This window comes from Bidens hawaiensis, unplaced genomic scaffold (genome assembly GCF_021521415.1).
Source record: "Bidens hawaiensis isolate Kalapana, Puna unplaced genomic scaffold, B.hawaiensis_p1.1 tig00026578_1, whole genome shotgun sequence".
Classification (NCBI taxonomy): Eukaryota; Viridiplantae; Streptophyta; class Magnoliopsida; order Asterales; family Asteraceae; genus Bidens; species Bidens hawaiensis.
Genome location: NW_027505073.1, coordinates 74950 through 144033, shown reverse-complemented (window position 1 = coordinate 144033; position 69084 = coordinate 74950). Strand labels below are relative to the sequence as shown.

The 69084-nt window shown below is 39.6% G+C and overlaps 5 protein-coding genes and 2 pseudogenes across 7 annotated transcripts; 6 read left to right on the top strand and 1 right to left on the bottom strand.

Moving 5' to 3' along the window:
• The first annotated feature begins 67 nt into the window (after nucleotides 1-67).
• Nucleotides 68-3889, top strand: LOC143610493 (26S proteasome non-ATPase regulatory subunit 14 homolog). The gene is made up of 6 exons (XM_077084960.1): nucleotides 68-242; nucleotides 1231-1408; nucleotides 2075-2162; nucleotides 2244-2420; nucleotides 3078-3245; nucleotides 3538-3889. Exons 1-6 carry the CDS (start codon nucleotides 101-103, stop codon nucleotides 3727-3729), a joined length of 945 nt encoding a protein of 314 aa, XP_076941075.1. The 5' UTR covers nucleotides 68-100; the 3' UTR covers nucleotides 3730-3889.
• Nucleotides 3890-36921: 33032 nt separating this feature from the next.
• Nucleotides 36922-38551, top strand: LOC143610488 (receptor-like serine/threonine-protein kinase SD1-8; annotated as a pseudogene). Its single transcript, XR_013149598.1, has 5 exons — nucleotides 36922-37121; nucleotides 37192-37402; nucleotides 37482-37718; nucleotides 37802-37952; nucleotides 38023-38551. The product of XR_013149598.1 is annotated as a receptor-like serine/threonine-protein kinase SD1-8 (transcript).
• A 2732-nt stretch (nucleotides 38552-41283) lies between these two features.
• Nucleotides 41284-46109, top strand: LOC143610486 (G-type lectin S-receptor-like serine/threonine-protein kinase At1g67520). Its single transcript, XM_077084956.1, has 7 exons — nucleotides 41284-42591; nucleotides 43263-43364; nucleotides 44243-44436; nucleotides 44879-45089; nucleotides 45166-45403; nucleotides 45489-45639; nucleotides 45709-46109. Exons 1-7 carry the CDS (start codon nucleotides 41355-41357, stop codon nucleotides 46024-46026), a joined length of 2451 nt encoding a protein of 816 aa, XP_076941071.1. The 5' UTR covers nucleotides 41284-41354; the 3' UTR covers nucleotides 46027-46109.
• Nucleotides 46110-47748: 1639 nt separating this feature from the next.
• On the top strand, nucleotides 47749-50527 carry LOC143610487 (cytochrome P450 Tp4149-like; annotated as a pseudogene). The gene is made up of 2 exons (XR_013149597.1): nucleotides 47749-48880; nucleotides 49289-50527. The product of XR_013149597.1 is annotated as a cytochrome P450 Tp4149-like (transcript).
• A 901-nt stretch (nucleotides 50528-51428) lies between these two features.
• On the top strand, nucleotides 51429-55996 carry LOC143610491 (G-type lectin S-receptor-like serine/threonine-protein kinase At1g67520). The gene is made up of 7 exons (XM_077084959.1): nucleotides 51429-52755; nucleotides 53976-54113; nucleotides 54602-54786; nucleotides 54856-55066; nucleotides 55137-55374; nucleotides 55456-55606; nucleotides 55673-55996. The coding sequence occupies exons 1-7, from the start codon at nucleotides 51558-51560 to the stop codon at nucleotides 55994-55996; spliced, it is 2445 nt and encodes an 814-aa protein (XP_076941074.1). The 5' UTR covers nucleotides 51429-51557.
• A 1897-nt stretch (nucleotides 55997-57893) lies between these two features.
• LOC143610490 (G-type lectin S-receptor-like serine/threonine-protein kinase At1g67520) lies at nucleotides 57894-59054 on the bottom strand. The gene has a single exon (XM_077084958.1). The coding sequence runs from the start codon at nucleotides 59052-59054 to the stop codon at nucleotides 57894-57896; it is 1161 nt and encodes a 386-aa protein (XP_076941073.1).
• Nucleotides 59055-62752: 3698 nt separating this feature from the next.
• On the top strand, nucleotides 62753-65128 carry LOC143610489 (succinate dehydrogenase subunit 5, mitochondrial-like). The gene is made up of 4 exons (XM_077084957.1): nucleotides 62753-62938; nucleotides 63953-64263; nucleotides 64340-64525; nucleotides 64896-65128. The coding sequence occupies exons 1-4, from the start codon at nucleotides 62788-62790 to the stop codon at nucleotides 64950-64952; spliced, it is 705 nt and encodes a 234-aa protein (XP_076941072.1). The 5' UTR covers nucleotides 62753-62787; the 3' UTR covers nucleotides 64953-65128.
• Nucleotides 65129-69084: the final 3956 nt, after the last annotated feature.

Sequence of the window (69084 nt, the reverse complement as noted above, 5' to 3'; positions counted from 1 at the left end):
TAAATGAAACATATGGTAATCTAAATACCAATTTGCAAATCATCATATATATTCATATATCTATCTTGTTTCAAAAGAAATCAAAACTGTGATCGGAAAAATGTCAGGGATGGAACGATTACAGAGAATGTTCGGCGGCGCCGGTGGGGCGTTAGGACACCCGCCACCGGATTCTCCGACTCTCGATACATCGGAGCAAGTTTACATCTCCTCACTTGCACTGTTAAAGATGCTTAAGCACGGTAAATTTGCATTTTTTTAAAGGTTTTTTGAGCTTAATTTGTTGCAATTTGGTTGCTTTCTGTTGTTTAAGAGCTTATGTGTTAGTCAATTTGTGGTTTTGTGTATTGGGTTATGGTTATTTTTGTTTGATTTGTTTCCATTTGGTTGTTTTCTGTTGTTTAGGAGATTATATATTGGTGAAATTGTAGTTTTGTGTATTGGGTTAGGGTTCTTTTAGCTTGATTTGTTGCAATTTGGTTGATTTCTGTAGTTTAGGAGCTTATATATTTGTCAATTTGTAATTTTGTGTATTGCGTTATGGTTCTTTTTGCTTAATTGTGTTGCAATTTGGTTGTTTTCTGTTATTTAGGGCTTATATATTAGTCAATTTGTAGTTTTGTGTATTGGGTTAGGGTTATTTTCTTAATTATGTTGTGATTTGGTTGTTTTTTTGTTTTTGAGAGCTTGTATATCAGTAAATTTGTAGTTTTGTGTATTGCGGTAAGGTTTTTTTGGCTTAATTTGTTGCGAATTGATTATGTTTTTTTTTTTGCTTAATTTGTTGCAATTTGGTTGTTTTTCTGTTAATTGAGGGCTTATATATCAGTGAATATGTAATTTTGTGTATTGAGTTATGTTTTTTTTTTGGCTTAATGCTGTTTCGATTTGGTTGTTTTCTGTTATCAGTGAATATTTAGTTTTGTGTAACGAGTTAGGGCTTTTTTTGGTGATTTGTTGCAATTTTCCTTGTTGTCAGTTATTGGAGTGCTTATATATTAGTAAATTTATAGTTTTGTGTATCGTGTTAGGGTATTTTTTCTAATTTGTTACAATTTGAGGGCTTATATACTAGTGAATTTGTAGTTTTTGGTATTGCATTAGGATTTTTTTTTTGTTTAAGTTGTTGCAGTTTGATTGTTTTATGTTATTTGAGGGCTTATATATTAGTGAATTTGTAGTTTTGTGTGTTGTGTTAGGGGTTGATGATGTTTCGGTTGTGATGTGTAGGGAGAGCTGGAGTTCCTATGGAAGTCATGGGATTGATGCTTGGGGAATTCGTGGATGAGTACACGGTTCGTGTTGTAGATGTGTTTGCAATGCCTCAGAGTGGTACCGGTGTTAGTGTGGAAGCTGTGGATCATGTTTTCCAGACTAATATGCTTGATATGCTTAAACAAACAGGAAGGTAAGTATTTGTTTGTTCAATAATCTGATTATTTGTATTGCTGTTAAGTGTTTGATAGTTGATTGAAGAAATTAGTGACCTAAGTGTTGGCTTTAAGTTACAAGAAGGTATTCTTGAAACTATGATGCAAATAGTTATTTAAGATCAATACTTGACTACTTTTTTTGCAAGAGTTGTTTATCTTTAGATGTCTACTGGTGTTGATATTAAGTTTAAAGGTGTTCTTGTTAACTCTTTGCAAACTGGAGTCACTTTAGGAGTTATTCATAATGAACGCTTTGTGTTGCGAGGAGTTGTTAATTTTACATGCGCTTTACTAGTGTACCTTCTGATGAATGATGATGTATCATGGAAGGATGATGGAACAGAGTAATGAAATTAGATGCACAAATCTAGCTATGGTGTTTGTGGGAGCGATAGATAACTTAAACTGAGGTTTGCCATATGTTCTTACACAATGCTGTACACGATATGTGTCAATGCTATCATTATGGACCTTCTGATTAACTTTGTTGATGGTCATAATATGCTTTTGGTTACTTTAGTTTTTTAAAAATATGATGCTCATCTAGAATTTTGTGATAATTGTCTGGAAAACATTACTTCTTGTTCAGCCATGTCGTTCTGTTTCTATGACTTGATTGATTCTTCTATTTGTTACCTCAGACCTGAAATGGTGGTTGGATGGTACCATTCACATCCTGGATTTGGCCACCCATGTTGGTTATCGGGAGTTGACATCAACACACAACAGGTTCTTGATTCGCACACTTTTATTTATTACTTGTTTTATTAACTGTACATATTAACTTGATTTTGTTGCATATGCTATTAGAGTTTTGAAGCTCTGAATCAACGAGCCATTGCAGTGGTGGTGGACCCAATTCAAAGCGTTAAAGGGAAAGTTGTCATAGACGCCTTTCGTTTAATTAACCCTCAAACCATGATGCTTGGTCAAGAGCCACGCCAGACAACTTCCAATCTTGGTCATCTCAACAAACCATCGATCCAAGTGAGTGCTTCACATATATGATATACCACTGCATTATGTATTTTTAACGATTAGTTTCATACATATCTGTACAAACTTGAAAAGTTTTATATAAGCTCAATTAAAATTAAAAATACCATATATACATGGATACACCTAACTTTCTTAATGACCATTATGCTCTTTTCTATTGTAAATGTTTAAACCTTGTTTAACCCTGTTTAGCGAACCGAACAGTCATCTCTGTTTTGATTTCGTGATGGCAGATAATCGAACAATTGATTCTATATGTTCGAATCAGATAATCGAAGTGGAATGTATGTATGCTCTAAAAGAAAGCAAAAAAGTTAAAAAAAATATTTTGAGAAAACTATTGTTTATGGGTAAATATAAAAAAAAGTAAAAAAAATGGGTAAATAAAAACTTTAAAGTTAAAGATGGGCATATATGAAGTTCTAAAGTTTTTAAAAAATAAGGGCAAAATGGGTCATTTGTTAAATTGTGTTAAACAAATTGGGTATAATTGATATTTTAGTTACTTTGTAAGGGCATAGAGGATATTTTTAGTTTTGCATGACTATATATATGATATATTCCAAGTTTGTAGTGGTATACTGATATATATGAAATTGCCTTTTTTTTCTAACGTTATCGTCTTACGGATATAATTATTTGCAGGCCTTGATTCATGGTTTAAACAGGCACTATTATTCGATAGCCATTAATTACAGGAAGAATAAACCTGAGGAAAAGATGTTACTTAATCTTCACAAGAAAAAATGGACTGATGGGCTCACACTTGAACCGTTTGATACACATTCCAAAACCAATGAGCAGACTGTCCAGGTACTAATCATCTTTTTGCAGAGTTGGTTATGAGTTTGTTGTTTCCAACACAAATCACATATCTATCCATCTGGATCTGGGATGTTAAACGGGTCGGTGGTCAAATCTGACAAACCAAACTTTTTATTCAAACCCTAACACGACCCACTAAAATCCCACTTGTAGGCGCACACTCAGTTACACACACATGTTTAAAATTTCTGGCATGCGATACACCTTTAAAATTTGTAAAAGAAAATGAGTCAAGCCACCTGTTTATACTCTAAAGCCAAACCATGAATTTAATGTGCAGGAAATGCTAAATCTAGCTATTAAATATAACAAAGCTGTTCAAGAAGAAGACGAATTACCTCCCGAGAAACTAGCGATTGCAAATGTTGGAAGGCAAGATGCCAAGAAACATTTGGAAGAACATGTCTCAAACTTAATGTCATCCAACATCATTCAGACAATGGGTACCATGCTTGACACTGTTGTCTTCTGAACTTTCCAACTATGTATCTTGTACCTTGATGTGTGTTTTTAGCAAGTTGATCATTGTGGATTTGTGGTTTTAGTTATAACTATTTTATATATCGTTTAATTAAGAATATTATGTGTTTAAATCATCATAATAATTTGCTTATTTGACTATTCAATATTTATATTAGTTTTTCATTTCAAACATATATTTTGATTTTTGAGCAACATGTCTCATTAATCTTGTGTCACACCCTCAAAATCCACTAACGGAGTTTTACCGTCAGAGGGTGTGAACTAACAGGATCAGAATCATCAGTTATAATCAAACCGTAAAACAAAGTTTTAAAACCATGAAAACGTTTACGAGTAATTAAATGCGGAAGCGTAAAAACCTTTAACCAAAAGTTGCGTCACGCAGGACGACTTAAAACCAATGATAACCGTTAAAAATAAGTTTGCATAACAAAAGCGTTTTCAAGCAATGCATGTTCCTAAACCGCGCGCCCGCCTCGGTTACCTGAGAATAACATACTAAAAGTGTCAACACAAGGTTGGTGAGTTCACAAGTTTATATAAAAGAAAGCGTTTAGCGTTTGCGTTCAGCGTTTTGCGTTACAGCGTTTTGCGTTACCAGATAGTGTTATGTCAATTATATATCTATAGGTAGCTAGCCTATAAAACAAGTATCACTAAGTGTTCGACACCGAAGCTGACTGTTTATCAATTTGCCTTGCCACCAGGTCATCCAGACCATGGTATGTGTTTAGCCAAGATTACACCCGCTCGACATCCAGTCGAGTTTAGCGTTGGGTGGGGTTTGTCAAACCCAGTAGTACTACTCAACAATGACTCGCTATTCCAAATATTAACCGGTTCGATGTTATGAAGGACTTTTGTTATTGCGTTTGCCACTTAGTCTTTACAAGTGATATATAATCTATATTAACAAAATCTCAAATGCGTTTCGGAGTATGTTATCTCCCCCAAGTGAAAAGCGTTTAAAACAGTTTAAAAGGGGAAAGTGAAACTCACTGTTTGCGAAGAAATTCCCAAATTAAATCACCAAGATGCGCGTCACAGAAAAACTCTCTCTAGCGTTCTAAAACAACAAAGAGATTTTTCTAAGTGTCGGAATATTATCGAGTCTCTAGACCCGGCACATAATACCTATGCACATAACATGTTTCGTGTTTCGTTTGTGAATCGTGTGTGACTTTAACAAATGTATTTGTGATACCTTACATGTGTAAGCAATTATATACGTGTCATGTATTCATAAAGTACATCACTAGCAATTACTCCCCGTAAGGGCAATTTGGTCAACACATAACAATTAACTAGCAACTATTCCCCACGAGGGCAATTTGGTCAAATCATTACAATCAATTAACAATTATTCCCCGCAAGGGCATTTTGGTCAAAACACGACAATTAACTTGCAATCATTCCCCTCAAGGGCAATTTGGTCAAAACACGATAATAAATTAGCAAGTATCATGTTTCATGCATTTTCACAAAACTCAGCAGCTAGTTTCACCGAGACAGAAATTCTACCTGAAAGATTGTACTATTCCACCGATCATAGCATCTCAATTAATTTACTAAAAATCATCACAGAAGCATATATGTCTTAGGTTTCCAGAACATATTTTATTATATTTTTATTCCACACAGTTTTCTCACAATCATCAAATCATTACAGCAAACTCAGAACAGTCAAATTCATGCGCAACAGAATTTTATTTGCAATTACCGTTAAACGAAAAATCCAATAAATGCAAGACCACTTGGGTTAGGTTCCTAACTCAATAAGTCAACTTCCAGAAGTGGAACCAACCCAATTGGTCTCGTAGTTCATGAGATATAATATTTTACAAAACAACCTAACAGCAGGTCTAACAGCTCAGCTTTGCACAACGTTTTTGTAAAATCATAAAAGTTAACCTTTACTTGTCCAAAAATTACAAATTTATACTCTATAGAAACTAGACTCAACCTAATTTACTGTAGTACCAATAATATCAACCAATTTTCACATTTACACTTCGTTACAGTCACTTAAACATCAATAACACATTCTGTCCAGAAACTGTTTGCATCCAAACTCAACATATTAACAATCTATGAACTATCATGCATTCATATAGGACTCTAGACTCCATAAACACCATCCATGCACATCAATTACACATTACATACATGATTAGGGTTTTTGTTTGAACTCAAATCAAAGACATAACAATTAACATGCAACAACATTCAATCTAGTTATCAAATCATTATCCAATCAACAACAAATCATATTAACTATACATACATGAAATCGGTCAAGCTAGGGTTTCCAATTAACCCATTAAACATCAAAATCAAGCAATAAGGATGTATAGGATGATCGATTATACCTTCCTAGCACCTAATTCTTCAATCACAAGCTTGATTTCTTGGTGTTATGTGTGTGTGAAGGTGACGGCAGCCAAGGGAGGGGGGTAAGGGTTCCGATCGGGGTTGGGAGAATAATAATAATAGTTAGGGTTTAGTTGTTAAGGATATATTTATAATAATAATAAGTTACACTCAAGTCCCTCCACTATCAATTGTTGTTTTTCTAACTTAAATAACTAGTTTACATCTTGAGTTAACGTTTATAACCATGTTATCACACAACACATAAGTCTAACACATAATTATCACATAATTACTGTTTTGACGTTTTTCGTTTATTCACCAATCGTTTGCGTCAACTCGTTTGCGTTTCGGTGCAATTCCCGAAAGACTACACATGTAGTAAGTGTTAAGCGTCATTTAAACCCTAGTTTAAATGTAATGAAGTGTGCGTTATAGATTCAGTGATCTTAAGTTTGAATTGACGGAGTTGAGTTAACGGAGTTAACCTGAAATTGACGATTGTCACATCATTCCCATGTTAAAGAATTTTCGTCCCGAAAATTTGAGTCAAGTCGTGATTAGTGTCTGAAAAAGTAAGAAAAATTTTCAGTTTGTCATATCATCCCCTAGTAGAAAGAAATTTCGTCCCGAAATTTAATTCATACCTCCGGTGATGTCTGACGGTTTGCCGGGTTTCGCGGTTTTCTGTGTTTGGTCAGCCCTTCAAAAAGGTGAGGATACTTTTTCATCATTTGATCCTCGCGTTCCCACGTGAACTCCGATCCACGTCTCGAGTTCCAACGAACCTTAACGATTGGAATTTTGCTGTGCTTGAGCGTTTTGGTTTCCCAATCCAAAACTTCGACTGGTTCTTCAATGAAGCGTAACTGTTCATCAACTTGCAGTTCCTCCAAAGGGACTACTTGGGTTTCATCGGACAGGCATTTCTTTAAATTGGACACGTGGAATACATTGTGTACGCCACTGAGTTCCGTTGGTAGGTCCAGTCGATACGCCACCGGACCAATGCGCTCAGTTATCCGGTAAGGACCAACATACCGTGGGTTGAGTTTGTTTCGCTTACCAAAGCGAACCACACCTTTCCAAGGTGAGACTTTGAGTAACACTTGGTCATTCACTTGATATTCGAGAGGCTTTCTGCGCTTGTCGGCGTAACTCTTTTGGCGATCTCGTGCTGCTGCCATGCGATTTCGGATTTGAACAATCTTTTCCGAAGTTTCGAGTACCAGTTCTGGACCAGTGATTTGGCTGTCACCCACCTCTGCCCAGCAGAGTGGTGATCGACACTTCCGTCCGTACAGTGCTTCAAACGGCGCTGCTTTAATACTTGCATGGTAGCTGTTATTATACGAAAACTCTACCAAAGGTAAGTGGGGTTCCCAACTTTTTCCGAAATCCAATACGCAGGCACGCAACATATCCTCCAGGGTCTGAATAGTTCGTTCACTTTGCCCATCCGTCTGAGGATGGTATGCTGTGCTCATATCAAGACGGGTGCCTAGTGCGCTTTGCAGCGACTTCCAAAAGTGCGAGGTAAAACGAGAATCTCGATCAGAAATGATTGAGACAGTCACTCCGTGTCTAGACACTACTTCCTTCACGTAAACGCGAGTCAGTCTTTCCATTTTGTCCGATTCCTTAATCGCTAAGAAGTGTGCAGACTTAGTCAACCGGTCAACGATCACCCAGATGGTATCGCATCCCGTCGGTGTCTTAGGTAAACCCGTAATAAAATCCATTGAGATGTGTTCCCATTTCCACATTGGGAGTTCCGGTTGTTGCAGTAGGCCAGATGGTTTCTGGTATTCTATTTTGACTCTGGCACAAGTCAAGCATTTGCTCACGTAGGTGGCAATGTCAGCTTTCATGTTCGGCCACCAGTAAAGTGCCTTTAAATCATGATACATTTTATCTGAGCCAGGGTGGATAGAATATCGGGACTTGTGTGCTTCGTCCATCACCAGAGTTCTCAACTCTCCGAACCGTGGAACCCAAATCCGGTTCTCAAAATATCGGACCCCGTCCGATCTGATTTCAAGTTGCTTGTTCATGCCCCGCATGAATTCCGATGGAAGATTATCATCTTTCAAAGCTTCGAGTTGGGCATCACGAATCTGGTCGGGTAAGCTTGCATGAATCGTGAGTTGCAACGCTCGCACTCGTCTGGGTTTATCTGTTTCTTTTCTGCTGAGAGCGACGGCCACTACATTGGCCTTGCCAGGGTGGTACTTGATGGCACAATCGTAATCTTTAAGCAGCTCGACCCAACGACGCTGTCGCATGTTCAGCTCCTTCTGATCGTAGATATGTTGGAGACTCTTGTGGTCGGTGTAAATGGTAAACTTGGTACCGTACAAGTAATGCCTCCATATCTTAAGGGCGAACACCACAGCTCCAAGTTCCAAATCATGGGTCGTGTAGTTCTTCTCGTGAACCCGTAGTTGTCAAGAGGCGTAGGCTATAACCTTCTCGAGTTGTATCAGCATACAACCGAGACCTTGTATAGATGCGTCACAGTGTACCCCAAAATTTTCCGTTCCCTCGGGGAGGGCTAGAATAGGGGCGCTACAGAGTTTGGTTTTCAACAGTTGAAAAGCGGATTCTTGCGCGTCACCCCAATTGTACTTAGTGCCTTTGTGAGTCAAAGCGGTGAGGGGTTGAGCAATCTTTGAAAATCCCTCGATGAAACGCCGGTAGTAGCCGGCCAGTCCTAGGAATTGCCGCACCTCAGTCGGAGTCTTAGGTGCTTCCCAGTTTTTGATGGCCTCTACCTTACCGGGATCGACATGGATGCCATTCTCGTTGATCACATGCCCTAAAAAGTGAACCTCACGAAGCCAAAACTCACATTTTGAGAGTTTAGCATACAGTTTTTCCTTCTTCAATAACTCCAGAATTACCCTTAAGTGTTCTTCATGGTCAGCCTCGTTCTTGGAGTAGACGAGAATATCATCAATGAAAACAATCACAAACTTGTCGAGGTACGCCTTGCATACTCGATTCATGAGATCCATAAATACGGCTGGTGCGTTGGTTAGTCCAAAAGGCATAACCGAAAACTCGTAGTGACCATACCGTGTTCTAAAAGCCGTCTTAGAGATATCTTCTTCGCGCACTCTCAGTTGGTGGTAACCAGATCGCAGATCGATCTTCGAGTAGTAACTCGATCCTTGAAGCTGGTCAAACAGATCATCAATTGGGGGTAAAGGATAACGGTTCTTGACCGTCACCTTGTACAACTCCCGGTAGTCGATACACATTCGGAAAGTCCCGTCCTTCTTTCGGACAAACAAGACAGGGGCTCCCCATGGCGATGAGCTAGGTCGGATAAAACCCTTATCCAACAAATCTTGCAACTGAGTGGACAACTCCTGAAGTTCCGCCGGTGCGAGCCGATACGGGGCTCGTGCTATGGGTGCTGCACCGGGTGTCAACTCGATTTGGAATTCGACTTGTCGTATAGGAGGGAGTCCGGGCAAATCCTCTGGGAAAACTTCCGGAAAATCTCGCACAACAGGTATATCTTCAATTCGTTTCTCCTCCGCGGGTTTCTCAACAATCTGCGCCAAAATTGCCGGATGACCTTTTCGTAGGTACTTCTGCGCCTTCATGAGGGTGATGACGCTAGTGGTCATGCCGCTTCTCTCACCTCGGACCAAAATGATTTCGCCGGAAGGGGTAGTAATGTGAACTATCTTATCGTGACATATAATCTCCGCTCGGTTCTCGGATAACCAGTCCATGCCGACAACGACATCGAAACTACTAAGCGTAAAAGGAATAAGGTCGATATCAAAGACATGACCTGACAGTTTTAACTTGCATCCCGCAAGTACATGAGTCGTTACTATAGTCTTACCGTCAGCTAATTCAACAGGAAACTTAGCATCTAACGGAATTGGAGTTAAGTCTAAGAGTTGGCTAAAGGCTTTCGACACAAAACTCCTATCAGCTCCCGTGTCAAACAATACAGAAGCAAAACAATCGTTTACAGGGAACTTACCAGTCACCACGTTCGGATCATTGCGGGCTTGACCCGACCCAATCACAAAAGCTCTTCCCTTGCCATTGCTTCCACCACTACCGCCACTTCCATTACCTCCGTTGTTGTCGTTCTGTTTCAGCTTGGGACAATCTTTCCTGAAATGACCTTCCTGCCCACACTCGAAACATCGCTTCGTCGTCATAGGTGGCTTAGGAGCACCCTTTGCCGCAAGGTCTACTCTACATTCCTTCGCCTGGTGACCCATCTTTCCGCATCTCTGACACTTGACACGGTCACACGGGCCAACATGATGATAGTTGCACCTATTGCACTTCGGATATTTCCCAGCATATCCACTCGAACCCTGCCCACTACCGTTGTTATTGTTGTTGTGACTTTGATTGTTGAAGCTTCGAGTGAATTCGGGCTTACGGTAGTGTTGTTGCGGTGGGAGGTTCGAGGACGAGGATCTGGTGTTGTCAAACTTCCTCTTGCCGCTGCTCGGGTTGCTATTGCTGTTGTTGTCATTGCTCGGGTTGTCACGGGCTTTAGTGGTTGAACCCCTAGGTGGTAACGCACCTTGGGTCACAGCCTGATCCGTCAGTTTGTGAGCTAAACGGATCGCTTGTTGAATCGTGGCTGGTCTGGAAGACGTCACCATGCCCTGAATCTGCGGTGCTAACCCATCGATATACATCTCAATCCTCTTACTTGGCGGATCCACCATCCACGGACACATCACAGCCAACTCGTGAGAACGGGTAGTGTAGGCTTCAATTTCTGAGCCCACCATCTTCAGTGACCAAAATTCTGACTCTAACTTTGAAATCTCTTCTCTCGGACAGTACTCCTCTCGCATCATGTTTTTGAACTCCTCCCAGTTCATAGCGTTAGCCAGTCCCAATCCAAGGATCTGCACGTTCGAATTCCACCAAGTGAGGGCAGAATCCTCAAGTGTTCCAGCAGCGAATTTGACCCTACTGGCAGGGGGACAATTGCACATCTCAAATGCCGACTCGGCCTTCTCAGCCCAACGCAGGAAGCCTATAGCTCCCTCAGTGCCCTTAAACGTACTGGGCTTGCAGTCAAGGTAATTCTTGAAGGTACACGTTCCACTTGGACCTCCAGCTTGGTTCTGAACATGTGCGGCTAAAGCGGCCGCCGCATGGTCGTTCAGCAGAGTTTGGAGTTCTGCTGCAGTCAAGTTGATGTTACCGCGACCGTGTCCAGCGTTTCTTCCAGCCATCTAGGTGTTATCATCCTTAGATGTCATCGTCTGAGGACACCTCTGAGTGTGCCTCCTCCTCAGCCGGTTCTTCCTCCGGTTCCTCTTCGGGTTCCTCCTCGGGATCTTCCTCGGGATCCTCCTCAGGCTCTGCCTCAGGTTCCGCTGCGTTCTGAGCAATTTGCATTTGTAAGACATCGCAACGCTCTAAAGCTATCTCTGTTCGGGTCCTTGCCACTTGGAGTTGCTCTTGCAAGATCATCTCGGCTTGCATTTTTTCTCATAATCTTCATCTGTTGATCACTAGCCTCTTGTATTTCCTTCATTGCCGCTGCCATGCGGGCAATCTCCTCCTTAGTCTCGGTTCCGTCTTTTAACAGTCCGGAAACGTTCGCTCTCGTATAGCGCATGTAACCCACGTCACGCTCCAAACATGAAACAACAGCTGCGAGAACTCGCTCTACAGGTTCGGTTATGGGTGGTAGGGTGTTGGGATAAGCAGGGTGGTTCGGGTGGGGTAATGGGGGGACTTGTTCGCGATAGACCATACGTCTGATCATGTTAGGGTACCAATCCCAGCTAACGTCGTTTTCGTATATGCCTCCGGATAGGCGGTACCTCTTCGGTGCGGGAGCTTCGAGTTCCGGGACTACTCGGGGTGGCGATGCGGTAGGTAACTGCGGTTCCTTCCCGTGAGCATGAGTCGTCGGATCAGATGATGATGAGGATGGCGGCGTCGACATTCCTACAGGTAAGCCGTGTATGCGCGCGCGTATGAGTGAAAGAGGTAAAGAGATAAGATTACAAGACTACACAAACCTATGCAGTGCGTATCATTATAACTAATGGGTCGTCGCGGTTATAGTCTAGTATGCATGCAGTATCTAGTTCGCTATAACCAGTGGCTCTGATACCAATCTGTCACACCCACAAAATCCACTAACGGAGTTTTACCGTCAGAGGGTGTGAACTAACAGGATCGGAATCATCAGTTATAATCAAACCGTAAAACAAAGTTTCAAAACCATGAAAACGTTTACGAGTAATTAAATGCGGAAGCGTAAAAACCTTTAACCAAAAGTTGCGTCACGCAGGACGACTTAAAACCAATGATAACCGTTAAAAATAAGTTTGCATAACAAAAGCGTTTTCAAGCAATGCATGTTCCTAAACCGCGCGCCCGCCTCGGCTACCTGAGAATAACATACTAAAAGTGTCAACACAAGGTTGGTGAGTTCACAAGTTTATATAAAAGAAAGCGTTTTGCGTTTGCGTTCAGCGTTTTGCGTTACAGCGTTTTGCGTTACAGCGTTTTGCGTTACCAGATAGTGTTATGTCAATTATATATCTATAGGTAGCTAGCCTATAAAACAAGTATCACTAAGTGTTCGACACCGAAGCTGACTGTTTATCAATTTGCCTTGCCACCAGGTCATCCAGACCATGGTATGTGTTTAGCCAAGATTACACCCGCTCGACATCCAGTCGAGTTTAGCGTTGGGTGGGGTTTGTCAAACCCAGTAGTACTACTCAACAATGACTCGCTATTCCAAATATTAACCGGTTCGATGTTATGAAGGACTTTTGTTATTGCGTTTGCCACTTAGTCTTTACAAGTGATATATAATCTATATTAACAAAATCTCAAATGCGTTTCGGAGTATGTTATCTCCCCCAAGTGAAAAGCGTTTAAAACAGTTTAAAAGGGGAAAGTGAAACTCACTGTTTGCGAAGAAATTCCCAAATTAAATCACCAAGATGCGCGTCACAGAAAAACTCTCTCTAGCGTTCTAAAACAACAAAGAGATTTTTCTAAGTGTCGGAATATTATCGAGTCTCTAGACCCGGCACATAATACCTATGCACATAACATGTTTCGTGTTTCGTTTGTGAATCGTGTGTGACTTTAACAAATGTATTTGTGATACCTTACATGTGTAAGCAATTATATACGTGTCATGTATTCATAAAGTACATCACTAGCAATTACTCCCCGTAAGGGCAATTTGGTCAACACATAACAATTAACTAGCAACTATTCCCCACGAGGGCAATTTGGTCAAATCATTACAATCAATTAACAATTATTCCCCGCAAGGGCATTTTGGTCAAAACACGACAATTAACTTGCAATCATTCCCCTCAAGGGCAATTTGGTCAAAACACGATAATAAATTAGCAAGTATCATGTTTCATGCATTTTCACAAAACTCAGCAGCTAGTTTCACCGAGACAGAAATTCTACCTGAAAGATTGTACTATTCCACCGATCATAGCATCTCAATTAATTTACCAAAAATCATCACAGAAGCATATATGTCTTAGGTTTCCAGAACATATTTTATTATATTTTTATTCCACACAGTTTTCTCACAATCATCAAATCATTACAGCAAACTCAGAACAGTCAAATTCATGCGCAACAGAATGTTATTTGCAATTCCCGTTAAACGAAAAATCCAATAAATGCAAGACCACTTGGGTTAGGTTGTTAACTCAATAAGTCAACTTCCAGAAGTGGAGCCAACCCAATTGGTCTCGTAGTTCATGAGATATAATATTTACAAAACAACCTAACAGCAGGTCTAACAGCTCAGCTTTGCACAACGTTTTTGTAAAATCATAAAAGTTAACCTTTACTTGTCCAAAAATTACAAATTTATACTCTATAGAAACTAGACTCAACCTAGTTTACTGTAGTACCAATAATCTCAACCAATTTTCACATTTACACTTCGTTACAGTCACTTAAACATCAATAACACATTCTGTCCAGAAACTGTTTGCATCCAAACTCAACATATTAACAATCTATGAACTATCATGCATTCATATAGGACTCTAGACTCCATAAACACCATCCATGCACATCAATTACACATTACATACATGATTAGGGTTTTTGTTTGAACTCAAATCAAAGACACAACAATTAACATGCAACAACATTCAATCTAGTTATCAAATCATTATCCAATCAACAACAAATCATATTAACTATACATACATGAAATCGGTCAAGCTAGGGTTTCCAATTAACCCATTAAACATCAAAATCAAGCAATAAGGATGTATAGGATGATCGATTATACCTTCCTAGCACCTAATTCTTCAATCACAAGCTTGATTTCTTGGTGTTATGTGTGTGTGAAGGTGACGGCAGCCAAGGGAGGGGGGTAAGGGTTCCGATCGGGGTTAGGAGAATAATAATAATAGTTAGGGTTTAGTTGTTAAGGATACATTTATAATAATAATAAGTTACACTCAAGTCCCTCCACTATCAATTGTTGTTTTTCTAACTTAAATAACTAGTTTACATCTTGAGTTAACGTTTATAACCATGTTATCACACAACACATAAGTCTAACACATAATTATCACATAATTACTGTTTTGACGTTTTTCGTTTATTCACCAATCGTTTGCGTCAACTCGTTTGCGTTTCGGTGCAATTCCCGAAAGACTACACATGTAGTAAGTGTTAAGCGTCATTTAAACCCTAGTTTAAATGTAATGAAGTGTGCGTTATAGATTCAGTGATCTTAAGTTTGAATTGACGGAGTTGAGTTAACGGAGTTAACCTGAAATTGACGATTGTCATATCTTGACTCCAGTTTTGACAATTCAGTTTGTTGCGAAGCTCTCCCATGGTAGAATTCAAACCCAGTAATGATAATTTTACTAACTACAATCACATATAACTATTTACGTCCGAAGTTAGTGAAAAACACATTTCCACTATTTTTTCCAACAAACTTAACTACACCTAACCCGACCGAGAATTCTATGCGACAAGTTGATATCCAAAACGAGAAAGAACTAAAAAATTCCTAGATTTGTGTAATGAAGTAGGGGCTGTTTGGAACCCACTACCTGAGCTATTATGTGGGCTGACCGATTCAAAGGCTCCATTCCATGATTGATTCAGAGGATTACAATCGGTAAACCAAAGTACCAAACACACTTTGGTTCTATTGTTTTATAGGCAGCCTCTTACTGATTAAGACTACCAAACAACCCCATAAAACATCTAAATCATGCTACAAATATCAAGGTCCTAATACATGTGGCATCGGGGGTACAAATTTCATTGTTGTGGGTGGGGTTTGTAGGATAAGCCCATAAGTGGGGTTAACGGCCACATACTTTTCTATCCAGACTTAAAGGCGGCCCTACTCTTATAAACACACACACACACAATATTATTTAGTAGGTCTTGTTGTTATGAATAAAATTATGTGTTTTAGAAAAGTTTTGTAATCTTATGTGACGGTTTGTAAATATTTATTATTGTTAGTGCTCTTAAAGCATAGGGAGTCCTCCTGATTTTTTCTATATTCCCTATTTTCCTCATCTTATCATATGCATACCATCCATATCAACGCTACTATCAATTTCTTTCCACTTTTCCCGCATTCTTACCACTTTTTCCCAAACAGCATACCGCCGTCCCATTTTGTCTCAGTATTCTCCGTTTTTTTTAAAACATAAAATACAATTAAAAAAGTACATAAACAATTAAACAAGACGTATTCATTAAAAAAGTACATGAAAAATATTATTCCCAATTTCATCGACTTTTAACTTCCGCTTTCATTTCTAGCGTGTGCTTATCACGAGTGTTAATTTGTGTCATCATATTTTGCCATTTCAAATACATCAGGTCCAATTTACGATCTCTTGATCCACTCTCTTGCACAAAATAGTTGAAAGTCGTTGCCAAAAACCAAACATTCGTTGGTCCAAGGGATCCAAGTCTTCGGAAACATGCACACATGCCTTTGCCAACGCCACTTCTTCTTCTTCATAGCTCCATGTTTGTGGCGTTCTTCTAATCCCAGGTTCGGGAACGTGATTTGGTTCATAGAGTGATGTTTTTGGAGAAATACTAAAATATAGAATTTTTTTTATTTTTTTATTTTTTATAAATTTAGAAGGATAAATAGTTGAAAGACTAGAAATATGTGAAAATATTAAATAAATTGAATGATATATAAGGTTAATTCTTATATATTTTAAAAAGGTTTACTGACCGTTGCCAACGGTCACATCCCACTCTCCATTCCCGTGAATCGGTGGTGAACCCACGGATTGCGTGGAAAAAATCCACCCACGGATCCCGAGGGTGGTGTTCCCATAAACTCCGATCCTGGCCGGGAGATGGCTTTTCTCTGGTGTCCACTCCTTTTCCTCTTAGTGTGTAGTCCATACAATTTCTAGCTTATCACAACAACATTAAAGGGTGTCGTTTTCTGTTGACTTAGGGGTAAATGTAAAGCATTAACCAAATGTAACGTAAAACATACGGTGTACGTTGAAGTTTGAGTCAAGAGAGAAGTTGCCAAGAATTTAATTTCATACAATCACCATTAATTAATATCATAGATTCATAGCTACGTATTATTTGTCTAGCCTGAAACAATGGCTTACGGAAGCATATTTCAGTTCATCACTTTATTTTGGTTTTTGCTGATCAGCAATCCTTGTTATTGAGAAACTGACACCTTACATCAAGGTCAAGAACTCAAGGACTGGGACGAATTGATTTCATCAGACAAGGTCTTCTGTTTGAAGCTCTTTGGCTTTGGCACTACCGTCAGTCCTTATTTAGGTGTATTCTACAACATCGTACAAAATAAGAGACTTGATGAATTTAGTGATATGGCAGTTTGGGTGGCAAACAGAAACAATCCGATCCCGGATATATACGGGAAGCTCATCATAGATGTTAATGGAACGTTGAGCATTTTATCTAGTGCAGGCACTGTTCTTGATCTCTTCCGTCCAACTCCACTAGCAACACGCATCGCAAGTGTTACACTGTTGGATTCAGGGAATTTGGTGCTTCGGGAGCTGCGTCCAGATGGGTCTGTTAAGCAGGTATTATGGCAAAGCTTTGATTACCCGACAGACACGCTTCTACCGGGAATGAAACTGGGAATTAATTTCAAGACTGGGCACAGATGGTCACTGACTTCTTGGCGGAATGGAGAGCTACCGGCCGAAGGGTTATTTACGTTAGTCCTCAACGGGACAGGTCAAATGGTCATTCTAAGGCAAGGGAATGCCTACTGGGTGAGTGGACCTTGGCAGAAAGATGGATTTGAAAACACTGATCTAAAATATTCAGGTCCTGATGTCCGCCTCTATTATGTTTCAGATGAGACTGAACAATCCTTCACATATATAACGAGAACATATGATTCATATCCAGCTCTAAGGATGACTCCTTATAGTTCACTTGTGGGTTCAGCTCTAAACTTAACCCTCATGTGCCTCTTCACTGATGACCCCCCTGGTTGTACTGAAGATGCAGTTGAAAAACTAAAATGCAGGAAAGATTATGACTTTTGGTCACCACCAACCAAGGATAGCATTGATAATAATTATGTGGAAGAATATGTATATGATGAAAGCTATTATAACTTATATGACTGCCTAAGGATTTGTTGGAGCAATTGTTCTTGTGTGGGCTACACCACAACAAGGAACATGGTAGGTTGCAAGACTTATGGTAGAAGAGAACACAAACCACGGGCATACACGCAAGAAACAGCTGAGCCATACAAAGAATATTACACTTTCGCTTATCATGGAGGTTAGTAGGTTTACTTGTTGCTGTTACCACATAGAAAATGACATCACACTTCCTTTACAAGGAATAATGTTTGTGCACAGGCTGTCTATAAGTGTACTCTGGAAGTCCCCTTCTACATACATTACCACCCCGTCCACCCGTATATATACAAAAACACTTGGAGTCTGCCTAGTTAATAATGTTAAACCTTAGACAATCAAGAACACCAAATATGATATTGCATAAAACGTTTATGCGACTCTTTTTATTAATAAGAAACAAGAACGGAATGCATATATACTCACTCCAAATAAAACTTTTGATGAGTTTATATAACACCCATAATTCTAATCCTACTCAAACTAGAAAACATAATCAAAATAAAATTCTAATTTATTTAATAATAAATAAAAGATATTTTGGACACCAAGTTATTCAACTTGGTCCATGAACTTCAGATCTCCACCAAACCACCTCTTGAGATCTTCTGTACCACCCTTATACTTTCCACATTACCGTTCGGGTCCTTCAAGTTGGTGTTGCACCAAGTTTTAAACTCCCTCTCAATACCAACTTCTATTGTTCCTCCAAGATCTTTCACACCTTGTAACGCTCTCAACTCTTTGAGCTTAATTATTGGATTCAACTTCATAACCCTACATACGGGTTTTTTCTTCCCGGTTACAACTGTTCTAGTTTCGAGATTACCATTGTTTAAAACTGTATCACCCGATTTCAGATTGGAAAAGACTTTTGCTTTCTTAACTTCATGACCAACTATCATGGTACTCAAAATAATTCTTCCATTTTCACTTGATGCATGCTCCCTCTCGAACTCAACTCCTTTATTCGTGTCCGTTCATTCGGATCACCCGAACTTTACATGAACCTCATGCAAACTCCAACGTCCACTTTGTTAGTTTGTTGATCTTCAACGTTTTTTGTTCCACCCTGACAACCCGTAATATGAGACGGAACTATATCCCCGTGCACTTCATCTAACACTGTTTCTTTCTCGTCATGTTCGGTTACTATCACGGTCACATCTTGATCAACCATACTTTCTTCAGCCACAAATTCCTCATCATTCATATTTAAAATAACAATAGATGATTCCAAGGTTACCTTCAACTGATTCGACTCTGACATTCGACTCTGACACTTCTACCAGTAGAAGCCTACTTCAAACCATTCATTTACTAGGTTCAATTTGAATTCGGTGTCAACTACGTATTTTTCTTGAACCTCGGCCATATTAGCCTCCACATCCCACAGTTCTTCTTCTTTAATAATAACATTTGTGTTACCTTCTTTCGTAGGTTCTCGACAATACTTTGCCATATGCCCTTTTCGTCCACAGTTATTGCACATAAAAGGAAACTGCTTTGGTTTGTACCTTGATTCCTTGTCTTGGTTCTCTTCGCCCGATTAATCTTCTTCAAGGTTGTCAACTCGACCATTTCTGTTCCATTCTTTCTTCTTCGATCGATAACGTTTCTTATTTCTCAGTACTTACTCTTGCCTTTCTCACCATTACAGTTCTTATTTTTACTTAACCGATGTTTCCCCCTTCTTCCAAAATAAAAGGCTTCGTTCTCGGTTTTAATCGACACACCAGCTAACTAGCTAACTGTTTTGCCGAGGCTTCTTGTCCGGCAAGAGTATTCTCGAATTCCGTTATACTCGGTTGAGTCGCCCACCCTTGAATAGCGGTAACAAAGCTATGATACTCCAATCTTAAACCGTGGATGAGTATATGCTTCATACGAGCATCGCTAACCCGAGACTGTGAATCGAGTTCTCCAATCTCACGACACGAATTCTTAACTTTACAGAAATATTGTGTAACTGGAAGATCACCTTGGGAAATCGTCATCAACTCATCTTCGACTAGTTGCAATCGAGCATCGTTCTTCGTAAATAAGGTCTCCGGCGTATCTCGCGCTTGCTTTGGGTATTCGAGATCTTGAATGTGATCAAGAACATCATCATCAACCGTTGTCTTGATTATAAACATCGCCCGGCCCGCTTTCACATGCCACTTCCCGATAACACTGTTTATATCTTTTGTGGGTTGTTTTGTATCGGTACCATTCGTTACCTGCCAATGATCTTGACCTTGAAGATACGATTTGATGCATGTCGACCATTGTTTGTAGTTGCTTTGGTTCAGTTTCTTGATTCCTCTTACGGCCTGGAATTCTGCCATTGTTTCGGTTACAAGATTTTTGGTAACGTCTATATTGCAATCGAATTCTACTTATTATTGCTGAATAAATAAAATAAACAACTGGACTTTTTTTTGCTTGATCGATAACAACTGCAAGAGAAGAAATAACTCCGTTGTTTTTACTTCTAAGTGCCAACAACTAAAATAAAACTTTTCTTTTAGTTCTTCTGTTCACAAAACAATAACTGGTTAATGGGAAAATTCCCAAAATGACCCAAAAGAGAAGAGAGAGAAAAAATGATCCAAAAAGAAATCAGATTCCCAGAATGACCTATGAAATTTGTACCGAGCCGACACCTTGGTATTATAACCGGCGGGATTTTACAACCAATTAAAACATGACACTTGGAAAGTTTCTGACATTTCCGACGAGATTTTCAAAAATCTTGGGGTTTTCGTCCATATTTCTAATTTAAATCATTTTGTAAAAAGTAGTCACTTTTTACGGTTTTTTTATGTTTCTTATCAGGTCCGTTCAAATTATATTGTTCTTGATAAAAGAGCTTTATGAATTTCGTCTTTCAAGACGCATTTTGAACGAATTCCGTCTTCCAAGTTCATATTCTCATGTTTCTCATCTGATAAGTTTTAAAAGTTTAATATCGTCTCGACCGATAGGATTTTTGGTATTCCTTCTCGACCGACTAAGTCTTTGCATATTCCGTCTACTCCGACTATATTTTTAATTAGGTTTCAGGTGGACCCCACTTTCTTAAATTAAATTATCAATTAAATCTAATATTATTATCTTCATCTTCTTCCATTTTCATCTTCAAGTTCAAGTATATTTCTAGTTAAATGGAGAATCTTAACTCCCAAAAGTTGAGCATGTACAAGAATAAGTCATTATCATCCGCTTCATCGTTCCACAAAAGGGACCCGCCATTGTTGCATAGTTCATGTATCATCATGTTCATGTTTGAATTAAGATTCTTTTTCGGATAACAACTCCCAAAACCATTCATTCCCCATTGTAACCAATTTTCAGGTGACGATGATGATGATATCATCTGTGCTTGTTCATAACCCTTTGGAACAACAAGATCTTCTACTTCTTTTTAAATTGATAGTTTAATTTAAAAAGGACCAACTGGTTCCGCAGAGCACAGTTGGACCCGCAGAACTCACCTTGAAGAGGGACGTTTGCGCAAGGACCAACTGGTTCCGCAGGACCCACCATGCTCAGAGATAAAGACCTTACGCGCAGTACGCCAGCTGTTCCCGCAGGGAAAGCCTCCCAATGGTGAAGTATCCCGCCTGTCCCCGCAGCTGCGGATACAAGCCATCAGGGAAGGCTACCCGCACTAATAGCAAGGCTACACGTACAAGGCACTCAATAATTCAGTGTCACCTGAAGGAATGAGCAACGCGGGAATACTCCCGCCCAAATGAGCGAGTCCGTATGCTTCTGGAAGATCTTTTGTACTATACCTGCCAAGGTATGGACAAAATAGACAAGATCTGACCAAAGCAGCCCATGAACCAATCACAGGGTGACAGCTCACCGACAACAGTACGAGGAGGAGCATGCTCTAGTACTGTTTGTCACTATTAGCCGCTGCCTACTCACCAACCCTTGTTGTGGCACGCACATAGCCTGCAGTTGGTGGAAAGGGAACAGTATACAGCCGGCCTTGTCACTATCAGCCGCTGCCTACCCACCAACCAGCATGGCACGTGCGTAGCCCATAGTTGGTAGAACAGGAATATTATACAGCTGGCTGTACCTGCTTGGAAACCTACATTCGGCTATAAATACTCTAACACCTTGGAACGGTAGGATCATCTGGTATTTTACCTTCACTAGCTATTTCTCTCAATATACACATATTCAGAGCAATCTAGTCTGATTCTCACGCTGGAGGGTGGTCACAAGGAGGAACCCCCCCCCTTCTCAGTGACGAGCTCACGGTGTTTGTTTTGCAGGTCATCTGAAGAACATCCTTCTTTACCAGACCTGACCCTCGTGGGAAACATCTATTTAACCCCCAGATTATCCGTAATCTGCCCGGGGTCGATTAGTGTTTCTTCATTGGCGCCATCCGTGCATAAAAGCTAGAACTAATTCTCAGTTTTTTCAAAATTTCTGAAGAAATGGTTAACGTTACTCCGATCCCAAGGCCAGTAAGTAACCAGGAAACCCCGGTAACCACAACCCCAGCCACTGGGAGGAACACCGGCGGTTATACAAATTTTACGAACACTACCCCGGTTACCCAAGTCGGGACAAGTGTAGTAAACAATATTTCACTGGGGTTCACTGATGCCCAGTTGGATAAACAGACGACGCTCCCTCGCCAAACACTCGATCAAGTTAAGGCGTGGGCCGAAGCACGTCAGAAAGAGTTCCAAGCTGAGTTGGATGAACGTTTGCGTTCACTCCAACAGGCTGACGAATTCGGAAGTACTCGACAACAGCTCAACATGAACAGTGAGTGCGAGTACTCAGACGATGATCGGGAGGAATCCGACACCGACGCAAACCCTCGCCACAGGGCGAAAGGGAAGCGTAAGGAAACGGACTTCCAATCAAGAAGGAATTTTGGAGAAACCTTCAAACCAAGGAACGCGGGAGGAAACCCACGTGACTTCTCCAAAACCTTTAGACCAACTTCCGCAAATGCGGGAAAGTCCAAGTTTGCAAGGGACATTGCGGAAGCAATCGCCCCGAAAAGTGCCAAACAAATGTCCAACATCGGCACCTATGATGGTATGTCCGACCCTGATGATCACTTGAACAGATTCATAGCGGGGGCAACCGTCAGCAGCTGGACGGAACCCACGTGGTGTTATATGTTCCAGATGACGCTGGTTGGAGCAGCCAGGGCGTGGTTCGATCGTTTACCGGTCCACCACATCTATGATTGGGCGGACTTTCAGCACAAGTTCAACCAACACTTCAGTCAACAGAGGAAATATACCGAAGAACAGTGGACGATCCTCAACTGCGTGAGAGAAGAGGATGAATCTTTACTAGACTTCATCACTCGCTTCAACTCCAAAAAGTTGAGTCTGGGCGACATAAGTGAAGATCTTGTTCGCACCGCTTTCATCCAGGGCGCCGAATACCCAGAGCTTATCCGCACGTTGACGGGTAAGGACGGCATGCCATCAACATGGGATGCCATCATGACGTCGGCTAAGCGCTTTGCCGAGACGGAGAAGCAACTGGGTAGGGACCTTCCCCAGAGTACACATCTCTACACGCAGAGGACCAGAGAAAACAATGTTCGGATCGCCCGGCAGAACAAAAAGAGGAAGCTAGGTATTTGGCAGTCAAGGGTAAACTTTGACACCTCACCCAGCTCTCGCCCTCTTGTTGGCGGAAGGGATAACACGCACCCTTCAAGCCGAAAACACCGGTGGACGCCACTCACCAAAAGCGTCACGGAGATATTTGCTACCGAAAAACTCCCATGGCCAAAAGCTCCGATAATCCGGCAACGACCTAATGCGGATCAGAGCAAATTCTGTGACTTCCACGGGACAAAGGGTCACAGTACAGAGGAATGTACATCCTTAAAGGATGTGGTTGAAACATTCGTCAAGGATGGAAGACTTGCACACCTTGTGGCATCAATCAAGAATGGAGGGAGGAATGACAAACGGTACAAAGGCAATGGACGAAAGCCCGTTGACATCAGCATCCACATGGTTCATACTAACATCACAGGAAGAAAAAGACGAGCGACAGAACCATGCGCGTGGAAAAAGGCTGAAATGCGCTTCCCGCGAGTGCCAGGAGGACCCAGCAAAGAAGGCCCTATCGTCATCAAAAGCCAGCTGGGGCACTACATCACTTCACGCACCCTTTCTGACAATGGCGCCTCGTCAACGGTGATGTACAGGCAGTTCTTCGACAAGCTAGATGACGAAGACAAGGAACGCCTGGAAACGGTCTGCGCCTCGATGGAAGGGTTCGACAGCAGCACAAACACCCCCTGGGTATCCTATCTTTCCCCGTCTCTCTCTCGGACGGGAAACACTCCCGCACAGAAGATGTGGACTTTGTCGTAATGAGGAAGCCACACCACACATACGACATTCTCTTTGGGAGAGACGGGATGGCAAGATTCAACGCCGTGGTATCTTCAGTCCACGGCATGATGGGGTGGCCAACAGCTGAGGGTGTAGCGATGATCACCGGCATTCCCCAGGTATGCATCGCATCTGTCTCATCTAAACCTAAACCAAAGATGGCTAAACCAACCATCACCGAACCGGAAGAATGGGCCTTCAATGGCAAATACCCGGACCAGGCCGTTACCATTGGCCCAACAGTTATTGATCCCACGCGCACCTTACTCAAACGCTTACTACTGAAAAACGCTGACATCTTCGCATGGACACCAGCTGACATGACTGGTGTACCTCGAAGTAAGGCAGAGCATAAGCTGAAGTGTGACCCGACTTTTACGCCAGTCATACAAAAGCGCAGAGTAATGGGGGCGGAACAAGCTAACGCGTGTAGAACCCAAGTCAAAGAACTCCTTGACGCGGGCATCGTACGCGTTAGCAGATATCAAACATGGGTTGCAAATCCCGTTATGGTACCAAAGAATAACAAACAATGGCGCATGTGCATAGATTTCAAAGACTTAAACAAAGCATGCCCCAAAGATTGTTATCCGTTACCCGAAATTGATCTTAAGGTAGATTCGTTAGCACCGTTTCGCCTTAAATGCTTCCTGGATGCGTATAAGGGGTATCATCAAATCCACATGGCCGTTGATGATCAGGACAAAACCGCTTTTCGGACGCCCGATGGCACATTTTGTTATCAAATGATGCCATTCAGACTTAAGAATGTCGGGTCCACATATCAACGACTGATGGACAAAGAGTTCATTGCCCAAATTGGGAGGAACTTGGAAGTCTACATGGATGACTTGGTCATCAAAAGCCCTGACGCAGAAGCAATGTTGAAAGACATCGAAGAAACTTTCGACAGGCTCAGGAAGATAAACATGAAGCTCAACCCAAGCAAGTGTTCCTTTGGGATGGAAGAAGGGAAGTTCTTAGGGGTCATCGTCACTAAAGATGGCTTCAGAGCGAACCCTGAAAAGGTCGAGGCCATTATCAAAATGGAATCACCTACTACCATCAAGCAAGCTCAGACACTGAATGGACGACTAGTTGCACTTAACCGTTTTTTGGCAAACCATGCGGACAGGTCGTTTCCTTTCGTGTCAACATTAAGGAACTGTTTGAAGAAAACGCACTTCCGCTGGACACCAGAAGCGGAAGCAGCTTTTCAGGAGATTCGGTCACGCTTGATTGAACTCCCAACGCTCACAGCACCAAAAGCAGGGGAGGAATTAATCCTATACCTTTCCGCTACAGATAGAGCAACCGGAGCAGTCCTGCTAGCAGAGCGGAAAGGCATCCAGATGCCAATCTACTATGTTAGCCGTGTCCTGACAGACGTAGAAACCCGGTACTCCACCCTGGAAAAATTAGTCTTAGCACTTGTACAAGCTTCACGCAGGCTGAGACGATATTTCCAGGGTCACCCAATCACCATTCTCACCAACTTCAAACTCGCAAACGTTCTAGGCAAACCCGAATTATCGGGACGTCTAGCCAAATGGGCAATTGAGTTGGGGGAATATGCGATAAAGTACAAGCCAAGACCAGCTATGAAAGGCCAGGTCCTGGCCGACTTTATTGCAGAAGTCCCCGCTTCACGGGAGAAAGAGTGCCAGGAGGAGGCTAAACCCTTCCCAGCACAGGACATCAATGATGTCTGGCGACTCTACACTGATGGAGCAGCCAGCAACGAGGGTTCAGGCGCAGGGTTGAAATTAACCAACCCAGCAGGCCAAGAATACACTTACGCTATTCGACTGAACTTTCCAAGTACGAATAACGAAGCCGAGTACGAAGCATTCTTGGCCGGGCTGAGAATTGCGCGTAAAATGGGAGTGAAAAACTTGGAAGCCCACGTAGATTCCATGTTAGTGGCCAATCAGATAAACAGAACGTACACGGCCGTGAACGACACAATGGCCCTATACCTCGCACAAGCAAAAACCCTTATGCGCGATTTTAATGATTGTAAAGTCATACACGTCAAGCGTAGCGAAAACAAATCTGCGGATGCGTTAAGCAAGCTTGCGTCATTAGCCTTCACCCATTTGGGAAAGGACATCCGCATTGAACTCCTTGAAGCACCATCAGTCCCGCACAAGGAAATTTGTGTCATCCAAACCGGTACAGAAACGTGGATGACACCAATAATAAATTACCTTGCAGCGGGTATACTACCAGAGTCGAAAAAGCAGGCAAGAAAACTACGCTGTAAAGCACTGAACTATCAACTCATCGATGACATCCTTTACAGACGTAACTTTCTTGGTCCACTCCTCAGTTGCGTCGATGACCAAGATGCCGACTACCTCCTAAGGGAAGTACACGAAGGCATCTGTGGGATACACGCAGGTCCACGCGCAGTTGTAGCTAAGCTAAACAACGCGGGATACTTTTGGCCGGGGATGCATACGGATGCACTGGCATACATCAGAAAGTGTAGGTCTTGCCAACTCTACGCACCCAACACGCATCGCCCGAAGAATGAACTTGTTCCAGTCACCTCTTCATGGCCATTTCAGAAGTGGGCCATTGATGTGACAGGCCCATTTCCCACAGCAGCAGGGAACGTTCAGTATCTAGTGGTCGCCATCGACTACTTCACCAAGTGGATAGAAGCTAAACCCTTAGCCCAAACAACCGCAAAACATATCAAAAAATTTATTTGGGAATTTATTATTTGTCGTTTTGGACTTCCACAGAATCTGGTGAGCGATAACGGCACCAACTTTGCTGACAAGAAGCTACAACAGTGGCTGAAAGAACTTCAAATCACCCACACCTTTACCTCAGTGGCACACCCGCAAGGTAACGGTGAGGTGGAAAGAGCGAACAAAAGCATCGTCGAAGGCATAAAGAAAAGACTCCTGGAACACAGATCCGGTTGGGTAGACGAAGTTCCACACGTCCTTTGGGCAAACAGAACGCTGAAAAAGGCCAGTACGGGAGAAACCCCGTTCAGCCTCACTTATGGCACTGAAGCCATGGTCCCAATCGAAATTGGTTTGCCCTCACCAAGGGTCTTGATTCAGCCAGATGACAATGATGCGGAAAGACGGTTAGACCTTATGCTAACCGAGGAACGCAGAGACTTAGCCGCAGCGCGTGAAGAAAACTACAAGCGACAAATGCAAAAGTACTACAATACGCGGGTAAAACTCTGCAACTTCAACGTGGGAGACTACATATTGCGTAACAACAAGGCTTCAAACCAAGAGCGCCCAGGAAAACTGGCACCGGTCTGGGAAGGACCATACATTATCAAAGAAGTTTTGGGAAAAGGCGCATACCGGCTCGAAAGGCTCGATGGCACTCCTATCCCAAGAACATGGAACGGAGCTCAATTACGCAAATGTTACATGTAGATCAATTCCAAATTTGTAAAGAAAAGGCCTAGAGCCACTTCTAATGGAAATGATTCTCCTTTCACATTGTGTTGATAGCCTTACCTTTATACTTATGAACTTCCCACGCTGATATGCCGGTATTCACCGCATAAATATGGGAAGAAGTCGTTGCGTGTGGAAGGCGGCAAAACCCGCATAAACACAAAACGGTAAAAATTTCTAAGGAAAACCTTCACGCAGGTCAGCCATAGGTGAAGTTTGGTCATCCCAATAAATGAAAGTGACGGTCCTACCCGCACAATCATGATAAAGGAAACTGAACATTGACCTATTGGCAACCGCGTGTCGAAAGGTTAACTTATTTAAAACACTTAGAAAATTTCAAAGGAAAAGATGAGGAAAACTTCCACGCAGGTCAGATATAGGTAAAGTTTAGCCATCCTACTAAGTGCAATTGACGGTCTTATCCGCACAATCACGAAAGAGGACGCAAAACTTTAACTTATTAACTGCCACGTTGAAAAGTTAACTTATCTAAGTACTAAAGAAATTGCTAAGTTAAATCAAAATATGCGTGAAATAAACAAGGCAAGGCATTAGCAAATAATCTTTATTCCATCGAAATTCAAATATTACAAAGATTGCTGGGTACATACCCGCATACAAAAGAAGCTATACAAAAATAAAAAATCTATAATGGTGGAAAGGGATCTTAAGGATCAAGCTTCAGGACCGCTTCCACTTGGACCCGCACCATCAGTAGAATGTGGCGGTTCAAGGAAAGCTTTAAGGATAGCTAGCCCATCATCAGCAGCAGCAATCTCGTTCACCTTCTCCACCACCGGATGCGGGAAGGCAGCATACTGATTCACTGCTTGGTCATACGCAGCTTCAGTATCCACATTGTAAAGAGGGAAGTTGGAAGGCGGGATGCCTTGTTCAACAAACCCTAGACCAAGCAGGAAGCCAGCCTTTTCCCCATCCTCATGAGCAGCGTTGAGGGCTGCGCTCATCGCATCGTCATATGATGTGTTCGTGAACACCCGATGCACAACCTACAAAACAGAAGTTTGTCAAACTCAAGAGTAAGGAAAAGCGTAAAGTTAGAAGTTAGGAAGCTGCGCATACCTGTGACAACGCTTCTCGAATAAGCCATTCCTTGGCAACCAGAGCCTCCTGGAGGGCAGCTTGAGCTTCATTACGGGCGCGTTCGGCTTCGTTCTTTGTGAGGTTGGCAAGCAACACATCTTTGGCTGCAGCCTCTTCGACGCCCTTTAACTTACGCTCTGTGTGGTCAAGCACCCCCCTCTGGTCCAAGATCTCTTGGAGCTTCTTGGCATCTTCCATGGCCAAGGCATCATGAGCCTGCTGGAGCCTCTCTAATTTTGCTTTAAGTTCCTCATTTTCGATGCGTAGAGGCTCAGCAGCAGCTTCAGCCTTGGTGGCCCTCTCGGTTGCATTCCTGGCAGTTTCCTTGGCCAGCCGAAGCTGTTCATTAACAGCTTGGGCAGCCTTGGAACGGGCCTCCAGACGAGCCTGAACGTCAGCCTCAAGGGCCTTGAAGGCCTTCTCCTTTTCTGCAGCAACGGCTGCAAGCTTCACATTCTCCTCCCGGATGGCCCGCGCCTGAGCCACTTCAAGGCTACGCGCCGTCTTTAACTTGTCGTTTTCACGACAAAGTAGCTCGACGCGCGGCTGCATCCGGGCGAGAAGGATTATGAGCTCGTTGGACAGCCTACCTTCCTGGTAGCTGGCCATGGCCTCCCCCAGCGCACCGCTTGGGGCGGCGTGACGCGCCCATTCCACGCAGTCCTCAGCAGTACGGAGGGTCGTTCCCCGGCGGATCTTCCACCGAGGAGCGTACACCTCGTTGGAATCACGAACTGCAATAAAACAAAAAACGGTTAGAGAAAGAAAGGATGAAAGGGATATAGGCCAAAATAACCCTACGCACCTGTAGGGTCGACAACAGGCCGATAGCCACCAAACCCGTCACCTGAACCTAAGGGATATCCATCCAAAAGGTCAAGGAGACGGGAAGGAGGCAAGGATTGGCTAGACGCCCCAGCCCCAAACGTACCTGAAGGACCGGCCGTAGTCGCAGGCGCCGGAGGAGACGTGGTGGAGGCTGCCGCGGCGGAAACCAACGGAGGTGAACTCATCGGAGGTGAACTCACAACCGTGGCCGCGGCTGCGGAAGAACCCGCAAGAGATATCACCGCCGGCTCAGTGATGGATTCGGTAAAAATGGCACTGACAGCCGGTGGGGATAAGGTTACAGCTGGAGCAGTTGGCTCAACGGGATGAGCAACTGAACAAGTACTGCAAGCAGGCGTAGCTGCCTGGGTCATCGCCTCGGGTAGGTTGACCAAACCTACCTTCATGGGTCCAGAGCTGCTCCCTCCCGCTCCACTTTGGAATGCCGTAGCATCCACGCCTGCACGAAGACAAGATATATAAGTATAATGGCGGAAAGATAAGAAGTTAAAATTATGAACACTTACGGGTCTTTTTGAGCCTGAAGGAGCGAACAGGCGGGGACGAACCCAATGGAGCCGGCCTCTTCGTACCGGTTACCGTCGTCGTCCTGGGCTGCTCGGAGGTGACAGCCGTTTCAACCTCCGGAGCAGTGGTCTTAACACCACCGGGGTTCCCCGCCGCCTCTTCACTCTCGGTCTCTGACTCGGACCGATTCACCGGATCGGCAGCGGAGGCAACCTTCGCCTTCCCCTTCCCGCCGGCAGCCTTCTTCTTCCTCGCCAATAAAGGACCATCTGCGGATTCCTCAGAAGACGATAAAATTAGAGGAATTCCCGCAGAGGTTTCAGCATTGACAGGGCGAGGGTTAAAAAGTTCTTTACCTGGCCGCCTGGCGCTCAGGATCTCATGGCCTGGCGGGTAGACCTCCACGAACCGATCCGCCGTCTGCTTAAGGATGGGCAACTCGTTCTCATCCAGAGCACGAGTACCCATCCGAGCGGGACCATCAATCTCCCGCGGCTGCAGGAGAGACTGCAAGTCGTTTCCCTCTAAAAAAAAGGAGAAACAGTTAGAAGAAAAACCTATATCAACAAAGAAAACAGAGCATACCATAAGGGACAGAGTTCAAACCGTATTCGAGGACGATGGGAATCTGGGACGCCTCCTTCCACACCCGGCTCATCCCGAGCATCACCATCCCGGACTCCGCAAAGCGGTACACCGGAGTCTGGATCCGGGAGATCTTGGCGAACCACTCCGCCTCCTGGTGGTTGAGGGCGTGAAGGGCGGGGAGTGCTCTCCCATTCTTAAACGTCATCGCAAGGGGGACGACGCGAGCGGAGATAAAGAAAAACTCCCGCTTCCACGACCGAAGACTGCGCTCGGTGGCGCAAATCTTCAGACCCTTGATCCGGTTGACCAGGGTGTACCACCCTTGGATGCACCTCCAGGAGTAGAAGGTCATCAGGCGGTCGACATGGGGCTCTACACCCATAATGAGGCACACCCACTCGAAATGGCGGATCTTCGCGATCGCCATTGGGTGTACCTCCGTCAAGTGTACACCGTGTCTCTCCAGAACACGGTACACAAACTTCGTCAATGGGAACCTCAGATTCCCATAGACGAAGAATGCAGCGTACACCCCTATCTTGCCCTTGGGGGCATCGTACACCGTCTGATGAGGCTCCGGAAACTCAGGCTTGAAAGGCTCGAGCATGAACTTCCGGACGATGTACTGGTAGAGGTCAGTAGGAAGAGCGCACTGGCACTCGCCGACAGTGCTCTTGTCGTCCTTTTCGGACGTCGACGTCGGGTTCTCGACGAACAACTCAGCCTCCTCGGCAGTGGCCTCAAAATCACGGGTAGAATACATGTTTTGGATGTACAGAACAACGATTTCAGAAGAATGCTCGACGGAATAGTGAGTATTCGCCGGAAATCGTTTTAAGAAGATGAAGAGAGAAGTGAAAGTGTGGACTAAGGTGCACCCTCTCACCCTTTATATACTCATCGCAATTAATGCGATGAATTTAATGCGGAAGAGAGAGAAATCGCAGGTGCAATGAAACTATGACACGTGGCAAAGAGCAAGCTGGCAACAGCTGTTGAAAGGAAGCGTGCCATTAATTTCGCGGCCACGAGCCCGAAAAATCGCGCCTACGCGCCTGAAAAAGCGCCTGGAATGACCATATGCTGTCACGTCGCCATAACTTCCTGCACGTCCTGACACTGTCAGAAGAAACCGTCGGACGACGTTTCAACAGTTTGGACTGTTCTTATCCTTTCACCAACTCTTCGAATTTCAAAAAGATTCAAAAGTAAGCGGGAAAATACCCCCTACCTTGGCAACCAAGTAACTATAAGACAAGTGCGAGTACAGTGTCAAGGCAAAACCCTTCACATACTTAGCACCCGTAGGGAATGGACGCCAAGAATACCTTGGAAGTAAGATAACTATAAGACGAGTGCGGGTACAGTGTCAAGGCGAAACCCTTCACATACTTAGCACTCGCAGGGAATTGAAACCAAGAAGGATCTTCTGGGCCATGCTTGCGGAAAGGGAAATAACATCCCCGCATAGCGGGAACGTTGAGAACTAGATTGTTTGAAGCTCCAGGATGGAATTGGTTCTTTAACATAATTGATCACTATGTTTAAAACTACCAAAACCTCGTGGAGAATCTACAAGTGAAACTCAACGCTCCTGACTTGCGAGGAGGTTACACACCTACCCGCATCATACCCAAAGATCAAGTAGAAAAGTCGGGAATTTCTGCACGTGAAATTAGGGAAACCGCGGGAAGAATCCCCACGGACAACCTTAAAACTAAATCCTTTTCAAAACCCCTTGCTTAAGTCCAAAGTTCACCTCACTTATTAACAATTCATGAGAAGAACATTGGACTGGGGGGACTTGAAGAGGTAGGTCCCAGCAGAGCACAGTTGGACCCGCATAACTCACCTTGAAGAGGGACGTTTACGCAAGGACCAACTGGTTCCGCAGGACCCACCATGCTCAGAGATAAAGACCTTACGCGCAGTACGCCAGCTGTTCTCGCAGGGAAAGCCTCCCAATGGTGAAGTATCCCGCCTGTCCCCGCAGCTGCGGATACAAGCCATCGGGGAAGGCTACCCGCACTAATAGCAAGGCTACACGCACAAGGCACTCAATAATTCAGTGTCACCTGAAGGAATGAGCAACGCGGGAATACTCCCGCCCAAATGAGCCAGTCCGTATGCTTCTGGAAGATCTTTTGTACTATACCTGCCAAGGTATGGACAAAATAGACAAGATCTGACCAAAGCAGCCCATGAACCAATCACAGGGTGACAGCTCACCGACAACAGTACGAGGAGGAGCATGCTCTAGTACTGTTTGTCACTATTAGCCGCTGCCTACTCACCAACCCTTGTTGTGGCACGCACATAGCCTGCAGTTGGTGGAAAGGGAACAATATACAGCCGGCCTTGTCACTATCAGCCGCTGCCTACCCACCAACCAGCATGGCACGTGCGTAGCCCATAGTTGGTAGAACAGGAATATTATACAGTTGGCTGTACCTGCTTGGAAACCTACCTTCGGCTATAAATACTCTAACACCTTGGAACGGTAGGATCATCTGGTATTTTACCTTCACTAGCTATTTCTCTCAATATACACATATTCAGAGCAATCTAGTCTGATTCTCACGCCGGAGAGTGGTCACAAGGAGGAACCCCCCCCCCCCTCTCAGTGACGAGCTCACGGTGTTTGTTTTGCAGGTCATCTGAAGAACATCCTTCTTTACCAGACCTGACCCTCGTGGGAAACATCTATTTAACCCCCAGATTATCCGTAATCTGCCCGGGGTCGATTAGTGTTTCTTCAGTGAGGTCCACCTGAAACCTAATTAGACATATAGTCGGAGTAGACAGAATATTTATAAACTCTGTCGGTCGAGACTGTAATCCCAAAAATCTTATCGTTCTAGACGGGATTTAAACTTTCAAAACTTATAAGAACAAAAGATGAGAATATGATCTCTTTGGAACAAATTTATTTGAAATGCGTCTTGGAAGACGAAATTCAAAAAAGCCATTTTCTCAAGAAAAATAGAATTTGAACGGACCAGATAAGAAATATAAAAAAAAACCGTCTGGGAAGACTGTTTTTTACAAAAGGATTTAAATAAGAGATTTGGACGAAAACTCCAAGATTTTTAAAAATCTCGTCGGGTTTGTCAGACACATGCCAAGTGTCAAGTTTTAATTGGTTCTACAGTCCCGTCGGTTATAATTCCAAAGCGTCGTCTCAAAACAAGTTTGTTGGGTTATTTTGGGAATCTGATTACTTTTAGGATTATTTTTCTCTCTCTCTTTATTTGGGTTATTTAGGGAATTTTCCCTTGATTAATTTGGTGGCACAAACTTTAAAGAACAAATAAATATATTCTTCTTTAAACGGTGTGGTAAAATAAGGAGTGTTGGGTTCCGACGCAAATCTAAACGGCACAACGACGATTTTTTTCTTTACCCGTCTTTCTCACTTTTGGATACGTACTGCACACGACAAGTGGCCACTGGTTTACTCATCGTAGCGATCATGAACCGAATCTTGTATGCGTCGATTTCTTGGCTTCTTATGTCTTTGGTTGGAAACAACTACTGCAATCAAGACTTACCGCGGACCGGAAACACGAGCCTGGATCGTTAGGCGTTGATACCACTTATTAAACCTTAGACAAGTTAATCAAGAACATCAAACACGATATTGCATAAAACGTTTATGCGACTCTTTTTATTATTAAGAAACAAGAACTGAATGCATATTACTCACTCCAAATAAAACTTTTGATGAGTTTATATTTTTTTTGAAAATTGACTTTCAATAAAAACAAACACAACCAACGACTCTCCCCAAGACGGAGAAAGACGCCGAAATCCAAAAACCAAAAACAACAATCACGTTACATCAAATAAACACCATCTTTTCCAATCCACTACCCCTATCTTAGATCTATTTTTGTACCAAAGAAAACCCAACGATTTTATATCCGCAACCATTTCTACCACCTTAATGTTCTTGCCCGAAAAAATCTTTTCATTCCTAGCCCGCCAAATCCTCCAACAAGTAATGATGACAATGCCATGAATAATCAATCTCTTGTTTCCCGTCGCACCACAAACCTTATGCACTTCCACCAAATCATTGACATGGAAAACAAAAGATCTAGGGATGTTGCACCATGAACCAATCGCATTCCAAACGGCCATAGAAATGAAACACCCGGTTAACAAGTGCTCGAGCGATTCCTCATTACTCTCACATAAAGCGCAACTATGATCATCACAATGCAAATGACGTCTAGCTAAAGCCTCCTTGGTTGGAAGACTATCCAAAACGGCCCTCCACATAAAAATATTACATTTTTTCGGGACCCAATCGCTCCATTGAAAACCGAAACTCCCAGCATCCACAACGGACCGCACCATCCATTTTTTAATCGACGAAACCTCGAACTCTTTGCAGCTACCAACCGCCCAAGACCATGAATCTTCACGGTCAACCATCACCACCCCTTGAAGGAGATCTTCCAACTCTTGCTTCTCGATCACCTCCTGTTGGGAGCAAGGAGCTCTAAGCCAATCCCACACAATGCGACGAGAGGATCCAGTGACCACCAACCGATCTGCTAACAAGACATTTTTATGTTTTTCTACCGCATATAAGGACGGATACTTGTCCATAATCGGCGCCGAACCCAACCACAAATCCATCCAAAACCGAACTTGGCGACCATTCCCAACTGTGGCCCGGATCACTCTATTAAAACCCACACCATCAACATTAAATTTGTTTCAAAACATAACACAATTCTTCCAAACCCCGGAAACCCCATTATTAACCGGAGCAAGCCCCCAACAGCGCGAGGACCCGTGAATAGACAACACTACTCTTCTCCACATCGCGTGATGATCATTAAGAAATCTCCCAAGCCATTTAGTAATCAGCGCTTGATTATTGACCTCTAAACGAGCGATACCTAAACCCCCTTCTTTTATAGGTTTGGTGACTACCTCCCAAGCCACCCATGACATCTTCCTCACTTCATCCGAACCACCCCATAAGAACCTTCTCATCAAAGCTTCTAAATCATTGGTAACCTTCTTGGGTGCCTTAAAAAGCGAAAAATAATAAGTGGGAAGACTATCCAGCACCGATTTAATAAGGGTTAACCGACCGGCAATAGATAACGAATTAACTTTCCATTTAGAAAGCCTCTTCTTGAACTTGGACACAACCGGTTCCCAATTAACCACCCTATTCATGTTAGCGCCAACCATAATCCCTAGATAAGAAAACGGGATTCTACCCGGCTTACAACCCATGAAACCAGCTTCTAACACTCATAATTCTAAACATATAACACTCATAATTCTAATCATACTCAAACTAGGAAACATAATCAAACTAAACTTCTAATTTATTTAATAATAAATAAAAGATAATTTTGACACAAAATTATTCAACTTGGTCCATGAACTTTAGATCTCCACCAAACCACCCCTTAAGATCTTCCGTACCACCCTTATACCTTCCACATTAACCGTTCAGGTCCTTCAAGTTGGTGTTGATCCAAGTTTTACAGTTAACCTATAAGTTTCATGCTTAAGTAATATTTATAGTTTGTGGGTATTCAAATTACAAGAGATTAAAAATTTGAATGTTTGAATTTAAGTTAATTGCATGTTAATGTAAATGAAAGACTCCAATAGTAACAAGCATAGCACCAAATGGCTGGAGTATGTGTAATCACTAATGAAAATTACTATATTCACCTTTATTCCATTATCCCAACTTTTCTAACATAGTAGCAAATTACAGACATCTTTAATGCCTAAAAGAACTTCCATACATGTGTGTAGTATATAAGTTATTGTACCTTACGATAAACATGTACACTTGATTTGATAAGCTAGTAATTTCTTATCTTATGAAGAAACGAAAAGGACTTCATCTTCGCCATACATGAAGGAGACGAATAATAGGATGAAGAAGATGATCTGGATAGGGTTCATAATCATGATTGTACTTTTAGCTGTACTCTTATCATGCTACTGGGTATACAAGAGCATTGATGTTAAAGGTAATAACATCACTTTTACTTCATTCAAATAAATACAATAGTTCCTTGTCATCCAGGCTTTCAACAGTTGAACCCTGGGCTCCATTGAGGAACTAAAAACCAACTTAGGATACCCCTTGGGGGATTTCCTAGGAAACAAGACAAAACACCGGTTCAATAACTATTGGAAATTTATTTCATGTACATATAATGACTTCCAAAACTGTCATGTTACCCATCTAGCTAACAAGTATTTCTGTGTTAACATAATAGGGATTGCTAAGAAAATCAAGAAGCTTTTGCAGCTTCAGAGAGACGCATGGGACACCTCTACATTCGTATACAAGCAGATAAGAATGTGAGCATTGAGCTGCATTATTTCACCTTTCAAAACACCTCATCTGCCACAAACAATTTTTCAAGCGCTAATAAGCTAGGAAAAGGAGGTTTTGGAGAGGTTTATAAGGTAAACTTCCACAGACAACTTTCTAATAAAGAAGATTTCCATATTAAAGCTTAAATGCAATATTTCACAGGGAAAATTAGTTGACGGGCAAGAAGTTGCGGTCAAACGACTATCAAAAACCTCTGGACAAGGAGTCAAGGAGTTCACAAATGAAACCGAACTCATTGCCAAACTACAACATACTAATCTTGTGCGGCTTTTGGGGTGTTGCGTTGAAAAACAAGAAAAGATCCTTGTATACGAATACATGCCTAATAACAGCTTGGATTTATTTTTATTTGGTAAGAACTGACACTATTACATCATTCATAAGAGCATGGTTTTTATCTAATTTGGTTGTTGCTACTTGTTTATTAACAGATCCTAAGAAGAAAGGAAAACTGGATTGGAGAAGTCGATTTATAATCATTGACGGCATTGCTCAGGGGCTTTTGTATCTCCATAGGTTTTCAAGGTTGAGGATAATCCATAGAGATCTGAAAGCTAGTAACATCTTGCTAGATGACTACCTGAAGCCAAAAATATCTGATTTTGGCCTGGCCAAGTTATTTGGGATCAACGAGTCAGAAAAAATACAAGTAGAGTCGTTGGAACACGGTGAGTCCATAAGTTGTTATCTGACAGTCGTGTTATATAAATATGGAAAAAAGTAATGTATTAACTCTTGATTTTACATCCAGTGGGTACATGCCTCCAGAGTATCTAATAGATGGCATCATTTCAACCAAGATAGATGTCTTTGGTTTTGGTGTTTTGTTGCTTGAGATTATAAGCAGCAAGATGAATCATGCGAGCTATGATGTAGAACACCCACTCAACCTTCTAGGACTCGTAAGTTAATCAGAAATCTAGCTTGTTTTTATAATTTGAAACAAATTAAAGATTTTGTTACAAAATGTAGGCGTGGGAATTGTGGAACGAAGGCAGAGGTTTGGAGTTGATGGATCCAATACTTGAAGATACATGCACTCCCAAGGAAGTAATGACATGCATTCATGTGGGTCTCTTATGCGTTCAAGAACATGCCACGAACAGACCTACCATGTCAGAAGTTGTTTCTATGCTTACAAATGAACATATGCATCTGCCTGAGCCAAAACGGCCAGCGTTCTTCATTGAGAGGGATGCGGCTGGGACCAAGACTGAGGCAGGAGGAAGAGGAGGAGTTAAGTCAGGAAACGGATCTGAAAATAGCGAATCAATTTCAGTTTTAGTGTCAAAATAGAAGACAGCAAAAACGAATGTCTAATACCACTATGTACTTCATGTGTTAGTTTTCCAAAAATAGCAGGTTGAAATTTGATTTCATGACCTGTGATATTTGATTAATTATGAACTTCTGTTATAGTTTCTGTTTCATGGCAGTTGTTATAGGCTCCTATACTTTATATATACAGAAGGCCTTTGTATTGTATATGATCACTTTTACACACATTTGATTTGACAAACCTGTTTCTATATTGTTCTTCATTGTTTTTCAGGCTATTTTCAAGCACACGCCTTCTAATCATTGCAAATTTATTTCTACATTAGAGTTATTCTCTCATCATAACAGGAAATTCAACTCAAAGTGAATGACCTGTAGCAGTAAATTCAAGCAAACAATCAAGAACAAATGGGTTCTTCACTTACTTGATGATTATTGTTGATGTTCTGTTCATCGAAGATCAACTGTTCAAAGAAATTGATTACAGCTTCAATTGCCAGTGAAGAGATTATAAATTAAGCAAATACATCACCGGTTACTCGTGTTTTGTATTATCCACCCATGGCTTTTGGATATGGTCCAAGTCACAACTTTAATCCGTTTGAACCACACAGTTCTTCTGATGGTCCTCACATTGGGCTTGAAGATTCCACTGTATAGTCTGTATTTGGATCATCTCATTTTTTGGCTTCACCGCATTATGGGTTTTATGTGGATTTTTTATATGTTTGGCAATTAGACAGTGACGGAATTTGAACACTAATATTGGAGGGGCCAAAAATTTTAAGGAAAAAACAAAATTAAATTCTTACAGATAAAAAAAACTATTTTTTTTCACCAAATAAAGACATTAAATCCTAGAAAAAAAAACAATAACTAGTTCTTACACATAAACGAAAAGGAATAAGAATTACAAGCCGGCCTACTCCATATAAAATGAATATGGATTATTATCGGCCAATACCAGTTAGTAAGGATTATTAAAATCCAATAAACCTTTTAATAATTGGGTCATCATCATCGTACTCAGTAAATCCCACTAATAGCAAAGCTATGGTAGGGTCTGAGGAGGACAAAATGTAGACAAACTTACCACTACCCCGTAGGAGTAGATAGATTGCTTCCGGTGAGACCCATGCTCGTTTTTAATAATTGGATATTTTTTGATATTTTAACTACTTTGTAAGGGCATATTTGATATTTTTACTTCTACATGGGTATGTATATGATATATTTCAGGTTTTTTAGGGTATATATGAAATTGCCTCTTTTTTTTTTAATATTATCATTTTATAGATGTAAAATTATTTGCAGGCATTGATTCATGGTTTGAAGACATTACTACTCAATAGCCATTAATTATAGGAAGAATAAACTTGAGGAGAAGATGCTACTTAACCTTCACAAGAAAAAATGGACCGATGGTTTCACACTTGAACCGTTTGATACACATTCCAAAACCAATGAGCAGACTGTCCAGGTAACAATCTTGTTTTTTTTGCAGAATTGATGATGATTTTGTTGTTGTAAACTCCCTAATTTTATATACATATATACTACAAATCTTTATGCTCGTTTATCTTCTTAACTTTCTTCTTCTTTTGACGTAAGATACCCAATTGGTTTAAATTTTTAACACACAATACTCCTTCAAAATTTGTAATAATAAACGAGTCAAGCCAGGGTCTGACCACAAACTGACGTGAACTTGCTTATACTAAACCCAAACCCATAAATTCAACGTGCAGGAAATGCTGAATCTAGCTATTAAATATAACAAAGCGGTTCAAGAAGAGGATGAATTAACTCATGAGAAACTAGCGATTGCAAATGTTGGAAGGCAAGATGCCAAGAAACATTTGGAAGAACATGTCTCAAACTTAATGTCATCCAACATCATTCAGACATTGGCTACCATGCTTGACACTATTGTTTTCTAAACTTTCCAACTATGTATCTTGTATCTTGATGTGTGTTTCTATTTAGTAACTGTTTTATACTGCATTTAATTAAGAATGTTAAAATTTTAAAATGTGTTTAAATCATCATGATAATGTTTCTCAATGGAGACTCAGGTTCAAACCACACTGACTACACTTTAGAGGGGGCATGGGTGGCTCAATAAAGGAAGACTGAGATCTTTGTGATTTCCAATTCGATCCTGAGAGCGTTCGGGTTTTACCACCACTGGGCCTCCAGACGGTGGGTTTCCCTGGAACTAGAGATAACTTGGAGGTGTTTAAGGGCTCCATATAGCTGTGTTGGACGAGTTGATGGTCTTTTACCATTGGGTCACCCTGTATAGAGTACCTAGGAAGTTCTTTGTTTGTTGGCCGTTAAAAGAAAATCATGATAATGTTTTTGTATCTTATCTTCCTTATGTGGTTATTTATATTAGTTTTGTACATGTTTTATCATTGTTTTTGACAATAAAATTTCAAGATTTTCTTGTGTCAGGTTGTTTTAAAAATTAAAAGTTAAGCACAAAATTTTATTGTTTGTTTTTTTAAGTCGGTATATGTATTTGAGTAAATTTACTTTCTATTTTAAAGTAACCAGAGGAGAATGGAGTGTGTGAAGTATAGTGTAATTATAGATTTTTTTATTTATTTATAAACACACAAAAAACAAAGCGGACACCCTCCGCAACCTGGAGAGGCACCACCACCACGTCTACCACCAATTACACGAACTTGAATTTGCACCAATTCGAGCAAACTAGCGATTCATGTTGACATCCAAAACTGAAAAATAAATATAAAAAATAATTCTGGATTTGCATAACCATACAAGGTTCTTATCACATAAACATGTAAGGTTGTCGTTATCTGTTGACTAAGTGTAAAGTAAAGCATTGACTGTGGAAGTTTGAAGGGAAAGAACAAGGCACCTCGTTCAACTAAACATCCCTTTCAGATGTCTATTTATGCCGACTAAATGTAACAAATAATAATTATTTGGCATTGACGTTTGAGTCAATTGAGAAGTTGCCAAGAATTTTCATACAATCACCACCATTAAAATATATGATCACTTTCATCCCAGAACTAGCGAGAGGATTTGTCTACCCTGAAACAATGGTATACAGAAGCCTATTCCTCTTCATCACTTTATTTTGGTTTTTGTTCAGCAATCCTTGCTATTCAAAAATCACGAATACCTTACATCAGGGTCAAGAGTTCAAGGACTGGGACGAATTGATTTCATCCAATAGAGTCTTCAGTTTGAAGTTCTTTAGCTTTGGCACTATGGTGAGTCCTTATCTAGGGGTATTCTACAATAAAGAACAATTTAGATACAGTAATTCAGACTACTACCAGAAAAGGGTATCTGACCACTTCAGTAATTCAGCAGCAGTTTGGGTAGCAAACAGAAACCATCCAATCCCGGATATATATGGTAAGCTCGACATAGATGTTCATGGAAAGTTCAGTATTTTATCTAGTGGAGGAACTGTTCTTGATCTGTTCAGTCCAACTCAACTAGTAACACGCAATGCAAGTGTTACACTGTTGGATTCGGGGAATTTGGTGCTTCAAGAACTGCGTCCAGATGGATTTCAGCGGGTACTATGGCAAAGCTTTGATTATCCAACAGACACGCTTCTACCTGGAATGAAATTGGGAATTAATCTCGAGACTGGTCACATATGGTCACTGACTTCTTGGCGGAATGATGAGTTACCGGCGGAAGGGTTATTTACATTGGTAGGAGACCTCAATCGCACAGGTCAAATTGGCATTCTGCGGCAAGGGAATGTCCACTGGACGAGTGGACCATGGCAGAATGGTGAATTTAAAAACACTAATCTACAATCTTCAGGTCCTGATGTCCGACTCTATTACATTTCAAATGAGACTGAGCAATCCTTCACATATTTAACACGAACATATGATTCATATCCTGTTCTGAGGATGGGTCAAGATGGTCAGCTTAGGGGTTCACCTCTAAACTTCAGTGTCCACTGCCGCTACATTGATGACCCCCCTGGGTGTGCTGAAGATGAGTTTGAAAAAATTGAATGCAGGGAAGATTATCTATTTAGACAAGCATCTTACTACGAAAGTTTTCTCGAGGAAAATGTATATGATGAAACCTATAACTTATATGATTGCCAAGGAATATGTTGGAGCAATTGTTCTTGTGTGGCCTATAGCACGACAAGAAACAGGTTGGGATGCAAAACTTATGGAAAAAAGTTATCCCATCCAGGGATATACAGAGAAGAAACAGCTCAATATTACGTCATCTATAATCCTGAAGGTTAGTGTGCATACTACTGTTTTTGTTGATACCACATAGAAAATTAAGTCACACTATATGTTTGTGCACATGCATTAGTATCCCTATATATACAAAATCACTTGGGGTCTATGCACTTAACCTACAAGTGTCTTCCTTATTCAATATATATTGTATGTAGTGATTCTAAACAATAGAGGTTAAACAATTGTATGTTAGAATCAAAGTTACTGTCATTGTAAATGAAAGCATCCAAACAAGCATAGCACCAAATGGCAGGAGATTGTATAATAAATTTCGAAGATTACAATTTAACGACACGACAAATATGTAGGAATTATAAACTTTAAGAAATCTTAAATGCATAAACAGTTTCATGTGCATAGTATTACATGCTTATTGCACATTACTGTAAACAGTATGTACACTTGATTTAATAAGCTATTAATCTGTCAACATGAGCGAATTAAGAAAAAAGGTTCATTTTCATCTATCCAGAAGAATGTTGAAAACTAAACTAAACATTTAGTATTTTTGTATCGATGTTTTACCAATCGATGCATTGATTTGAAGACACCACTTCGATAGGTTCACATAGGGTATGCAACAAATTTGACATATATAAAATGAAAGAATATTTAATTGTATATGTTAATCTTAATCAACTTTTTGTTCTCTGAATTCGAACAAAGAAATGAAGGAGAATAAGGCCTGGATTGCGTTGATTATCATGATTGTGCCTTTAGCTGTGCTCCTATCATGCTTTTGGATATGCAAGAACATTAATTTTAAAGGTAACAACCTCACCTTTTGACTTCATTCAGTTAAATACAATAGTCATTTTTCATCCAGGATTTCATCTTCATAAAAATGAAACTGTTATCATTTTCCGTAGCCAATCTTACAATCCTACATATTATTAAAAATTCAAGAAATCTTCTATAGTGAGCAATTTATCTTCAATAAAGGTAATATTTCTTTGTGCTGATATATTGGCCTATAAATTGTAAACAATCGGGTTCACTGAAATGTATTTAGAGGATACGATTGCACCGTATCCTTTGCAAATTGCAATTTGAATTGAGAGAATGCAAAAGAACCCAGATGCATGGTTTTCTAGAATAGTATTTGCATAACCCAAACAAGTAAAATTCGAAAGTCCCCATTGGTAATTGTGATAAAATATTTTGAAACTCTGCTACAACAAGAACTAGAACCTTGGGGGTTTCGTAATTTGGAGTTAATCCTAATCTTTGAAGTTATCAAAATCCAAAGATTGTAGTGTAATTAGTGTAAAGTATGTTTTACTATGTATTTTAAGTTTTAATGTAAACTAGAAGGTCTGTTTGTTATAAATCTAACCGCCAAGTTGATGTGTCAATCTATAAGTGGTGTTTGAAGCAACACAACTCGAACAGACACATCGGTTTGCTATGTATAAAAGGGTCATCGATTTTAAGAACAAGTTACAATCATATTATTAAATTCATTAAAGTTCTTGTTGGTTCAATCTCTATTTCTACATTTCTTATTCAAATGTTGTGTGCAATCTAATCAAAATCTGGGCAGCACCTAGGAAACAACACAATGATTCAGTAACTATTGGAATTTTAGTTCACGTACATATCTGACATTTTAACCATCTAACAAGTATTTTTTGATAACATAATAGAGATCGCTAAGAAAATCAAGAAGGTGTTTATGCTTCAGATGAGACACATGAGACGATTCTACATTTATCTACGAACAGATAAGAATGTGAACACTGAGCTGCGTTATTTCACTTTTCAAAGCATCTCATCAGCCACAAACAACTTTTCAAGCACTAATATGCTAGGAAAGGGAGGTTTTGGAGAAGTTTATAAGGTAAACTTTTAAAGGGAGTCTTCTAGTAAATAAAACTTTAGTTAGTACATGCGTTTTAATGTTTTATGATGGCTCTAATCATGTTTGTGGGTCATGGGTTAAAATAGAAGTTGGGTATTAGCTATTTTCTATCTATGAATTTTGGAACAAGATATAGGGGTATTTAAGTCCTTTAATATATGATGTTTAATTCATTTGATTATTAGTATGTTTGGTAAGATTTAATTGAGGTTGATTTATTTTCTTTATTTTGTCAAATTAGGTTTTCTTAGAGATTAAGGACTAGAGCTATTTACAGGGTCAATGGGTTCATTGTAATGTACCATTTTTTAGGTTATTAGTAAATAAAAAACAGTTGATCAATGTTTGAATAACTGTGAGTATTCTTTGAGGTGTTCCTTTTTTGTTTTTTTTTTGAATCAATCGTGCCAGGATTTTACAGGGCAAATTAGTTGATGGGCAAGAGGTTGCCGTTAAACGACTTTCAAGAAGCTCTGGACAAGGAGTTAAGGAGTTTAAGAATGAAATGGAGCTCATAGCCAAACTTCAACACACCAATCTTGTCCGGCTACTAGGGTTTTGTGTTGAAAAGCAAGAAAAAATCCTTGTATATGAATATATGTCTAATAATAGCTTGGATTTCTTTCTATTTGGTAGGAATTGACACTCTGTACATTTTTTATATGAAATTGGTTCTTTCTTTGGTTGATGCTACTCATTTATTAATAGATCCTAGGAAGAAAGGATTACTGGATTGGAACAATCGCTTTGTAATAATCGATGGCATTGCTCAGGGGCTTTTGTATCTTCACAAGTTTTCAAGGCTGAGGATAATCCATAGAGATCTAAAAGCCAGTAACATCTTGCTAGATGACTACCTGAAGCCAAAAATATCAGATTTTGGCATGGCCAAATTATTTGGGATCAACGAGTCAGAAGCAAATACAAGTAGACCAGTTGGAACACGGTGAGTCCATAAGTTAACCTATGACAATTGTTGTATAGATATCACAAAAAAAACACAATGTAATAACTCTTGATTTTGTATCCAGTGGGTATATGCCTCCAGAGTATCTGATAGATGGCATCATTTCAACCAAGATAGATGTGTTTGGTTTCGGTGTTTTGTTGCTTGAGATTATAAGCAGCAAGATGAATCATGTGAGCTATGATGTGGACCACCCACTCAACCTTTTAGGACTCGTAAGTTAATCATAAATCTTTGTTTTCATAACTGGAAACAAATTGAGCATTCAATTATGAAATATGTAGGCATGGGAATTGTGGAACAAAGGCAGAGCATTGGAGCTGATGGATCCGATTCTTGAAGATACATGTAGTCCCAAGGAAGTAATGACATGCATTCATGTGGGTCTCTTATGCGTTCAAGACCATGCCACAGACAGGCCTACCATGTCAGAAGTTGCTTCTATGCTTACAAATGAACATATGCATCTGCCTGGGCCAAAACGACCAGCGTACTTCATTGAGAGGGATGAGGCTGGGACCAAGGCTGAGGCAGGAGGAGGAGTAAAGTCAGGAAAGGGATCTGAAAATAGCGAATCAATTTCAATTTTAGTGTCAAAATAGAAGACAACAAAAACGAACATGTCTAATACCATCATCACATATGTACTTCATGTGTTCCTTTTCCAAAAGAAGCAGGTTGAAATTTGATTGTGATATTTGATTATGGACTTTTGTTACATCTAGTTACATGGCAGTTGTTGTAGGCACCTATATGTACCTTATATATAGAATGCCATTGTATTGTATTGTATTGTATTTAATCATTTTAATACACATTTCACATACTTGTTAAAAGTGCAAACCACATTTTCCAATTTCCACATTTAATTTATGCATATTATTAGGAGATTGGTTTTTTATTTGCGTTTTGTATCCATGATCCCGCATGTCCTTTCATTGGAGCTTCGCCCCTACAAGGGTCTTCTTATTCATCTATGTTTGGACCTTGATCCACTCAATGGATCCTTATCACCAAGCAGTCATAAGTGCATCAACTGATATCAAACCCAAATTAATCATATATATGCCGATTCCTATATATCTACCCATGTAGTTATCTGTGCGCGCCACACACCATGAATCCATGAACGGATTCACCGTTGTGTGGCTGTCTTTCTCATTCCCTTAAAAATCTATTTTACGGTATAGACGCTTATAGCATACTATGAGTAGGAATATGATACGAGGAATTACCGGCTATCTCGTAGAAAAATAGTATAGATAGCAATAGTATGGCCCGCCATTATGGGAAAAAATTGAATTAGATCGTGCTACTTTGAAAGCTAAACTGACACACGAATGTTCACCGCCATTGTAAGACTGATTATGATCCAAATGTTGTGAAACTAGCGTTCATAACCAAAGTCCAAATAATTTAATGAGCGTGATAGGTGTAGCCTAGAAATACAGCGAATTAACACTTAGTGGTGATTCTCGGATACGTGACCTTGCATTTTATTTATTTATTTATTGGATTATGCGGCTGGATCATTAGAAGTTTGCTATGGTGGCAGTGAGTGAGTGGTTGAGAAACAGAACATCGAAAGTTCAAATCAAGAAGCAGAAGGGTCAAACTCAAAAGAGCCTTTCTATAGTCAATATGCACAATTTTAAGATTGTAAACCAAAATAGAGAGTTGATAGGGTGATGAAAATTAGAGAGAAATTGTATTCATTCATCTAAAAAATATGATACATACGACATACATACATTTTCAGCCTTAAAGCTCAATGTTTATTGGGCTGGGCCTAAAATCGTCTGCATACTGCATTTATAAAAAAATTAACATTTTGTTTAAATACACGTGAAATAAACGATTGTTTATTTCATTTAATTATGCAAATAAAAACTTTGAAAAGGACCCTGTTTTATTATATTCCGCTATTATTTATAGTCAAATCAAGATAAGATTTCCTTGGATTGTGTTTTATTATAAAAATAAACATATATAGATAAATAAAATAAAGGTAGAAAATAATTCTAATAAACCTACTTCAAATATTTCATTGATTACTTCCTGTGGTGGTTTAATCCTTGAGTTTACTCAAATAAGACATATAAATTTCTGATTAAAACCTTTTATTCAACTTTTTTAACATAATAAAACTTTTTCTAAGGATGTTACTGTCAACCATCACTTTTTTTTAAACAATAATTTCTAGGTTATTTTAGAATAATTACATCATAACCAACACTTTCTTTCTTTTTTTCTAGGATTTAAACCCACCACCACGAGCGATACTAAATTTGAAATAAACCATAATTTCATTAGCTCGAAGGGTGTAGAAGATATAATGTTGCAATATATTGAAAAGACAGTGTTTCTTAAAATAAAATACTTTCCACTTTCACCCATGAGGCATGAGCTAATACTTTTCTTGACACGACCTTAATATTTTATGCAGTTTTAATAAATAAAGTTTTAGGAATTAAATATGACAGAATTATTGAGATCCATGTACTAATATATATTCAGATCCTTCCATGGCATTAGGACATAACAAATCCAGTAATTTGCTACCAAGGAATTAAAGTAATGGAAACGACTCTTCTCTCTTTGTTTTCATTTATCATTTTAGTTGGTTTCATTTGTGTCAAATGGGTTTCATTTGACTCCAAAAATAGCCTCAAAAACATACCACCATCTCCACCAAAACTTCCAATAATCGGAAACTTCCACCAACTAGGCTCGAACCCAAATCGCAACCTTCAAATATTATCCCAAAAATACGGTCCAGTCATGCTCCTTCACCTAGGTAGCATCCCCACAGTTGTAGCATCCTCTGCCGAAGCAGCCCAAGAGATCATGAACACGCATGATCTCATATTTTGTAACCGGCCTAGCTTAACCATGCCAAACATACTGCTCTATGGCTCTAAGAGCATATCATTTGCTCCTTACGGAGAATACTGGAGGCGGTTGAAGAGCATTGTGGTAGTTAATCTACTAAGTATTACACGTGTTAAGTCGTACCAGAAATTGAGAGAAGAGGAAATTAGTCATATGATTCGCATGCTTGGAGAAAGTTGTGGGACACCGGTTGATATGCGGTCTGAGTTTGCTTCCCTAACTAATAATATAATTAGTAGGGTTGCCCTTGGAAAGAAGTTCAATGGAATAAAGCATAAGAATTTAGTGCGAGCATATGTGGATTCGTTTACTGTCTTTACAGTTGGTAGTTATGTTCCATGGCTATCATGGGTCGATCAAGTGATCGATTCAGTTCGAAGAGCAGAAAAAATAGCTAAAGAATTCGATGAGTTTCTTGAAAAAATTATTGAAGAACATGTAAACAAGCAGAAAGAGAAGGATGCTAATGAAGGTGAGGATTTTGTTGACATTTTACTAGATCTGCAGAAAGATAACACAACCGGTTTTACCCTTCATAGAGATACCATTAAAGCTCTCATATTGGTATGATGTCTCCATCTTTCTATTTTTCTTTAATTAATCATGATCTTAATTGGTACTAACTTTGTAAACTGTGTTAAATGACTTTCATATATTCTAAAAGTTCATTTATTCATTAATAATCCTTAAGTGAGTTAAGTCTTGCATGCCTTATCACTACAACAAAAAGGACGAAAGCGACCATAAAAATCATCGCAGCAAACTAACCTTCGCAAGAACATGGTTTCAACATCTTTTCACTACTAGAAAACTGCCATTTATCTAAGGTGTCACAGAAGATCTATGAAGATACAATTAATATCATAATATGCATTCAAGTAGCACTCTTAATCTTGAATCATGTAACTGGTTTCTTGCTTAATTATACAACCAAATGTTAAAACCATTTATTAAAATATGTGTTTCTTGTAGGAGGCATTCGCAACTGGAACCGATTCTACATATACAAGTCTAGAGTGGGCACTGAGTGAGATAATAAAAAACCCAACAGTAATGAAGAAGCTCCGGCCAACAAGAAGTTACAAAAGTAGCACAAGGAAGATCCATGATTTCCGAGGAGGATTTGGAGAAACTGTCATACCTTAAAGCTGTCGTAAAAGAGTCTTTGAGACTACATACTCCTGGTCCACTCCTCGTTCCTCGAAAAACGATGCAAGATGTAAAACTACTGGGCTATCATATTGCATCAGACACTCAAGTGATCATCAATGTTTGGGCAATAGGAAGAGATCCTACCTTATGGGAAGAACCAAATGAGTTTAGGCCTGAAAGGTTCTTGAACAATTCCATTAACTATCAAGCGTTGCAATTTCAGTGGCTGCCGTTCGGTGCTGGTCGACGATCATGCCCAGGTATACAGTTTAGTGTACCTGTGATCGAGCTTGCATTAGCGAATATTGTTTACAAGTTTGACATCATATTGCCAAATGGAATGAAAAATGAGGATATGGACATGAATGAGGCATTTGGTATTACAATCCACAGGAAGTCACCTCTATTAGTTTCGATGAGTCCACGGTTCTAGTGGTTTGTTTTGTTATGTAAATTCCATGATGTTGAACTTGTGATATATGTACGGACTTAATAAATAAAATGTGTAGCCATGCGGCTTTCACTTGTTACAATGGCAGATTCAAGTAATTGCCAGAGAGGGAAGACCCCACTAAACATTGCGCTACCAAAGTAAACATTTTAAAAAATCTTGTAAAAAAATTAAGTGCCCAAGTTTATACTATTAGGCCCCTTTGTTCAATGAAACCCGACAGAAAACCAGAACATTTGAGATTGAAATAGGTTGGGTAATTGGGGATGGGGTTACTTTTGAAGTTATTCATTGGGATTTGGGGGTATGGGACGCGCATCGCGTATGGGATTTGGTGATATATCGGTTTACCTGGTAACATATACCAATTTTTCTGACTATATATCCGACATGGTTTTCTTTCTTTTTTATGTATTTTAGGTATGCATGCACGTGTGGAATAATATACCTAAATCTCACGAGCATACCCAATGCCTGACTCTTAATCACCCTGATAGATACCACGTAGGTTTTGACCCGCGTATGGGACAAGCTTTTTTAATCAGATATGACTTGTTCTACAACTTGGGGATTGTCCACAAGTCAGACAAGACGTAACACGTTATGGAATCTCCTATTCCTCATGAGTCGCGTGCCAAAGCTAGCAGGGCAGTAGGGGCGCATGAGCTTGCTAGACATGCCGCCGATGACTCGTCCAAGATGTCGTACGTGCATGATGCTGCCGGCCACTATGATCCCAAACTCCTCCATAGAGATTTGGAGGATCAGACTGCATTACATATAATCGAGCAGCTAAAGGAAATTTTCCAACAAGCTTGGCGTGTGAACGCTTTGAAACAATGAAATCACTGATTTCATGTCGAGTGTAATAAACTAATAACTTATTGATTAGCTCTCACGTCTTGAAGATGAAGAGCTACATTGACCAACCGGATCGAAAGGATTAAGTTCCCCTTAAAAAGCTAGTCTTATGGCTGTGGATATGAGCTTTAGTATGATCGGTTGGGAGAAGTCCGTCTTGGAAAAATGAAAAAAAAACACCTAAACGAAAAATATCCTTTCTTTAATTTGAAAAAACAAAAAAAATAAAATAATAAAAAAAAGACTAGCACGAAGTACAAAGAAAATTTTGGGTGTAGAACCAAAACAAAAATATTCTTTCATTTGCATAATAAATCATCATGGGAGCTAATGATATAAATCATTGTAGTCCACAAAAAGGGCTCCCTAATTAATAACATGATGGTAGAGAATGGTTTAGCGATGTTAATCGAAACGAATTTGGGTTATTTGAATTTGAAAATATTAAATCTGAATTCGAATTTGCTTCTTAAATAAGTAAAATTCGACATTAATAATGATGTAGAGACAATAACAAACCTAATTAGAGGAGTCATATTCTGTTCACCAAGTGTTAACTTAAGCATTAAATGTGACGTTTGAAAGGAAAGAAAGACAAAGCTCCTAACTCAATAATACATCAGCATCCCTTTCATATGTCTATTTATGCTGACTAAATGTAACGTAAAATATATGGTGTTGACTGTTGACTATCGAGTCAAGAAAATTTACCAGGAATTTTGATAATATCACTTTTCAGCCCATAGCGAGAATATTATTATTATCTACCCGGAAACGATGGCATACCGAAGCATATTCCTCTTAGTTACTTTGTTATACTTTATGTTTAGCAATCCTTGTGATTCAGAAACAGACACCTTACATCAGGGTCAACAGCTCAAGGACTGGGACGAACTGGTTTCATCAAATAGGGTCTTCTGTGTGAAGTTCTTTAGCTTTGGCACTACAATGAGTCCTTATTTAGGGGTATTCTACAGAAACCAAATTGCATCCGGTTATCAGGACGACTTAAGGTACCATTGTTTGGGCGACTTAAGTAAGATGGCATCGGACGACTTCACAGCAGTTTGGGTAGCAAACAGAAACAATCCGATCCTGGATACATATGGCAAGCTCATCATAGATGTCAATGGGAAGCTCAGCATTTTATATGGTGGAGGCACTGTTCTTGATCTCTTTAATCCAACTCCATCTGTAACACGCAATGCAAGTGTTACACTTTTGGATTCAGGGAATTTGGTGCTTCAGGAGTTGCATCCAGATGGGTCTGCTAAGCGGGTTTTATGGCAAAGCTTTAATTACCCAACAGACACGCTTCTACCGGGAATGAAATTGGGGATTAACCTCAAGACTGGGCACCGATGGTCACTGACTTCTTGGCGGAACGATGAGCTACCAGCCGATGGGTTATTTACATTAGACCTCAATGGAACAGGTCAAATGGTGATGCTAAGGAAAGGGAATATCCATTGGACAAGTGGACCTTGGCAGAATGGTCAATTTAAAAACACTGATCTACAATCTTCGGGTCCAGATGTCCGCCTCTATTATGTTTCGAATGAGACTGAACAATCTTTCACATATATGACAAGAACATATGATTCATATCCAGCTCTGAGGGTGCATCAAGATGGTCAGCTTAAGGGTTCACCTCTAAATTTAAACCTCCACTGCCACTCCATTGATGACCCTCCTGGTTGTGTTGAAGATGAGTTTGAAAAATTAGAGTGCAGGAAAGATTACATTGGTTCACCACACCGCAACCAATACAATAGTTATAGTTTTGTAGATGAACATGTATATGATGAAAGCTATAACCTATATGATTGCCAAAGAATATGTTGGAGTAATTGTTCTTGCGTGGCTTATACTACAACAAGAAACAGGGCAGGCTGCAAGACTTACGGTAAAATGGTAGAGAATCCAGGTAGAGATGGAATACATAAATACTATTACACCTTCGATTATCATAGAGGTTAGTAGACTTAACACTCTTTTTTAGAACATTGCTCTTAAATGTACACCTTTTTGTCCACCACAAACTTGAACCTTCAGCATTTGAGGAGAGGCACATTTTTGCATGCAGCCACTAGTGTCATTAGGTCAAAGGCTTGTGCACAGAAGCCGCCTTTAATTAACGTTACTACCCCTGTATATACAAAACACTTAATGATAGAGACCGATTCGAGATTGTCAATCTCCCAATAGACACGTAGAGTGGGTTAGGCTCCAAGAATAAAAGACAATAAGAGAAATCGAAGTTGGAACAATTTTTTGATTTCTTTTTCTTATTCTTTCTCAAAAGATTGTTACAATTTATAAGAAAACTAAGACATAAAAATAGAAAAAAATAAACAATAAGGAAACCTAATTATAATATAATAAGAAAACTAAATAATAGATAAACTTAAATAATATATTAAACTTTAATTAATATAATAGATTGTATCAATTCCTCGCCCCTTGAAAACTTATTGTCCTCACGGAACGCGTTTTCCATGGTGGTTGAACTACCACATGAGGGGCACTCACAACCTATCACCACTGTGGCTGCCATTCAAGTTTTTTGGTGGCGTTCGGAGAGGTCTTGAGGAAACGCTGAGGTGGAGGCCAATAACACTTTCTTGTTGTAACTTTTGATGCTTGGCAATGAGGTAGTCTAGCAATTGTATGAAAACTCTCTTCAATTCGGATTCCTTGCATTACTCTACTTTTAATGAAATCCTTAACAAGGATGTAGATGTCAAATTTGGCAGAATAGTTAGCCATCCCCACATCCCACATCTGAAGTGTTATGGGCTCGTCAACTTTCTAGTTGGTGGAACTTAGTAAACCCACTGAGAGGGATAGTTCTGGTTTAAGGGCTGAGGGAGTTTCAACCCAGACATATGATTGCATAACTTTAGGCGATGCGGTTGAAGTTTGAGTGACAACATCATGAGAAAAAACTGAATTTGGAGAAGAAACCTATGGCGTTGTAGGGCCGAGCGAGGGGACGTGTTTTGGAATTGGTTCTAACTGTGGAGGTGGCGGTTGTGGGATGTTTAATTAGGTTGTTAGGTTTAATTTAATTAATTTGCTTATTGTTCAAGAATCCTAGTTAGACTCAAACGTGTTTAGTTTGGTCTATATAAACTGTGTAGGGTTTCATTATTGTAATTAAGTTTTGAGTGAGTTTGCTAATACAATAAAAAGTCCGTTTTCCATTGTATGCAGAAAAGAAGATGGAGAAGAAAATGAAGAAAAAATCCTGGATTGGGTTGATTATCATGATTGTACCATTATTTGTACTTCTATCATGCTATTGGGTATACAAGAACCTTAATTTTAAAGGTAACAACATTACATTTTTACTCCATTGTGCATGTTACTGTTTTTTTTTTTTTGTCATCAAGCTATTATAGGTAATCGGGATTTACATGAAAACCAAATAAGATTTCAATGAATTAACCCAACCCGGTTACCAAACTTGTTGCAGGTCGGGAATTAGTTAACGGGCCAACAGAAATGTTATCCAAAGACAAACTTATCTTAAAAAAAATTAATATTTCTTTGTGTTGATATATCAGCCTATAAATTGTTTACAAGGGAATTCACTCATATGTGTGAAGGGGATACTATTACTATGTTCATATGTTTGTATATTTTAGTATACTGATTAATTATTAAGTCGATCCAAAAGAAGCTAGATGCATAAGTTTCTAGAATAGTGTTGAGCGTGACCCAAACAAAGAATTTTAGTTTGTCTACATGTGAATAAATGATGACTTCCAAAGCTAGCATTTTAACAGTCTTACAAGTATTCTTTGTTAACATGTTAGGAATCACTAAGAAAATCAAGAAGCTGGTGCTGCTTCAGATGAGACGCTTCTACACTTATGTACAAACAGATAAAAATATGAACATTGAGCTGCATTATTTCACCTTTCAAAGTATCTCATCTGCCACAAACAATTTCTCAAGCACTAATAAGCTAGGAAAGGGAGGATTTGGAGAAGTTTACAAGGTGAACTTTCAAAGACAGTACTCTAATAAAGAAAATTTCAGTTAAAACCTCGTGAGTTGCATTTCACAGGGAAAATTAGTTGATGGGCAAGAGGTTGCGGTCAAACGACTATCAAGAACCTCTGGACAAGGAATCAAGGAGTTTAAAAACGAAACCGAACTTATTGCCAAACTTCAACACACTAATCTTGTCCGGCTTCTAGGGTGTTGCATTGAAAAAGAAGAAAAGATCCTTGTATATGAGTATATGCCTAATAATAGCTTGGATTTCTTTCTATTTGGTAAGAACTGACACTACATTTTTTTATGAAATTGATTCTTCTTTGGTTGCTGCTACTAATTTATTAACAGATCCTAGGAAGAGAGGATTACTGGATTGGAACAATCGCTTTGTAATAATCGATGGCATTGCTCAGGGGCTTCTGTATCTCCACAAATTTTCAAGGTTGAGGATAATCCATAGAGATCTAAAAGCCAGTAACATCTTGCTAGATGACTACCTTAAGCCAAAAATATCAGATTTTGGCATGGCAAAGTTATTTGGGATCAATGTTTCTGAAGCAAATACTAGTAGAGTAGTTGGAACACGGTGAGCTCATACGTTGTCATGTGACAGTTGTGTTATTTAAAAAATAAAAGACCTAATGTATTAACTCTATTTTATATCCAGTGGATATATGCCTCCAGAGTATCTGATAGATGGCATTATTTCAACCAAGATTGATGTCTTTGGTTTTGGTGTTTTGTTGCTTGAGATTATAAGCAGCAAGATGAATCATGTGAGCTATGATGTGGAACACCCACTCAACCTTCTAGGACTCGTAAGTTAATCATAAATCTTGTTTTTATAATTTGAAACAAACTGAACATTCAATTATGAAATGTAGGCATGGGAATTGTGGAGCGAAGGCAGGGGATTGGAGTTGATGGATCCAGTACTTGAAGATACATGCAGTCCCAAGGAAGTAATGACATGTATTCATGTGGGTCTCTTATGTGTTCAAGACCATGCCTCAGACAGACCTACCATGTCAGAAGTTGTTTCTATGCTTACAAATGAAAATATGCATCTACCTGACCCAAAACGGCCAGCGTTCTTCATTGAGAGGGATGAGACAGGGACTGGGGCTGAGGCAGGAGGAACGGGAGGAGCTAAGTCAAAAAATAGATTTGAAATTAGCGAATCAGTTTCAGTTTTAGTGTCAAAATAGAAGACAACAACAAAAAAAATCTAATGTCATTATCATACTTCATGTGTTACTTTACCAAAGATTCAGGTTAGAAATTTGATATCATGGTAGTGATATTTGATTAAGATTAATGATAAACAAGTCAATAAACAAACATCTGGTATTCTTTATCTTCATTTTCAAAGCTCTATACTCTTGACTTTTGCATGCGAGAATAAACTCTGTGTGTGAGCATGTTAACACAGAATTTCTAGTGGAGGGTCATCAGAGTTACTATTATAGCTCATTGTAACAGTTGCTTTTCTTGTTCTGTTAGACAATTTGCTGCGGGGTTGCACCCCTGCCACCTCGCCCACACTTTAATTTTTAAGCTATTACCCTCCAATATAGAGGGGCGTTGAAAGGGTGGTTGAGCGCTTTGGGTTCTACTACATTAAAGCATCTCCAATAGGAGAGTTTTAGGTATTTTTTTAGAAGAGAGAGAATGTGAGGTGGAGGAGAAAAGGTATGGTTGAATTATGTTGAATCCTTAAAAACTGGTATGTGAGGGAAGATGGAGGAGAGGTGAGAAAATGTGCTTTTGTGGATTGTGAGTGGACAATATAGAGAAAGGATGGAGAAAGTGGCATTTCGGACTCATTCTTCACTCCAAAAATCACCTCTATTAGTGATGCTCTAATATGCAAGGGCCCAATGTCAATGTCTGGGGCCGTCTACGAATCCAACCAATCAAATGATCCAAACTCACTTTTTATATACAAGAAAGTTAAATGATATATAATTGTGTTGTTAGTTAAACCATTATGCTTATTGGATGAAACATTTACTAAGATCCCCGTGCCTACGTGGCTGGGCATTTTTTAGTTTTTAGTTAAACCACTACACATAGTCTTGTAGGCTCCTATATCCTTTAAACATAGAAGGCCTTTGTAGTTTGTACTGTATTTGATCATTTTTACACACATGTAACATACCGGTTTCCATGGTATACCATTCTTCATTCTTTTTGGGCCATTTTCAAGTTTTCAGATCAACTGTTTATCAGTTTGATTCTTAAACTAGTTCAGCAGTAATTTACCAGATCAAACACACAGTCACACACCAAGACAACTTCTACCTGAACGAAATTTTAACTCAAAAGTGAATGATCTGTAGCAGTTTTCTTTCAGTAATTTGTAAACTATCAAGAAAAAAGCAGGGCTACTTGCCGAAATTGATTACAACTACAATTGCCAAGGACGATATTACAAATCCAGAAATTACATCACCAGTTACTCCTAAGAAGATTGCTAATTTGCAATCCTCATAACCAGAACAGAAATTCTAAAAAAGGCCATCTTATTTGGGCTCTAACAACTTTAGTTCATCCGGAACACACAATTCTTCTAATGGGCCTCACATTGGGATAAGTAGGGGTGTCATTCAGGTAAAAATTCCGTTTATATGTGGGTTATTCGGTGTATCGGGTGGAACGGCTCGGGTGAATATGGGTTGTTTTTTAGTCACATTCAACAAATCAAATATTGTAGTGGCCTGTGAACACTTTTATCTCTTTGTATTTCTTCACCTGTGTGATGGGGTTTAGTATTAATCGATAATAAAGATTGGGATACCATAAACACTTTTACTTTTTAGATCCGTAGGTCATCATTGGTGGTACAATGAAATGCTCCAACTCTTTTACCCTCATATACATGACTATGAGAGACTGAGAGGTCATGAGACATAAAATTTATCACAACTAAAGAGACCTTGTCAAACACGGCAGCTCTTCTATTTATTTCATTTGTAACTTGAATTGTAATTTTCTTTCATAGGGTAAATTGTATTTTGTTATCCTCCTACATATTATCCTTTGTGAGGGAAGTGTGAATTCGTTTACTAAATAGTAATAATAGCAAAAAGAGTAGTAAGCCCGCTAACCTGTATTCATATAACGGATGCTATATTCTTCGGTTGTTTCCCCTGGATCGTATATCTTTTTATTATACGTCTTGCATCCTACCCTGTTTCTTGTTGAGGTAAAGGCTACGCAAGAAAAATTATTCCAACATATTCTTTGGCAGTCATAAAAGTTATAGCTTTCATCATATACATATTCATCCACAAAACTATCGTGGTCATAGGCTTCTCGTGACTTTAACTGACCATTTTTCGGCCTGCATTTTAGATTTTCAAGCAAATCTTCAGCACAACCAGGTGGCTTGCCAATGGAGATGCATTGGAGGTTTAATTTTAAAAGTGAACCCCGAAGCTGACCATCTTGATACATCCTTAAAGCTGGATATGAATCATATGTTCTTGTTAAATATGTGAAAGATTGTTCAGTCTCATTAGAAACATAATAGAGTCGGACATCAGGACCTGAATATTGTATATCAGTGTTTTGAAATTCACCATTCAGCCAAGGTCCACTCATCCAGTGGACATTATTCCCTTCCCTTACAATGACCATCTGGTCTGTTGTTTCATTGAAGACTAACGAAAATAACCCTTCAGCCGGTAGCTCATCATTCCGCCAAGAAGTCAGTGACCATCTGTGCCCAGTCTTGAGATTGATCCCCAATTTCATTCCGGGTAGAAGCGTGTCTGTTGGGTAATCAAAGCTTTGCCATAAAACCCGCTTACATGACCCATCTAGATGCAGTTCTTGGAGCACCAAATTCCCTGAATCCAAAAGTGTAACACTTGCGTTGCGTGTTACTAGTGGAGTTGGATTGAAGAGATCAAGAACAGTTCCTCCACCAGATAAGATGCTGAGCTTCCCATTACCATCTATGATGAGCTTGCCATATGTATCCGGGATCGGATTGTTTCTGTTTGCCACCCAAACTGCCATAGTACTAAAGTCATCATATGCCCTCCTTTGCGCGTGTTCGTAGAATACTCCTAGATAAGGACTGACGGTAGTGCCAAAGCTAAAAAACCTCAAACTGAAGACCTTGTTTGATGAAATCACTTTGTCCCAGTCCTTGAGCTCTTGGCCTTGATATAAAGTATCAGTTTCTGAATAACAAGGATTGCTGATCAGCAAAAACCAAGATAAAGTGATGAACTGGAATATGCTTCCATATACCATTGTTTCAGGGTAGACAAAACCTTTGGGGTGGATGAGACTTGGTTTTATCAAAACTCTGGGGCAAATTTTGTTGACTCAATTGTCAACACCGTATATTTCACTCAGAAATTAATGTGGTGGGGAAATGAATTGTTAGGGATGTTGATGCATTATTATATTAAATTAGCAGCCTTGTTTTTCTTTCCATTCAAACGTCCACGATTATTAATGTGGTGGGGAAATGGATAGCGAGGGCATACTCAATCTAATGGACCGAATGTGGTACCAGTTCACATGCATGATACAATGGGTTTGAATCCAGATGATAAGGAAGCTAAGGCTATGTGTAGTGGGCTACAAATCTGGGTGATATGGGGCGAAAAGGGGAGCGAACACCACCCCAGGGCTACAAAAGGGACGAAATGTGTGGGGTGGGGGTGGGCGACAGATTCTTGTCTAGGGTTGTGTTTTGGGATATATCAATATTATAATAAGTTGTGTGTGATATATATATATATATATATATATAGGTATTGAATCATTTCAGAAATTTTTTTACAGCGAGAAGTGAAATATATATATATATATATATACACACTTTAATGTTAGTTGATAGAACAAAAGGTGTTAGTGAGCAAGTCCTACTAATACTTGTGTAGAATGCTTATATAAATGTAAATGTGTATGAATGTTATTGATAGAATAATGGTTACATGTTCATGTGTAGAGCCTCCGGGCCTCATGCATGCATAATATGGTAGGATGACAAATCCCTTTAACTTTATATGGCTCAGTTATGAGCAAGGAAGATGGCTTGGTTATGAACAAGAATAGGAGGCTCGGTTATAAGCAAGCATGTGTGAACATAGTTACGAAATGATTGATAGACAAACATAGTACAAGTAAATAATGAATGAGAAATGTTATATTATGTTTGAATGTTTGAAAGATGTGATTTGTTTATAAACCGTATTTTATGAAAAAAAAAAAAAGAACGTTGGAACTCACTCAGCATGTGGCTGACTTTTATTATGCATGCAGGTATTGTTGATGACGTGGCAAATTTGAGGTGCGTACAAGGCTATCCATATTGAAGATTAGTTAGGAAAAGAAGATAAATGTGTGAAAGTTTAGTTTCCATTGCAAATTGTATGTGTTTCCGCTGTAATAAACTGAGTTTATGAGTAATTCAACGTCCAATGTAAGGCATCAGGACGGGGGGGCCTTACACTTCGACTGATTGAAAGCTTTCTTCTTTTGATGACTAATTCCGATTGTATCGTTTATGTTCTCATAATACTGTTTTACTTTAGTCGTTACCATATTTTTAGTGTACCGTCTAATGTTGTATCGAAAGAAGTATTTAGAGATCTATGATTTAATTATAAGTTTGTGAACAGTAGTTGTAATTTAATTTCATACTTATTTAATGTATTACTTAACTTTATTTATCAAAAGTTATCACTTACAGAATTTAAGTTGTCCAACTCGTGTAGAACATGGGTATCTAACCTAGTAGTATAAGGCTACGCGTAGTGGAGGGGCTACAAATTGGGCGAATTCTGACACGTGGCGCCCAGTTAGCAAAGGGTAGAATTTTTTTTTGAGGTGTAATGGTTTTCTAGCCCCCTCTGTGCCACGTCATCATTTTCTATTATTTTCTTTTAATAATTAAACTAAACAAATAAAAAACCATTAAATTAAATAAAAATACATTAAAATTAAAAAAGAAACATTAAAAAATACATAACAAAAAAAACTAATATCCATAATATTCGCGCATTTTTTCAACTCTTCGTGTAACCCGGCCGCTTTGAGGGATTCGTATTCTTTACTCATTTCCAGCAATTTCAACATAGCGGCAATCTTTTCGTGTTGTTCGTTGGTTTCTCTCATGGTAGCGGCGAGTTCCACGATAATCTTTTCGTGTTGTTTGATGGTTTCTCTCATGGTAGCGGTGAGTTCCACGGAAGGGAATGGGTGTTTCGGTTGGTTCGGGTTGTTTCTGGGATTCATTTTGGTTGTATTTTTGAAGAATTTGGTTATGTGTAGTGTGAAATGGATATGGGTTTTGGAGAAGAAGGGTGTATGTGTGTGTATATATATATTGTTTAAATTATTATTTTTTTAACTTTTGGCCGTTCCAACGGTCATATTGTTATCTTGTTATTATTTTTACACAAACAAATGGCGATAAAAGATTCCCCCCCCCCCCCCCTTTCTCCCCACATATCGCCTGGGGCGATGTTGTAGCCCTTATCGCCCTATTTATTCGCCTACTACGGGCAGCCTAATAATTAAATACCAAGAGATTGGAAGGTCTTAAGTTGAAGTCTTCAACAAAAATAGTTGTTAAAAAAACAATATAATAATTAAAATTAAAATACTTAAATAAGCAAGGCATTCAAAAAAAGCCCAAATATTTAAACACTTTTATAAGAAGTTAGTGTGGTATTAATTTGATATTGGCGGATCAAATATTTTTTTAGGGGTTCATCTCGTGAAGTAAAGTTGATTTATCCACCATATTAAATGAATTACAAAAATCAACTGTAAGCATTGTAAGAAACCCATTAGTGTGGCGCTCACTCCATACCTTGTTTGCGCTATGTAATCTGGCCTCTGCACCACCCGACACACCAACTCCAAACTAGAAATCATTAAGGTATTTGGTCATTTCTTTGCCAACACCTTTCATAGCAACATCAGAAACCAAACGTCTCCATATAGTAATCAGTGCAATAGGTCGAATCCCGTTGATGGGTTCTAAATTTAATATTTGCAAATGACATTTGTGTGACGTCCTACATCGGTTGTGGAGGAGAACGAAATCTTTTTAATAAGGAGGTGAATATATTCCTCATCATAACACATTTTGGATGCTTAATGGTAGTGGATGAGAGGAGAATTTCACAGTTAAGTGTGCTTAGTTTGGAGTAGTATCAGGATGAATGACCTCCTGGGAAGCTCCAACTAGGCAACCAAAATCAAATACGTGAAGCGTTGTGATACGTACCGATCAAAACTGACAATATTATAGTACAACAATAGCAGAGTTGTTATAGTTTGTTTGATAAATTGTTTAAAGTTATTTATCACACCGGTACTTTTATAAAACTTCAGAAGTCAGGTCACCTCGTGTCCTGTATTTTCATTTCCTTGAACACTCATGTGTTCTAAACTTCCCAACTATCTAGGCTAGACCAATTATTTTAGTTATCAAAAAAGCTTTATTTAAAACTAGACACTATTCATTTTCATAATATTACCCAACTATCTAGACTAGACCTAGTATTTTAAAGTTCTAGCCATCTTGTTCATACAGTTTCCAGTAGTCTAAACATTACCTAGGCCTATTTCATTCAACCGTCATATGAAAAACCACATATCTCTAACCACGCCTATGGGTTTTCCATATGCCTAAAACAATAAATTGTATATAAATTAGTTAAAAAATAATAATAAAAAAGCCACAACCGAGTTTGAAAACACTAAAGCGTGCTAAGCTAAGCTCGAGCTCTTGTAAGTCAGGCCACCACTCATAGCTTTATGTGAATTAAGATTTTAATATTAATTATATATTATAAACTTAGTAAAAGATGGGGGTTATATCAATGCATGTCTATAAAGTACTGGATTTAAAGTATTAATATATTTTTGTAAACCAAAAGTTAACATATGGGTCCTCATACATTTCAAGAAGCTTGCTTGTTGTTCAGATCCTTCATATTTTACTTTACAAATCAACGCAGCTATGGAGAAATTGATGATGATGAGGTCTATCTATCGATCTATCTCACGCAGATCGTTAGCTTCCGTCGCCTCCGCCGCCGTAACCGGCAACCACCACTCCGTCCGCCGTGGAATCCACCACTTGCACCATTCTCCGCCGTCGATGCTTTCCAGTAACATTCTTTTATTTTATTTTGTTTGGTTGTAGTTATCCATTATTTAAAGCACTGGAAAATGATATTCATTTGTGTTAATTGAATCTTGATGATGCCTGTTAGGGTTTGTGAAATTAAGTTATTAATGAGCTTTGAAGAAGCATGATTTATTCAAAATTATGAATCTTTAGATGAAATATTAAGCCCAAATGGTGATAACAGAAACCGAATTGAAATCCAGAACACCCAAACCAAGCGGTTTTCAGAATTTTAATAACCAAGGGTTCAGTTGGAGCCTAAAACCAACCCAAACTGACTAGGCCTGTAAATGAACTGAATGTTCAGTGAACCGTTCGCGGGAAGTTCTTTTATGTTTGTTTGTTTAAATTTATTTATACTCGTTTGTGTACGTTCATTTTATGTGTGTTAGTTTATGATTTTTTAAGTTCGTTTGTTTATGTACGTTAATATATGCATTAAACTTTACAGACCCGTTACAATGTACTCTAGTTTTAATAACTTTTTTAGACTAGACACGCCGTTGGTCACGTCTACTTCAAATTTGTTTTAGCTAGTTATATCCGTTCGCCTATGTTCAGGTTTGTGCGTTTGTGAACCATTCGTTTATACCTTTAATGAACAAACATAAACGAACAAGAAAACCCTGTTTATTTGCTTGGCGGCTCACGCCGAGACGGATGCGCGGAGTCTTTTAGTTCAAAACGAATATTCTGATTCAATCAGTATTATCTCGTTCATACTCCTCACCTGAGAAGCATTTCACTAACCACCTGAGGAGCGGTAACAAGTACCTCCCTTAGGGTCGGGTAGCTACAGTCACACACAGTTCCTGTACACTGTTTGTTCATGTTCGATCGTTTGTTCGGTTGAAGTTAAATGAACAAACACGAACGTGCATGTTCGTGTTTGTTCAGATCGTTTACAGGCCTAAACCCGACCCATGCACATTCCTACTCTGTTTGTGTACATTCCTGTTAATTCTTTTTAATTGAGTTTTTTCTTCATGTATAGACAACCGTTTTTCTTTCGCAACGGGAATTGGCAGCACACGTTCTTTTAGTGACGGTTTGATGCACTTACCCGACATAAAAGATAATGATATTAAGCTCGCCTTCAAGGAACTTATGGCGGTAAACTGGGACGAATTACCCGACACGGTCGTTAACAAATCTAAACGTGCATTATCCAAAACCACCGAAGACAAAACGAGCCAAGAGGCGTTAGCCAACGTGTTACGGGCTGCAGAGGCAGTTGAAGAGTTCAGCGGGTTTCTTGTGACTTTGAAAATGGAGATTGATGATAGTGTCGGGATGAGTGGCGAGGTAACGTTAATTGTTCTTATAAAGAGTTTATATGTTTTGGTTTTTTTGTTTGAATGCTTGTTGTGTTATGTTGCAGAATGTGAAACCATTAAGTAATGAAGTTGCTAATGCGTTAAGGGTGGCGTTTGAACGGTATTATGCGTATTTGGACTCGTTTGGACCGGATGAGGGGTATTTGAGGAAGAAAGTTGAGAATGAGTTGGGGATGAAATTGATACATTTGAAAATGAGATGCAGTGGCCTTGGTGGTGATTGGGGAAAGGTATACTCTCTCTGTCACACACACGCACACGCACATGCACACACACACAGAATTTGTGTAAATGCAGGAGTGTTTTTTTTAGTTTAATATGTTTTTATTTTTTTCTTGGGCAATTGAGGGAAGCTAACCTAACATAATTGAAAATTATTAGTGTACTTATAATCCATTTGCTTATGGACATATCCAACACAAAGAGTATTTTGTCAAAACAGGTTGCAAATCTCCCAAAGTATTTTTTCTACGTACATTGTTTTTATGATAGATATAATCATATGCAACAATATAGTTTTTGTAATCGTATTTAACATGTACATAAATAACTCATTTCAACCCGTACCTGTTTTGACACTATGTTCTTCTGTAATTGTAGGTGACTGTTCTTGGAACATCTGGACTTTCTGGTTCATATATCGAGCACAGAGCATAAATCTGGTCTTGCAGAGGGATGCATAATGTCGTCTCTTGTTTGTTGCTTCAGAAACATTGTTCATATATGTTGTTTTAAGATGTTTCCATTTGTTGTTTTACCAACGTTGGTTTGGTTGGATTTTGGTCTCATCTCGTCACTTGAATAATAACAGACGAACCATCAATGTTAGGTTTTGTGTTTTGATTACTTGCAATATATAAACTTTTCTCATTGAGAGTCAACAATGACACTCTTAAAACTTGTTTCAGTATATGCCTTGGTTCTATAAGGTTGAATAACGAGTTTAAAGTGTTTTAGGTAAAACAAACGTGTATTCTTGCCGCGCATGTCATAAAGATAGTAAAAACATATGCGTATTTGTTTATTTATTTACTCTAAGTTTCTAGATTCATGGAGATATAGAACAGCATATAAGTTATCATGCTTGCATATCCATCATTTGAGTCTCCAACAATTATTCCAATAATTACATATCCGATTTGCCCTATGGACGAATATGCAAGCATACGTTTCATGCTTGTTTGAGTAATAGCAATGAGATTCCCCAATATCATGCTAAGAATAGCTAGGATTTCCATAGAGTATTTGCAAAACATTCATTTATTTTTTGTGATTTTACAAATATCTTGAATCAAATCAATGGCATGATACTTTCTCATTGTTACAATCTCATGATTTTCATAGATAACCACTTCAGTGTTTACTCTTTACTAATAATTTCTCCTTACTAATTTGCATTTAATTTCTACATATAGTAAAATATAAAGCTATTTGTAATGGTACCTTGAGCATGAAGAGGGTGCTGCAAGTAGACGTGCACAAAAAAACCGGTGGAACCGACCCGGAATCGGTTCCAGTTCCTACCCGATAGACCAAATACCCGGTTTGGGTATTTTTCTACCCGAAAATCATACCCGGTTCCCCTATTTGTATTTCCCAATCGGTTCCTACCCGGTTCCTAATTGTACCCGGTCCGGTTCCTACCCGAAAAAACCGGTTCCGGCGGGTTTTTTTATAAAAGGTCAAACACAAGTCAAACTAGCCGTTGGAACCGGTTCCAACGGTAATATAGCCGTTGGAACCAGTTTTTGAGAAACAAAAGAGCCGTGGGAACCGGTTCCAACGGTAATATAGCCGTTGGAACCGGTTTTTGAGACACAAAAGAGCCGTTGTAACCGGTTCCAACGGTAATATAGCCGTTGGAACCGGTTCTTGTAGCCCAAAACCTATATATAAGTTGTTTTCCATTACTTGTTTCACCACCAAACTCAAAAACAAACTAAAATACTTCTCCTCTAGCAAACCCGACCATCCAACTAAATATTATTATGGCGCCCATAAAAAAAAACTAACAAGAAGGCTAATAAGAGTGTTTTTATTGAACTCGTTCCTCCTATGGAGGACCCTAATGTTCTTGCGGTCGTCACCCATAACCGCAACCAAGACATATGGAAGAATTGGGATTTGGTTGTGAATGCCGAAGGTTATCAAAAGGCTCGTTGCAAACTATGTGGAACACAATTAAAGCACGATTCCAAAAAAACCGGTGGAACCGGTTTTTTACGTAATAACCGGTCCTGGTTCCTACCCTACCCGGTTCCTAAAAGTTGGCATTTCGGGGCATCGGTTCGGGTCGGGAACTGAACCAGTTCCTGACTGGAACTGGTGCCATTTCCTACCCGGTGAGAATAAAACCGGTTCCGAACCGGTTCGGGTTTTTCATCTGTACCCGATTTGTGCACCTCTAGCTGCAAGTCCGCAACCGCTCTTACCTACCTGACTTTTACTTTCTAGTTACAGAACAAAATTTTGTTTTTCCATTTTTATAAATTATTAATACGTCGATTATAATTAAAATAAACGGATATCATTAGAATAATTACAGCATAAAAAGATTTAAGAGGTCGTATGCATTCATAACAGACGATATGTAAGTTTTACATTGTTTCCTTTTTAGTAAAGAGACGTTAATTCGACTCATTTGATCCCTTTCATAAGTAAATGGGTCAAAATTGCCATCAGTCGCATTATTATGCATTATTATGGATTTATGGCAGCTAGAGACATGTATAAAGTACAAACTTGAAAGCAAAAGGAAATTAAAACAAGAAGCTGATGTGAAAAGCAGACATATAAATATATTATAAACATTTCAAAGTTGCATTCTAATGCAAGTTAATCCAACTATATTACATCACCCCGAGTGAGTCAAACTGTTGGCTTCCTAAGCCGCTGAGCCGTGAGGGAAATAAGAGACCGTAGCTTAGCCACAGCTGAGGTCTTATTTGGCGGGCACTTGGTCAAAGCCAAATTTAATGACCTAAAAGCCTCCATAAGCTGCCCCGCAGCCAAATAAGCAAGCCCGGCTTTATAAGCTTCATCTGCCCGTCGAGCATCATATAAACCACAAGAATTATTAATGTTTGCATCATCAATGCTCTTCTTATTATTCTTGGAAATTGGAGATAAAGAATTCAGTAATCTTGATGACTTGGCATATTCTAGAGATGAAATAGCTGAATTGATCTCGGCCAATAATGCCTCGGGCTTTGAGGGTATGATCTTGATGCTATCGTACACACTCCAACGGCGGACTCCTTCCCGAGAGCTTGTTCTTTGGTTATTTAGTGTCAATTTTGATGACATGACTGGAGCAAGAAAAAAGGTGAATGTCAGTTGTTCTATAGTTACCAGGCTTAATAAACTTTCGACCACCAATACTAAAGCAACCAGTAAAAAACTAATAAAAGGAAATTGCGGATCATCATGTGGAGTGTCATGATGCGTCTCAACAAACTAACTAATCGTGAACAACCAAGTAACAATATTCGGTCCGGATAAGGAACCACATGCCACCGCGTCACGGCAATCATTTTGCTCAATATACATAACACTTACATACTCAAACGATCCGAGCTGAGCCTGGGCTCGACTCATTTAACTTGCACATAGCTCGAGCTCAGCTCGAGAGTAGTTTTTCAAGCTCGAGCTCAACTCAGGCTCAGCTCATTTACTATTTCTTGATTAATTATTATATATTTAATTATTTTTATATAATTTTTTCAATTACAATTTTATATATAACATAATAATATATTAATATGTATTATTTAGTTGTTTTTTTCATAACATTATATAGATTAATTAATAATAACTAAATATATATAAATATACATTATAAAAATTATATTAATGACAGACTCGTTTAGGCTAGCGAGCAGCTCGGCTCGTTTGCATGTTTCGTTCAAATTAGATCTTGTAACTAATAATTATATATTGTATCTACTAGTTGTCACAATTTGTTAATACTATTCAATCTACCAATGAAAGAACATGTGCACAACTGCAGATGAACCATGTTATGCCCTATAAAACACAATGCATGATTCCAAATATAACCCTAGAAATTAAGCAAACTTCTACCTCTCTCTACAAATTAAGAATCAAAATAATTGCGTAAAGCAAAAGCGAATCTTCAAAAGCAATTTACAACGAATATGACGCACTAATATCGGTAAAATAAAGTTAATTTGAAAGAATTAGATATGCTTTAATCATGATTACAATTCTGTAAATTGAATGATTAAGCATATTTGAGGTAATAAGTTACCTATAGAATGATTACGTGGAGTCGGTGGAGCTTGGTGATATGAGGAATTGTACGAACCGACGCAATGACGGTGGTGGTGACGGTGGCAGACGACAGGAGACGGTAGAAACTTTGTGTGGCTTCAAATTCTGCAGGGACAATAAATAAACGGACCCTTAACTTTACCTTCTTTTTCCGTTACGTGTAATATCACTCGACGTGTGCCCGCGCGATGTTGCGGGAAACCAAAATCTGTAACAATTACGGATGTTTAAGTTTCGTTTGAAATCTTGAAAACGTTTAAACCAATCGCCACTTTCGATTAGATGGTTTCTGAATGTTCAAACCATAGAAAACAGTTTGGTTTACGGTTTATACCAAAAATAGGTCATATAAAACCGGACCAGACTGTAAACTTATTATTGAAACTCAATGCGTGAAACCAAACCATTAGTAATGATTCAATTTAAATTTTCGACGTTTTAGTTTTCGTTTTCAATGAAAAAAATCAAACCAACGATTTAGCTCACTATTTAACTT

Excerpts from the sequence above, each read along its gene's own strand:
- LOC143610486 (XM_077084956.1), top strand. The coding sequence starts at position 41,355 with ATGATCACTTTCATCCCAGAACTAGCGAGAGGATTTGTCTACCCTGAA. Across the intron at positions 42,592-43,262 it reads CGTCATCTATAATCCTGAAG|AAATGAAGGAGAATAAGGCC; the intron begins GTTAGTGTGCAT and ends ATTCGAACAAAG. Across the intron at positions 43,365-44,242 it reads CAAGAACATTAATTTTAAAG|AGATCGCTAAGAAAATCAAG; the intron begins GTAACAACCTCA and ends ATAACATAATAG.
- LOC143610493 (XM_077084960.1), top strand. The coding sequence starts at position 101 with ATGTCAGGGATGGAACGATTACAGAGAATGTTCGGCGGCGCCGGTGGG. Across the intron at positions 243-1,230 it reads GTTAAAGATGCTTAAGCACG|GGAGAGCTGGAGTTCCTATG; the intron begins GTAAATTTGCAT and ends TGTGATGTGTAG. Across the intron at positions 3,246-3,537 it reads CCAATGAGCAGACTGTCCAG|GAAATGCTAAATCTAGCTAT; the intron begins GTACTAATCATC and ends TTTAATGTGCAG.
- LOC143610491 (XM_077084959.1), top strand. The coding sequence starts at position 51,558 with ATGGCATACCGAAGCATATTCCTCTTAGTTACTTTGTTATACTTTATG. Across the intron at positions 52,756-53,975 it reads CACCTTCGATTATCATAGAG|TCCGTTTTCCATTGTATGCA; the intron begins GTTAGTAGACTT and ends TACAATAAAAAG. Across the intron at positions 55,067-55,136 it reads CTTGGATTTCTTTCTATTTG|ATCCTAGGAAGAGAGGATTA; the intron begins GTAAGAACTGAC and ends ATTTATTAACAG.
- LOC143610489 (XM_077084957.1), top strand. The coding sequence starts at position 62,788 with ATGGAGAAATTGATGATGATGAGGTCTATCTATCGATCTATCTCACGC. Across the intron at positions 62,939-63,952 it reads TCCGCCGTCGATGCTTTCCA|ACAACCGTTTTTCTTTCGCA; the intron begins GTAACATTCTTT and ends CTTCATGTATAG. Across the intron at positions 64,264-64,339 it reads GTGTCGGGATGAGTGGCGAG|AATGTGAAACCATTAAGTAA; the intron begins GTAACGTTAATT and ends GTTATGTTGCAG.
- LOC143610490 (XM_077084958.1), bottom strand. The coding sequence starts at position 59,054 with ATGGTATATGGAAGCATATTCCAGTTCATCACTTTATCTTGGTTTTTG.